This window comes from Vipera ursinii (genome assembly GCF_947247035.1).
Source record: "Vipera ursinii genome assembly, chromosome: 6".
Classification (NCBI taxonomy): Eukaryota; Metazoa; Chordata; class Lepidosauria; order Squamata; family Viperidae; genus Vipera; species Vipera ursinii.
The window spans coordinates 21,865,058-21,926,754 of record NC_139515.1 but is presented as its reverse complement, the minus strand read 5'-3'; the positions used below and the strand labels follow the sequence as shown (position 1 = coordinate 21,926,754).

General features: G+C 38.1%; 1 protein-coding gene across 2 annotated transcripts; it reads right to left on the bottom strand.

The window, feature by feature from the left end:
- Nucleotides 1-1,188: 1,188 nt before the first annotated feature.
- On the bottom strand, nucleotides 1,189-43,409 carry WASL (WASP like actin nucleation promoting factor). 2 transcript variants are annotated; one of them, XM_083366025.1, is made up of 11 exons: nucleotides 42,772-43,409; nucleotides 22,289-22,423; nucleotides 21,639-21,725; nucleotides 21,201-21,297; nucleotides 17,228-17,251; nucleotides 14,393-14,561; nucleotides 13,698-13,740; nucleotides 13,215-13,368; nucleotides 9,345-9,868; nucleotides 8,126-8,234; nucleotides 1,189-3,917 (listed from the first exon to the last, which is right to left on the bottom strand). In XM_083366025.1, the coding sequence occupies exons 1-11, from the start codon at nucleotides 42,898-42,900 to the stop codon at nucleotides 3,856-3,858; spliced, it is 1,533 nt and encodes a 510-aa protein (XP_083222151.1). In that variant the 5' UTR covers nucleotides 42,901-43,409; the 3' UTR covers nucleotides 1,189-3,855. The 2 variants fall into 2 exon arrangements, with proteins under 2 accessions (XP_083222151.1, XP_083222152.1); XM_083366026.1 differs by lacking the exons at nucleotides 21,639-21,725; nucleotides 22,289-22,423 and having other exon boundaries at nucleotides 42,772-43,396.
- Between the last annotated feature and the right edge of the window lie 18,288 nt (nucleotides 43,410-61,697).

Sequence of the window (61,697 nt, the reverse complement as noted above, 5' to 3'; positions counted from 1 at the left end):
ATGAATTGGACCCAGAAGCAAACTGGCAACCAGTGCAGCTCATGGAGCAGAAGTGTAACAAGGGCTGTTCTGGGAGCACACATAACTGCCCGGACTACCCCATGTAGAATATATTGCAGCAGTCCAATCTAAAGGTATTAGGATATGAGTGACTGTAGGCAGGACCCGCTGATCCAAAAACGGGCACAACTGGCACACAAGTCATTACAAGCAAATAATTTCAATACTGTATACTGAACTATATTAAGGATAACAGATTTTGAAACTCTTTAAATATTTCTATTTGTTAGGATTTGAATTTAATCAGTCTTAGCGGAACTCTGCAGCATGTAATTCTTTTTAATCCTATTTCAGCTGATCATTCTACTCTTGAAAAAAACTGCCTATTAATTATAGTAATTGCAGATTGCAGTGGCATATTTGGAAGAAATATTCAGTTAGATTCCAAACTTTACTGTTTGGAATGAAGCCCCCCCCCTCCAAATATCTTGATGGCCTCTGTTCTGCTGTTGTTCAGAAAAGTGGTGAAGGGAGAGTGGGACCCCTGTATCTCACTCTAATTATCCCCCCCTCCATTTAAGAATCACTGGTTTCAGGCTCACAGTCTTCAACTGATAGCACTTTGTATGCATTGGCTTTTAGCCTCCAGAATTCTAAATCAGTATGACTAATTTAAGATTCTGAGAATTCTAGTCCAATAATCTGGCATTTCTATTGTCATTACCATTATTCAGTGATTAGTATTATAATTATTCCCCTGGCATGCTATAAGCAAAATGAACAATTGTCTTAAAATATTTGCTGGTTATTTATTTACTATGAAACAAAGTAATTAAGATCCTTTCCACAGAATTTCATTTTTTTAAAGAGTGCCAGTATGTTCACAGAAAAAAAATGACAATAAAGGTCATCTTATCGGGCATCCAATGGCAATGGTCCTAGGGTGAGAATGGGGAGCAGAAGTGTCCTACTGAAAAAGTGTTTACTTGTTTTCCCTTGGGAAACATTAGGAAGAAGTGTCAGAACATTTATATATTTTCAGTCATCTTAATTAGCCCATTATAATGCTATGGACATATGTAAGTTATTTGTTGAAGCCAATTTAAGGAAATATCTGGAACAATTTTTGAGCAACACAACAGATTTCAAATCACCCTTAAGTGAAGTCATAAAAGTCACACCATACTATTATACTGAGACAAATTAATTTTATTATGCTTTATGATGATTTGCCACCAGTGCAACATCCTATTCACTGTACATTTCCAAAGAAGAGGAAAAAGAAGAGCCCAAAAGGAAATTCACATACCAAGAAGTTCAATCTGATGAAATGGAAAACTGAATGATTGAGATGTTTTCAGAGTACAAGTCACTAGATGCTATTGTCTAAGCGCAATGTTCAGGCTCATTCGCTACTTGGCAAGGCTACGCGGACGGTCAATTTATCTGATGCAAAAGGCTGCCCTGGTTGCTAGGGTTAGCAGTAGTGATTCAATGACAAGAAACATTGCCTCCTGCCCACATCAAGAGCAGAAAAGTAGAAACATGCAGCTGTGACCTTAAATCTAATTGCATTCATGCTTTAAATTAAAACCATACAATATGCTATTGAAAGCAAAACAGTTGAATGTTTGTGCAATAACGTAGATATACTTTCTATAGGGGAAAAAAGTATTGGGTAAGTGATTAATGGATTACACAAGTATCCTCAAAATAGTATCTCTTTTCAAACTCTAACTTTAGAAACATGTGCTTAATTTATAAGTAATATTGCTGGAGACCAATTGAGCAATATCAACTCTTTAAATGTCCTCTATGAAACTAGAGAGGAAAGCCTACCGGCTGTACTGCAGGCCACTAATATTTTCTCTCATGTGCATAACTTTTAACTCACCTCCATAGCATCATTATATACTCATAATCCTCAAGCCAACTAGCAGCAATGCTAACTGAAAAGTTTTTTCTAGCACAAAGCAGTGCCAGAGATACAACTGAAATGAAGATACTTTGAAAATGTTCCTTTCCAAGTTCTTTGCATCAAATTAAAGTTGTTCCCTTTGGAATAGTTTAACTTCTGCTTAGCACATCTTCTTTCATCAACATACTCTTTAAATCCCATCCTTCTTACAGAAGTAAAAACCCAAATACTAGACATACATTACAATTGCATTAAACTTCCAGGCCAAATCATGCAGGTCCAGCCTGCCAAGATCAGGCCAACACTGGATTTCAATAAAGATAATTCTATCCAATATGTCATGAATAGAAGGAAAATGAAGAAGGAAGCAAGCAGGGATTTATTGTACTCCAAGTATGTCTCACTTGAAACCTTCTGCATTTATTAAGTGTATCCTTACTGCTAGTAGAGTATCAGCATTAATAAAGCTTATCTTAAATGCAATACTGCATGAAAAATAAGCAATAGTCCAAATATTAAGTCTCCTAATAAAGATGAAAAATTAAAATGAAAACTCAAATTTTCCCATCATATATTGGAATGCAATTCCAAGTGCAGGACCACCCAACTTTTAAGACCACATCCCTTATTTTTTAGTGAAATACTGCAATGTGCAAATTTGGTATATATAAAAAACAGTGGCTTATAAACCTTGTAGTAGTGAACCTCTCCCCCTCAAAGCAAAAGATAAGAGTGTTCAATTAGCTCCATTTACTCTTGCTTTGAAGTCCAGCAATTTAGAGTCAAAAGGAAACAAGGCAACACTGACCCACATGCTTGAATAACCACAGGAGCCTGTGAGAAATACTGTATTTGATGGAAGAGTGCCCACGCACTGATCTGGATAACACAAACAGAGACCAAGTTCAGAAAAATGGAAACATCACCAAGATATTCATTGGCCTTTTAGCAACAGTTTCTGTCATCTAGTCTTGTCACAATCAATAAGGTATGGGTTTAAGGCTCCATCTCTATTTATTTTAGTTATAGGATCCAGTGTCTAACTGTGTTGACATGTCCCGCAATCTATGAAAACTGCAGAGTTACACTACTTAAGTTCATTTATTAGCATACCAATGCCCTACATTTTAAAAAAATTAATTTACAACCATTATTATTCAAAGCAAACATCAACTACAGCCCTTCAGTAAAAAACCTTATATAAAAATAAATAATGACTGCAGCAGTTGCCAAAAATGTAGACTCCTCTTTGTCATGAATGACAGTTGGGAAAAGTCACAAAGGTGGTTTCTATCAGATTTATTGACCAAACAGACTATTCTTGAATTCAATATTCAGGTATAGGCAACAATGCTCCAGATCAGGGAAAATTTTCATGATCACTTAATTTTTCTAGTGATTGCTTTACAGCTTGAAGACTAAATCTGAATGGTAGTGTTAAGAATTGAAATGCTCATCGTTTTATCAGCCTCATCCATGAAGCATAGTTTCCCAGATGAAGAGGCTAAAAGTAGGAGCTGCATTGCTTAAAGTATGTAGTGCTATATTAGGCTTTAATAAGAAAATCTAGATACAGAAAAAGTAGGGTATGAAAATAGTGTTTTCCTTCTTGCAATTATAACTAAATACATTTAAGGTGTGTTTGTCAATCTCACAGATTACATTAAAACTCCCTTATTGATGGAATGGAAAGTATTCACATGTACACTAGGCATCTGATGTAAACTTTTACATAATTAGAAGGGAGTAACCTTGTATAGGATGACAAACCTTTACAGATTAAATGAGGTATTGCACAGATTAATAAAAAAGCAAAAGGCAACAAAAATATACAGTAAATTGGTAAAACATTTACATGATAATTTTACAGAATCCATAGACAGAAAGTAGTTTAGTATTTCACCGTAAAAATATATATATACGATATAATATACTGATCAGTCATCCCACTCATCATCATCTTCAAAGTCTTCTTCATCATCTTCATCCTCATCTTCATCTGTTGATAGAAAAATAGTTATTTGGAAAGAAAACTTAAATGTCTTAGTAAAGACAAATACTGGTAAAATTATGGGGGTTATCAATTAACCAGCATTTGTACCATAAAATGTAAACTTCTATGCAAATTAGGATCTAAGCGTTACATGAAACAATCACACACTAAAAGTACAAACCTGACTTCTAATTTGTAAATGAAGGCCTTAATGAACAAGTTGTTTTGGGTTCAGGATTGCTCTGTTCCTTCAGTGACACTCCATCAACTTGTTGGAGGAAGAAAAGCTAACAATTGAATTTAAGTTTAATTTATCAAAGTATGAGATTCCAGTTTTAGAAGTGTTTTCTCAGTTTGATTGTGAAAAAGAGTTTACATTTGTTGTTTAAAAAGGGTCACTGCTAAAGTGATAAATTATTCATTATGCAAAAAGTATATAATCTTAATTAAATTTTAATGTTTGGCTAAGTACTAATGCATTGAAAAAAATATCCAAAGCCAGAGACCGAACTCACTAGATTTATGAGTATTTTTTAATCATTTGTCAATCCAATCAATGATTTCCAGCCAACAGGTTACTCAAGAAAAGCAAACCTATTTCCTGAGTCATCATTTCTCTTTTCATTTCCTCTTATGCAATGTTTCATTCTCATTTCAAAAACAGAGTCCTTGATTCTTTCTTCTTCCTTCCTTCCTTCCTTCATGACAGAACAAAACTAATCAAAATGGTTAAGCCTTTGTTTGACTGTTTAGCTTGGAGACCTATTATTGCTGCTATCTTCAAAAGACAGAACTTTGTCATGCACTAAAGAAATACCCCCCCTTCAAGGATTACTGCCTTGTCATGGCGAAGAGTCTTGCGTAATTCAATGAAGCTATGAGCTATGCCGTGCAGGGCCACCCAAGGACAGGTCATAGCAGAGAGTTCTGACAAAACGTGATCCACTGGAGAAGGAAATGGCAACCCACTCCAGTATCTTTGCCATGAAAACCCTATGGACAGTACCAAAAGGCAAAACGATATGACGCTGGAAGATGAGCCCCTCAGGTTGGAAGGCATCCAATATGCTACTGGGGAAGAGCAGAGGGCTAGTACTAGTAGCGCCAGAAAGAATGAAGCGACTGGGCCAAAGCCGAAAGGACGCTCAGCTGTGGATGTGTCTGGTGGTGAAAGGAAAGTCCAATGCTGTAAAGATTTTTTCTCCATAGGAACCTGGAATGTAAGATCCATGAATCAAGGAAAGCTGGACGTGGTCAAACAAGAGATGACAAGACTGAACATCGACATCTTTGGAATCAGCGAACTAAAATGGACAGGAACTGGTGAATTTAATTCAGATGGCCATCAGGTATACTACTGAGGGCAAGAATCCCTCAGAAGAAATGGAGTAGCCTTCATAGTCAATAAAAGAGTAGGAAAAGCAATACTGGGATACAATCCCCAAAATGACAGAATGATCTCAGTTCGAATCCAAGGCAAACCATTCAATATTACATGCCCCAACCACCGGTGCTGAAGAGGATGAAGTTGACCGGTTCTATGAAGCCCTATAGCACCTTATAGCACTAACACCAAAAAATGATGTCCTTATCGTCATGGGGGATTGGAATACTAAATTAGGAAGCCAAAAGATAACCGGAATAACAGGCAAGTTTGGCTTTGGAGTACAAAATGAAGCAGGGCACAGGCTGATAGAATTTTGTCAAGAGAATACGATGGTCACAGCAAACACTCTTTTCCAACAACCCAAGAGACGGCTCTACATATGGACATCACCAGACGGTCAACACAGAAATCAAATTGACTATGTGCTCTGCAGCCAAAGATGGAGAAGCTCTATACAGTCAGTAAAAACAAGACCAGGAGCTGACTGTGGCTCAGACCATGAGCTTCTCGTTGCAAAATTTAGGCTTAAACTGAAGAAAGTAGGGAAAAGCACTAGGCCACTCAGGTATGAACTAAATCATATCCCTGACGAATATACAGCAGAGGTGACAAATAGATGTAAGGAATTAGATCTGATAGACAGAGTGCCTGAAGAACTATGGTTCGCAACATTGTACAACATTGTACAACAGGTAGCAACCAAAACCATCCCAAAGAAAAAGAAATGCAAGAAAGCAAAATGGCTGTCTGAGGAAGCTTTGCAAATAGCTGAGGAAAGGAGGGAAGCGAAAGGCAAGGGAGAAAAAGAAAGATACGCCCAATTGAATGCAGAATTCCAGAGAATAGCTAGAAGAGATAAGAATGCCTTCTTAAATGAACAGCACAAAGAAATAGAAGGAAACAATAGAATAGGGAGGACCAGAGATCTTTTCAAGAAAATTGGAGAGATGAAGGGAACGTTTCATGCAAAAATGGGCATGATAAAGGACCAAAATGGCAGGGACCTAACAGAGGCAGAAGAGATTAAGAAGAGGTGGCAAATTACACAGAACTATACAAGAATGAGTTTAACGTCCCTGATAACCATGATGAGGTGGTCACTGACCTCGAGCCAGACATCCTAGAATGTGAAGTGAAATGGGCCTTAGAAAAGCTGAGCAACAACAAAGCTAGTGGAGGCGACAGTATTCCAGCTGAGCTATTCAAAATCTTAAAAGACGATGCAGTAAAGGTGCTACACTCAATTTGCCAGCAAATTTGGAAAACTCAACAGTGGCCACAGGATTGGAAAAGATCAGTTTACATTCCAATTCCAAAGAAAGGCAGTACCAAAGAATGTTCAAACTATTACACCATTGCAATCATTTCACATGATAGTAAATATGCTTAAAATCCTACAAGCTAGACTCCAGCAGTATGTGGATCGAGAACTACCAGAAGTACAGGCAGGATTTTGAAGAGGCAGAGGAACTAGAGATCACATTGCCAACATACGCTGGATCATGGAGAAAGCTAGGGAGTTCCAGAAAAACATCTATTTCTGTTTCATTGACTATGCTAAAGCATTTGCTAAAGCATTTGATTGTGTAAATCACAACAAACTGTGGCAAGTTCTTAAAGAGATGGGAGTACCAGACCATCTTATTTGTCTCTTGAGAAACCTATACGCAGGTCAAAAAGCAACAGTCAGAACTGGACAAGGAACCACTGATTGGTTCAAAATTGGGAAAGGAGTCCGGCAAGGCTGTATACTGTCACCCTGCCTGTTTAAGTTATATGCAGAGCACATCATTAGAAAGGCAGGGCTAGATGAATCAAAAGTTGGAATTAAAATTGCCGGGAGAAATATCAACAACCTAAGATATGCAGATGATACCACTCTAATGGCAGAAAGTGAAGAGGAACTAAAGAGCCTTTTGTTACGAGTGAAGGAGAGTGAAAAAGTTGGGTTGAAACTAAACATTAAGAAAACCAAGATCATGGCATCTGGCCCTCTCAATTCCTGGCAAATAGATGAGGAAGAAATGGAGGTAGTGACATTTTATTTTCCTGGGCTCCAAGATCACCGCAGACTGGGACTGCAGCCAAGAAATTAAAAGACGCTTTCTCCTGGGGAGGAAAGCCATGGCAAATCTAGACATCACTCTGCCAACAAAAGTGCGTATAGTGAAGGCTATGGTCTTCCCAGTTGAAATGTATGGCTGTGAAAGTTGGAGCATAAGAAAGGCTGATCGCCAAAGAACAGAGGCCTTTGAACTATAGTGCTGGAGAAGACTCCTGCGAGTCCCTTGGACTGCAAGGCGATCAAACCGGTCAGTCCTAGAGGAGATCAACTCTGACTGCTCTTTAGAAGGCCAGATCCTGAAGTTGAAACTCAAATACTTTGGCCACCTAATGAGAAGGAAGGACACACTAGAGAAGAGCCTAATGCTGGGAAAGGTTGAGGGCAAGAGAAGAACGGGACGACAGAGAATGAGGTGGCTGGATGGAATCACTGAAGCAGTAGGCGTGAGCCTAAATGGACTCCAGAAGATAGTAGAGGACAGGAAGGCCTGGAGGAACGTTGTCCATGGGGTCACAATGGGTTGGACACGACTTCGCAACTAACAACAAAAGAAATAACCATCTCTTTATAAACATTCAGCTACGTGGATTTTAATGACCAAAGCTAAAAGGTTACCCCTTTCATGAAACTTTCCAAAGGGAATTAAACAATTAGAAATTCCCTCTGAAGATGCTGAGCATCTAATAGTACTGCAAAGATAAATGATAAAAAGTTTTTTCCTACTTGATGGTTAGGGTTAGAGATGTTGATTTCCTGACCTACCTGAAGAATGAATGGCTTTGCTCCTTTTCTGCATAACTTCCATTAGTGCACCCACAATACCTGACGTAGGTGCAGGTGTAGCTGATACAGTCTCTTGGCCATCAGATACCTTGGGCAATATTAAATAAATAAGAATGAATGCAACAGCACTTATAAACATTTCATATTTTTTCGGAAGCCTAATTTTTTATATATATCCTTCCTTTATTATTTTTATCAACAACTTAAGAGGGTGAAAGAGAGGGAGAGAGGTGGGGGGGGGAACAGAGAGAGACAGAGACAGAGAGAGACAGAGATTTTATGCCTAAGGTGGGACAGGTGGTAAAATATTACACGTTCTTAAAAAAACAGGCCGACAAAAGCTTTAGATATTTAAAATCAGCTATATTTTAGAGTTCCAAGATAATAGTTTTTGATATTTGGGAGTGCAGATTTTTGTACATAAAGCAAAACTTAAAAATAAGCAACCATGAAAAAAGCTCCAAAATGAATCTTCTTCGAAAAAATTAAGCTCTCTTAAAAAGAACAACTAGAGAAAATATCAGCTGAACAGGCAAAGATGAACATCAAAACTTAAGAACTAAATTGCCTTGTTTCCTGGTTCATCTGGAGCACAGAAAGGACAACTCTATTTCTTTGGTAAATTCATTTAGTTATTATTCAAATATATTTTCAGAAGGTATAGTATATAAGATGATTTTGTTCTCTTTGTGGAAATCTTCCCTGAAATATCTTACCATTTTCTTTCACTATTAGTTTAATTTAGAGGCATTTGATTCTTGTCTAATAATTTGGAAATAACAACCAATAAGCACATTTCAAAAACTTGTAAACCCCTTGCATCTGCTTGCAGCTTCCCTGAGCCACATTTCCCCCCTCCTCTCTCTCTCTCTCTCTCTATCTCACACACACACACACACACACACACAGCAACAGCCATTTACCTGTCTGTCAGCCTAGGACTTGCAACTTCCTGCTGACTTCCCCACTTCTTGTGGGAAGCCTGCAGGAAGTTGTTTTGCCTAACAACTGTTGGTTAGTGACAGCAGACAGGACCACAGGATTGCCGATGCTAAGTGATGCAGTTGTGCTTTGCAACCACATCGTTTAGTGATGGAAATTCCAGTCCCAATTGCTACTGTAAGTCGAGGGCTACCTATAGAGGAAAATGGCTTTAAAAATAATCTAGAAATTTGAAGTCAGAAAGAATGATACTCACCGACTTCAGCTGTATACCTTGTCGTATTTGATCAAGTAGTGCATCTCTTCCGGTACAGGAGACTGGACGACTGTTTTGTTCTACTTTTTTTAATTGGGCACCTTCTTTTATTTGATCTAAAAGAGCTGATTTATTTGCTGAAGGAGCTGGAAACTGATGGTCAACCTCTAATGAAAGACCAGGTGGAGGAGGAGGACCAGGAGGGGGAGGGGGAGGTGGTGGTGGTGGAGGTCCAGAAGAACCACCTGATGGTGGAGGAGGGGGAGGAGGGGGGGCAGGGGGGGCAGAAGTATGAACTGGTGGAGGAGGAGGATATATCCTATTTGGTGGAGGTGGTGGCACTGTAGTACCAGGTCTAGAAGGAGGTGGGGGAGGGGGTGCTGCTACTGGAGCTCTTGAAGGTGGTGGGGGAGGGGCTCCTCTTCCCCTAGCAGGAGGAGGAGGGGGGCCTGAGCTATGTGGTGGTGGTGGTGGAGGAGGAGGAGGAGGAGGACCACCTCTAGATGGTGGAGGTGGTGGTGGAGCTGAAACCAAAAACAATCCAAAGACACAGAAAAGTATTTATTCACTATGAGATAGCTCTCTGAAGCCAAGACCGATGCTATTCAAAATACCAATTATCTTAAAAGGCATTCATCCATACTTCACATACTCCCTGAAGATTCTTTTAAATTGTGTTTAACTTTCTGCCACTCACACTTATTGTTGCAATGTTAAAAAGAGCAGATGATACTACTATTTCTCCCAATTATAATATGAACTTTTATTTTAATATCTAATAAATATATTCAAATGTTACATTCTGCTACCAATGTTTTTATCTATGGAGATGTTGGCTTATTTGTTTAGAAAAAATACTATCTAGTATTACCAGTATCCATTTGTTATTCTGAAAAAATGTAAAACATATTAAAATTTAAAACAAAAGGCAAAATACATATCTGTCAATCTCCAGTCCCATAAAATGGTCAACTGAAGCACTAGAATTATGTTCCACTATAGCTCAAAGATAGATACAGTAAATTACCATAACTTGGAAGCTAAAGGGATATAGATCAATTTGGGTAAGATGTGCAGAAAACTCCCAAGTGGTTAAAGCAACAAAGTGCATAGTCAAGATGCAAGACATAATGGGAAGCTTCATTATCATTTTCTTTGGTACGTATCATTTCAGGATAGTCAGATAATGAAAAATCTAAGAAAATTTGCACATATTTGACACCCAATGTTCTATGCACAATCCCCACCACTAGCGGGTCCACAGCACATACTGAACAGTTTGGTCACAAAGCCATATTGGTAAATGCATTTCATTCAGCTACGACTAGTATTGATTGTCGTAAGTAAGTAGAGGGGCTTGCTATTAGAATAAGAAAAATCAGTTACACAAGATAGTTTAATCAAGACCTCAAGATACAAGCATTCAAGCAGTGATAATTTCTTATTATACAAGTCTTACATGTAGTCTGCAAATATTGACTTGGAGAAATATTGAGATAAGTCAGTTAGTATCCTTAGATTAATTAGTGTGTGCCAATAAAGCATAGTTATGTATACAAATCATAGCTGAAACTTAAATGCTAATACCATGTTTACCCAAAAGGAAGACAACTCTGAAAGAAGAATGGACAGGAGGCAACCTTATGAATCCAGATAAAAGATTGTGTACCATGCTTCCCCACCTTTCCAAATGGGAATTGCCAATTACATCTGAAAATATCATGGAGCTTTCCTGCCACTGACAATATATATATTGCCTAGGGGTTAAAACAACTGCCTAATATATAATTAGCCCAGGTTCGAATCTCAGATAAAGGGTATGACTGACAGATGAGAACAAAATAAGTTCGAAATGGCCATATAAGCCTCCCAAATTCTTTATTAGCAATTTGAATAATTTACACAAATAATGAACTGTCATAAGTTGTGACTATAGCCTGCAGATAGCCTTGGGCTAGGCTGAAACAGGAAAGATGATTTAACAAGCAAAGTATTCAAAAGACTTGACAAATACTTAACACACACACACACACACACACACACATGTATGTGTGTATGTGTATGTACATGTATATATGTATATATATGTGTGTGTGTGTACACACACACACACAACCACGATGGCAAGAGCAATGATCCATCCACAGCGCCGAATGACCGCGCACAACAGCACAAACGCAAACGACAACTGGTGAAGGAGAGAGTATCAAGATCACAACAAGGGCCGGCTTATACGGCAGAGCCTGAGTTGGTGCAGCCGAATGCGGGAAGGGGGCAGGCAGGCCGACTGCACGTTCTATGAGGACATTGACAGCTGATGTGCCTAAGCGGCAGACCAACGCCACAATCGAACGAGACGGCATGAGTGATGGTCCAGCAACAACACCGAGCGGCCACGTGCAACAAGATCGACGCGCCAAGCAGCTGGGGGGGAGGGAAGATGTCAAGATCTAAACAGAAGCCAGCTTGTATGGCTGAGCCGGAACTAGTGCGGCTGAATGTGGGAGAACGGGGGGCGGGCAGGCCAATTAAACGTTCTATGACCTGACAGTTAAAATGTCACACAGGTATATATGTAGGTTCTTCCCACCTTTAGCCCTTACTCTGATGATGTCAACAGGAGGTTGACAAAAGCTCAGTGATTAAAAGGCTCTTTTGTATACCGGAGTTCAGTAGCTTTATTGATTTTCTAAATACATACATATAAACATACGTGTGTGTGTGTGTGTGACAAATGTGTTATCAAAACCTACACTTTTAAAAAAGGCAAAACTGGGGGGGGGCAACTAGGGAGGGACCCTAAACCAAGTCAATTAATCCAAGCCAATTGTCCCTGAAAAAGGTATTCCACTTATAAAACAAACTGGATTCCAAGTGGATCAATCATTCTCTTTCACACAGGAATACAAAAGGTCATATACAAACTAGCTTTTCTTCTTTCCTTCTATCCAAAATGTGAAAAAATAGCAACTAATGTGGCTATGGGATAAGAGAGACTGCGCTGACATGAAAAAAAGGGGAAAGGTAACTGGCAATCTTCCCTTCCATCTAGTTAATCTTCAAAGACATTCACCCTTTATAACAGTAATGAATGCAGCCACCACCTATTTTGACAGGGTATTCTATACTTCTCAGAAAACATATGGCAATTCTCTCTCTCTAACACATGTATACTCTATTAATTAATAGTTAATCATTGGGGGGATTGTCTTCCTATTAAGTAAAAAGGTATATGAAAATTAAAAAGACTAGAATTCATACATACCACTGCAGCGTGGTGGGCCTAGATTATAAATGTAACATATATTTACTTTCTCTGAAGGCTACCACATTCCCTCATATTCTATATTCAACCAAATGAGACTGATAATACACTGCACAACCCTCACTCTAGCATGATAAAAGTATTCATGTATTCAATGCTCATACAAAGTACTATAATATTATAAATATTTGTTGTCCTCCAATAAAATTATATTCCACCATTAGAGACATTTGATGATGATGGTGATGGTGATAATTCAATGAAGATATATAGAAGTTTTTACATTACTTGGTATATTTTAAAATTTGAATTCTTATTTTTGGCTCTGTTGTTCCACTGGGGAAATATCAAAATGTTTGTTGAAATGAATTGTAGAAATATGTCATAGGCTACAGTTTGTGGTTCAAATAATAGAAAATATCCTCTGTAGTATAATGTGATATATTTGCAAGTATGACTTAGTACTATAACTGTATTTTAACAAATTGCAAATAGATTTTTAAATCTAGACATCACTTTTTAAATTACATTATTTAAATATTCTAAATATTCTTGAGAGATTAAAAAGCATAATCAATAGTTTGCATGAATATAAGACGGCTCACCTTGTCTACGCAATTCATTTTTAATTGCTTCTACTCCTCCTGTTTTTTCAATAAAATCATATATAGCCTTGGAAGTTTCTTTGTCTTTCAGCTGAGCCTCTGAAATTCCACACATATCAAATAGGTTTTTCAATTCTGGATCCAAATTGTTAACCTACAGGAAATTTTATCAGAGATAATTGCAAATCCATTCATGTGACTAAATATGACATAATTTGTATAAAAATGTCTGAATTACTGAATTCTACTAAAGTGAACAATGCTAAAATCTCTGACACGTGAATTTCTGGTTTTTTTAAATTGGAAAAGAAATAAATTGGGTTAAATTGTTGAAGACTGCAACCCAAATACACGGATCACAGTTGAACTACTTTTCTATTTTTGTTCTAGAACAACAGGATGTCCATCTAATGAATCAGTAGTCAGAGAAATTAAGTTTTATATGTTAAAAGATTAACATAAATCTTCACCAAGTTTACTTACATCAAAACCTGTGTTTGGGTCCCAGCCAACATGGCCAATGTGTCTGATAAGAAAGAAACAAGGAAAAAGAAAAAAAAAACTTTAGATACATGAGGTTAAGACTGGCAAGCAGATAAAGAGTTGTTACAATTATTTCACTGATCTGAGAAAACAATAGAAAATGTTAAAATAATAATGAAATGGATTCTATACTTATTTTCTACAGATTCCAAAATGGCTTAGAATTTTCTGTGACAAGAGTAATCAAACCATAAATTTATCAGATACTATCATCTATTCATCCCACCTAAAATTAGCAAATGCTGAGACTCTCAACTGAAGAAAAGGAAGTACCATACATACATAGAATAGCTTTCAAAGAAAGATAATTTAATATTGTACTGGTTTTGTGTTCTATTAGAGTTCACCATCCTTCTTTAATCCTCTTTCTATAGATTCAATATTGTGTTTTCTTATACTAACACTTTTTCATTTAACTACATAAGCCATCAAGGCTCTGATTTTTAAATGGAGCATTGAAGGGTAATTATTATATTATTATATTATATAATTATTGTATTATTAATACAAAGAACTCTTGCTGTGCAGGTAGGATTATGACTGATTTTTGTACTGAGATGCACAGAAACACATCTATGGAGCTTTTTTTTCTTTTGTAAAATTAAAATGTTAACAAATTAAACAGGCATTCTTACTGGAAGTTGCTTGGAGTTCCAATATCTGCCTTTGTCAATTTTTTCTTTTTTGCTTTTCCTTTTTTCTTCTCTTTGGTATAGGAGATATTGTTGACTTGTGAACCATAAAATCTATTAGTAGTGATTTCTGGATTTTTGATGTCAACAGTTGCCATTGGCAGACTTGGACCTGTAAGAATACAACTAGACTGTATGTTTGATCACCTAGTAATTGCTCCAGCAGTAGATATCACTATCCTTCTTAAGTGGAGAAAAATGTAAGAATCTTATGAGTGTTTGATTAAAATGCAGACATTATAAAAAGATTTTGAATACACACAATAGCTGACTTATTTTAGAGTGCAATCCTATACAGTTTCACCCAAAAATTAGACACTCTATTTATTTGACTTGCATCCATGTATTGCTAGGAAAGAACACTAAGCAGTTTACTTGCAATATATCCATTAATAACCTACTACATAAAGAAAGCTTTAGTTTGTTAAGAAGCAAACTATCCACTCTAATTAGAATCTTGCTGTCCATACCAGAAATATAAGGAATTTCCCCTTCTAACACTGCTACGTTGGTATCCAACACAGAAACCTCTGCCATCACAACATAAGCACTTTCCCATTAGCAAAAGTTAGTGAAGATCAAAGAGGTCTCTGAGTTCATCCTTTGAACAACTTGACAATACAGCAGTTACAAATATCCACTAGGTTGATATCTTCTCCATCTTCAAGTTTTCCCAAAACATAAATTATCATGTTTCGGAGATCCTGGGTATTCCCCAGCTGCTCTTCAAAAGGGGTAGTCTTTTATACAATAAATCAGATTCCAATCCATCACATACATTAAAAATAAAAATGGATGATACAACTCCAGAATATAAAAACTGATTCTGTTAAATCCCCATTTTCACTCCAATAAATGCTTCATACACAGTATTTTTTGTTGTTGTTATCAACAGCATTGGAAGCACAAAGCTGAAGAATTTATAGGTTACAGGTAATTCTTGACTTACAACCAAATTGGGCCTGACATTTTGGTTGCCAAGCGATATGGTTGTTAAGTGTGTCATCAAAACAAGGATCCAATTTTAATGCAATGAATCACTGCAATTCCTAAGTGAATTAATCCTGCTTCCCCATTTCATTTGCTTGTTGGAATCTAGCTGGGAAGGTCACAAATTGTGATCCTGTGACTGTAAAATGCTACAATCATTGTAAATGCGAGCCAGTTGCCAAATGCCTGAATTGCAATCACATGACCACAGAGATGGTGTGATAGTTGTAAGTTTGAGACAGGTCATAAGTCACAAAGCACCAGACTAGAAACAAGGAGACCATGAATTCTAGTTCTGCCTTAGCTATGAAAGCCAACTGGGCAAGAACCTGAGCCAGTCACCCTTTCTCAGCCCAACTCACTTCATAGGGTTGTTGTTGAGAAAATAGCATATGGAAGGAGGATTAGGTGTTTGCTACTTGAGTTGTTTATAAATTTGAAACAAATAAATTAAAAATATTTGTTTTAAAAGTTGTTAAACAGACTGTGGTAAGACAAGGACTATCTGCAATGCATTCAATACCAATTTAGTTCTACTGTGAGGGAGTGAAATTAGGGTTGCTATCTGCTCTTTTCAAAAGTAGGCTGCAGTCATGCAGACAATCTCCCTCCCCCCACCCTTCCTTCAAGTATTCATGCTATATAAATTTGATTAATAAAATAAATAAATAAAATCCCCTCAGAACTGTACTCACAGGCATCCAAAGCCAGTGTTCAAGCTTCCTGGCTAATTGATCAAAACTGGCATTTTCAAAGTCATGCTGACCTCGAGGCAGCCTTACCCCATTCAGTCTTTTGAGCTTAGAAAAGCAAATGCTAAGAGAAAGTGGGAAGAGGGGTGTGTATAACAGGAAAGGTGAAAGCAAGCACATATAGGGAAGCGTGGGCAACATCTGGAGACTGGCAGCTATTACAAGCTATTTCATTCAATTGCCAGGACCACAAGCTATGGTGAGCCACATATGCTGGTAGGAGTCCTGCAGCATATACTGGTAGGAATCTTGTCTGGAGCTTGGAGGTTCGCCAAGAGCTCAGTTGCAACTAGAAGAGGAACAATCACACTGAAACAGCACCTCATCCCAATTAGTGCCAGAACTTTTGGAAAAAAGCAAAGGTTTTATGCTACTTTATAGACCTTGAGACTTCTTTCAACTGAGCATTAAAAGACTGTGCACAAAGGACCACGTATTAAAGACCTATTTATGTGGCAACAGCAGCTTGCAAGTCCTCAAAGAGTGGAATAGATCCTCTGCCATTGTTGGGGAAAGCGTGTGCTTCTTCCACAAGCTTGGACAATGAACCTTCACCCTCATCCTACACCTGAGCTAGATATTATTGCATAAAGTATTATGTATAGAAATGCTACACTGTAGTGTTTTTGGAAAACAAAGAATCTTCTCTCCTACAATTGTTACTATGCTATATTACTTAATCTCATCAAAAGATGTAAACATAGAATGCAATTTATTCTTACCAAACAAAACCAGATATTTTATTTTTTTTCCTACTTGGCAACTGAAATTTCTCAGTGAATTTTGAATTATAACAATCTATTGTTAATATGTTTAACACAGGTTAAAGATGACTTAGAATGTTCCCATACAAGTAGTATACATGTTTTATATTGTAAAAATAAAAATAAAATCATCGTAATTTGTGACTTTTCACTGTTCCATTCATATTACCAACTGAAAATATGGGCATTCTAATCATTCTCAGAAATGCACATTAAAGATGGCAGTAATGTAACAATGATGATCATGTTATAGTTATTAATAAAAACCTTACCATTTGGTAGATCTCTCCTTTTCTCTGTTAGGGGGTAAAACACACAAGAGTATCATTCCATTCATGCATGAAGTTAAGAAAAAAATTAATAAACATTTCATCCATTTTAGTAAAGTTTTTAAGTAATCTCTAATGGCCTGTAAATGATTCCAGATCCTCTAGATAATCACTCTACAGGACCACTATTAACTAGCTTAAAAAGTCAGTTTTCCAGTGTAAATGACAGTAAAAAAAAAGTGAGAGAAACAGACAACTTGATGTCAAGAAGTGACAATTTTTTTAAAAAAAATTATCTCAGCATTTGTAGTAATTCTGGACAGGTTGCTGATCCATTGTTTCTATCCTACAAAAACAATATAACTGAATGTATGCAATTCTAGACAAGTAAATAAAAAGAGTAATCGAAAGTGTAACATTCCTATAATTACCTTATTTATAATATATATGAATTTTTAGATTTATAGTTCACAAATTTGTACATATCATACATTCTACCATATTAAAGAGAAGCAATGTGTTATATTGTGCAGTAAGATTTTTAACAATTAAAATGTTAGACCTACAGAAGTTACATACAGTATTTAAGAATAAGTGTGCAAGTATTTTATCTAAAATTTCAAAAATTTCAAATATATTCTAAAAAAGATATGCACTAACACCTCCATCACTTATGCATATTATATCCAAAAGGACCACAACAATGCACTATTTTTAAACTACTACATCCGAGTTCTTAATTTGAATAAAATAAAATTTAAGATGGATTTTAAACTCTTTTTCTATTTCACTGAAAGGCAACTCATCCTCAGTAAAATGCATTTAAACCTTTATAAATAAATAAATAAATAAATAAATAAATAAATAAATAAATAAATGTGCAGTAATTTAGTCCCCCCCCAGTGAAACAAAGCAAGTTATCTCCCAGCTATATTTTGAAGTAACTCTGACATGCTTTATCTCATTTGTAAAAGTAGAAAGAAAGAAAAATACATCTTGATATAATAAGAGAACAAAAACAGGACGCTCTGTCCCTTATTATATCATTTTTCATTGTAAAATCTTTATCTGTCAGTAAATCTATATTGTGGGAATTATAGTGTTGGGAAAGGTCAGAGTACAGAGTTCAATCCGTTACTTCATGCAGAAATTCATATTAAAACATTTATGCTAGAAGACTCATGGAAAACTTTCTGTAATCAGAACGATATCCAGTAGTGTAATATAGACTTAAGAGTCCATCTAGTGGCTAAGCAACTTCTGCCCATTAAAAAGAAAAAAGGAAAGGAAAGGAAAAAGAAAAGAAGAAGAAAAAAGAAAAGCATGACTAAGAACTCCAAAAATATCTTTGCTGGAATAGATTTCAATTGTTTCCAATAAATTTTATCTTGCGTTAATTTTTAAAACAAATTCTAAATTCTATATTGTATGGAAAACACGCAAAAACATTTACCTGAGTACTAATACAATTCACATAGTTTCTTAAGAGAATGAGAGATTAAAGAATTTCCTATACATTATATAGCTGCTGGTATATATATTTACATATGCAAATATGAATACCATGTAATCTCTGCCCAGTAGGTCATTGCTACCCTTAACTAAACAGACAAAAGGAATGAGGGGGGAAGAAAGCAGAGGGAGCAGGAGTGACTTCTGACTTTCTTCCAGCTTCCTCACTGAGTTTCTTTGTGGGAAGCCAACAGGAGCATCAGAAAGCAGTTTATCTTTCTTTCTTCCTCGTGCTGCCAGGTGGCGGAGAGAGCAAGGGGGCACTTGGGGTATGGGTTGGAAAGGGAATGTCTGGGATGCAAGAGCTTCCATGTGGTTTGGGAAAGATACATGAGCGTACACGAGAGATGCTGCATTGATCGAGGAAGGTATGCAGGTGGGCAGCAATGATTGGGGAAGGGTGCACAAGAGGATTGGCATGCAGCATTTTGATGGAAATTATACTTAATTCATAATGTACAGTAGCTGAACATTAAGAATTAGGCAAATGTATCTAGGAAGCTAGCTAATTTCGAGCTCCAGCTAAGTACGTTATGATGCAGAAAAAGATGAATGTAAACTAAAAATTCATGAAGAATTAACATATCCAGTTTTGCTTATACATAGTTTGTGTGTGTACCTTTTTATGCATGAGTCTATAAAATTAAGCATGTATTTGTGGCACTAAAATACTATATATTTAGTAAGCTTTAAGTAAAGCATAAAGCACCTGACCAGAGAGAAAAATGTTAGGATATTCTTACTTCCTAACAAAAATGCTCCTCCAGATGATTTCTTTTCCCAGCCTATTTTTTCATGTTTGTTTCAACTAACATGCCATATATATTGTTGCTTCTGAGCATGTTGAGTCTTGTGCTAAAGCCAAGGCAAGACAAATCCAATTTATTTATTTCTTTTAAACATTTTTTCTTTATATATCTTGGGTTTATCCTACTTGGTTTTCTGGTACCCCCGTTAATTCTCATTGGACCAATTTTGCTAAATTTCAGTTAGCTTTTATTATTATTTAACTCTTCTAGGAAGGAATGATAATATTTAATGAATTAATTCCATAATACACTACATAGCTGCTAAAGCTAGTTGGTATGAAATTGTTCTAAAACTATCATGTACTCTGTAGAATGATCCATTGTGCACATATTCACATATGTTCTCTTTTTTAATTTGAATTGTGAAAAGTAATTACTTGCACGGAACAGCTTTCAGGCAATGTTATTTCAAAAAACAAAAACAAAACAAAAATATTTTATGACAAGTTTTTTTTTCAAGCCTAATTTTAGCACAGGGGGAATAGGGGAAGTTTAGGAAGTATCAGCACTGGTCCAACCAACTTTATCCAATGCTGCATTAGTACAGGTAGTCCTTAAGTTACAAATGTAATGGAACCTGCCAATTACATTGGTAACCTGAAGATTCATTGGAATGAATCACGTAAAATGAACATGAAAACTCTCTACTTTCTCCCATGCATTTGCTAATCAAATGCCCAGGTCATTAAGTATAAGAGGTATCTTAGGGTGGAGAAGGGCATGGGTGGCCTAGTGATTGAACAGGCCACCTGCTTAAGACCACCCAAGGCCTCTCACAACCCATTGAGATACCTCATGCAATTGCTTCCCCCATCACCATCCTGCTGCACCGGGTTATTTACCTTGAGAAGATCTGTCTCCTCTCTGCCGTGGTTTCTTTTGCTTCCAGCATCCAATTGGCATGCAAATGCTTTTCGTATGCCGAGAGGGAAATGTTCTGGGTGCCATGATCTTGGACCTCCGGGCACGACATCACAGTGTCCAGAAATTTCCAGTCTGCACACAAAATGATTGCAAGCCGACAAGGTGTTTTGAGGCAGCGAAATCACGCTGTCTCAAAGTATCCCATTGGCTTACAAACATTTTTTTCTGGAGACTGGAAGCTTCTGAGTGCTGTGATCTCACGGCCTGAAGTCCTGCGAGATCATGGTGCCCAGAATATTTCACTCTCGGCACGCAAAAAACGTTTGCAAGCCAATCAGATGTTGGAAGCGAAATCGTCAAAGAAACCATGGCAGAGAGGAAACAGATCTTCGCAAGATAAGTGACCTAGTGCAGCAGGATGGGAGGGGAGAAGCAATTGTGGAGAGCGGTGGGGGGGAATAGGCAGGATGAATGTTTCAGTGCCTCTGTGGTCGTTCATAAGGGTGAATGGCTGCTGTGGTGCTGCAACATTCATAGTTTCAGGATTGTGTCATAAATACTTCGGGGGGGTTATCACGTAACTTTGAATGGTCACTAAGTGAACTGTCATAACTCAGGGATTACCTGTATTGGACAGACTCCATTAATTGAAAACTTGTTCAAGCCGAACTGTTATAAAGCAAAGCAGGGAGGGCACAGATTAATTGGGCATGACCACAGGCCAAAGGTTTACTATTATAAGCTAGAACTACACACAAGATAAACAAGCACTCAAAAAACTATATAAGTACCAGATTTTCTCTGCCGTCGTCCAAGTAGGTCTGTTATTGTCTTTTGGAATTTTTTAGCTTCTTCTTCATTAGCAAAATTAAGACCCACCTGACATGTCTGAAAAACAATAATGTTCGTGATCAACCTAATATAGGGAATAAAGATGTACACTTCAGCAACTATATGAACAAAAAAACCCACTGAAAAAAGTAGGCTTCAGGTTTTGTTCCCATACTTTTACTCTTATAGCTTTCTGTTATAAGCTAACTAAAAATAACATTAAGCATAAATTACATTTTCAAGTAAAAACCAGTTTTATTTGAACATTACAAAGTTTGAAAATAATCAATAGAAATATAGACATCAAGTAAAACTACTTAATATTTCATAGGTTACTTTAACAGATTAGATTTAACATAAAGTAATATTTTTCCAAATTAACTCCTGAAAATACTTACGTCTCCAGCAAAGGTATGAAAATATGCTCTAGGACTATTATATACAAAGTTATTATATAATTCTTGTTCCCACAATTGTTTTCCATCCTGCAAGAGTGATAAGGGGGCAGAAGGAGAAGGGAAGAAGGTTGAGACAATAAATTATTATAAGCAAATATGTATGGATTTATATCTCCCCTTTGTACATTCTAAGTTTTTATATTGTTTTTGATGACTTTGTTTCAGATTAAAATTCTATTCTTAAGACGTAAAAATTAGCTTACGTTCTTGGTAACCTGTACTTTTGTACTATAAATCTGAAAATCTGCTACAATTCTCATGTAAATTTCTAGTGTCTCAGAGACTATTAAAACAAATATGGACAAAATTCAAAAATAGGACATGTACCATTGCAAACAGGCCAGATTTTTCCCCCTGAAGTTCTAAATGCAAAAAACTAAGCTGTTTGTACTTTCAGCAAGAAAATATCTGCAACAGAATAGAATATGAAAAACAAAGTGCTTGCTTTATGCATAGTTCTCTTTATCCATATTGCTTTAGCCATTAATATTTAAACAATTTGTAATTATATGCAACTGCCTACAACTCAACTTTTTCATAAGATATAAACAATAGAAATATAAACTAAATATGGCAAAGGAAGTTTTTACCTTGATATCGTATATTCTGATAAAATAGGACCTTTGTGGATTGTCTTTTACAAGGCAAGCTACACCACAGCATTTCTTTGACCACATAGCATTGCGTTCTGCTGCATATATCTGAACGACCACAGAGCACATCGTCTAAAACAAATTTTTAAAAAATTCTTAGTTAAAATTTAGGTATCGACTTTCCATTGTGTTCTCCATTAGTCACAAACAAAATCTTGCAGAATTCATCTGATGAAAATAGTATTTTCAGGCAGATAACGGTGCAATTTCTTTGAAAGTACTACAAAATGCCACAGGACTCAAAATAGTAAAATAATGTATTTGAGAAACATTAACATGAAGATACATAAACACCTCCCAACTTTATCTATCAAAATTATAACTAGTGGAGTTCACCCTGGGTGTCATGGCGACACGGATGAAAGAAATTGGAGCTCTATTTTCCTAGTCCAATTTCGCTTTGTCTGGAGACCCGAGAGGCAACAAGGAGGAACGGAAACCTTGGGAGTTTGGAGCCAACGGCGGTTGGCCCAAACGGACCAAGGAAACTCTTTAAACAGGCGTGAGAAAGGCTGCCAGCAAATATATATACAGCCCAAGCCATAGACAGTTGGGGAAGAAGTAAAGAGCTGCGGCAGCGCCGCTGAACAGCTGACTACAATGGGTGAGATCTGGGTGAGATTGTTCTTTATTTCTCTTTCCTATGGACCTTTAAAATATAAATCCTTGAATTGGATAATTTTTAAAAGTAAAAACCCCAGGAAGACTTGGGAAGAAAAGAGTTAAAAGCGGCGAGAAAGCTGAAATGGGGGAACAAAATATAAAAAATATGCAGAAAAGATTTGAGACTGACTAAAAAAAATGGGTTTTTTTGGCTAACTTTTTTGATTTGGGAAGATTCTTTTACTTTGTTGTGAAAGAGCATTTTAAATAAAAGTTTTATTACTGGATAGACACATTGCAATTAATGAGGACATCTAGTGGTGAAGAAAGATACTACAGTAATACAGAAAGAATCAGAAGAGTGATGACCTTGAAACAACACCTGTGCTAAACAAAGAACATTCTGTGATTCTACAAAACAAAAAACAAAGATTTTTTTTAAAAAACTACATCTTTTAACTCTAGACATAATTATTATAGAAACGACTCAGAAACAGAGGTTTGGGTTTTTTTAATATCTTTGAACTGACAGAATTATCTGGATTAGACTTAGGCAGTTGTTTTTTTTTTTAATGTTGGATTACACCCTAAAGCAGTTGGCTCTTTTTAAACTTGGATTATAGCCTAAAGCAGCTGGCTCCTTTTTAAACCTGGATTACAGCCTAAAGCATTTGGCTCCTTTGTAAATTTGGATTATAGCCTAAAACATTTGGCTCTTTTTAAAGTTGGATTGTAGCCTAAAGTAGTGGGATTTTTCCCCCTAAAGTTGGACTATAGCCTAAATAAGTTGGCTTGTTTCTTTTTCTTTTTTTCTCTTCTCCCTGTGGATTTACAAAATTTGCCTGATTGAACAATGAGTGCACCAAACCTCACTCAAATTTAAAAAAAAACCCCTGCTTCTGCACCCTATTCTGGAACATCTAGTCCCGCAAGTCAGGGATCTACTGAAGCAATGTTACAACAAGAGAAGGCAATCAATCTCCAAAAAGAGATGCACACAACTTTACAACTAATGCAAGAAATGATGCAGAAGAATCACCAAGAAACAAAAAGCACTAATGACAGAGAATGAAAGATTAGAACAGGGGTCAGCAACCTGAAACAGTGAAAGAGCCACTCGGAACCGGTTCCCTCACAAAAGGAAAAACTGGGAGCCGCAAAAAATGTGTGCGCATGCGCATACATGCGTGCATGCACAGAACAGGGTTTGACTGAAGAGTGGAGCCAAGGCGAGATATGTACCTACCCTGCATATTTGAAATGATAGGTTGAACTTTTTTAGTGCCACTTTTTTTTTTGGACTACACATAGCAGAGGACTGGTAGCCGCAGGAGACGGCTGAAAGAGCCATATGTGGCTCCGGAGCCGCGGGTTGCAGACCTGTGGATTAGAAAAAGCAAATCAAAACTTAGAAGGAGCGGTCGCTGCCTTGGAAATGGAGAAAGCTGTACACCATTTGAGATTTCAGAATGTACCCGAAGATAAAGAGGAAGATATAGCAGAACTGATTATTAATCTATTAGCAGAAACCCTAAAAATTGAAAGATTGGAGATGCAGCAATAAGTTGATGAAATATTTAGAATGAATTCAAGTTACATGAGGAAACACAAACTGCCCAGAGAAGTCCATGTAAGATTTATGAAGAAAACAAGGGTGAGATATTAAGAAGAGTCAGAGATGACCCATTACAATATAAAGATAAAGAAATATTAGTGCAGAAACAGATTCCCAGGAGAATAAGGGATATTTGAAGACATAATCATTTCTTGACTACAAAGCTGATGGCAAAAGGAGTAAATTTTAGATGGGTAATGCCAGAAGGGATTCTAATCAATTGGAATAATACAAGATATCGATTGGATTCAGTGTTGAAGGCAGAGAATTTTGATGAAAGATATAGAGCATTTCTAGGAGAAAGAACACAATATCAACAAGGGGATGGAAAAAGCCAGAAACAGACAGAACAAACAATAGAGCAGTGATGGTGAACCTTTTAGAGACCGAGTGCCAAAACCCCAACCCAAAACCCACTTATTTATTGCAAAGTGCCAGGGCTGCATCAGCACTGTGGTGCCCTTGGGGGGGAGGGCAGGGAAGCGTCTCTGAGTGCCACTTTGGCCCGTAAAAAACAGGGGTGCAAAAATGGGCCAGCGTGCTGCAAGGTGCAAAAATGGCTGCCACACCACGGAGTGCAGATACAAGGCGCTGCACCACGTAAGAACAGGGCAGGGCTAGTTAGTATCACGCAGGCACTAGCTGCACCCCATTTGCAGTCTCTCCCTTTTCTTCCAGTCCACCAATTGACAATGGTTGGTGACCTCTGCTCTACCACCTCTACTCGAGCTTGCTAGTCGGCCGCTTCGCCTCCTTTGTGCTGGATGGGGTTCCTGCTCTGGGTGGCGGTGGCAGCCTGATGGACTTACTGCTGATGGCAGTGGCCCACGTGCCAACAGAGAGGGCTCTAAGTGCCGCCTCTGGCACGTGTGCTATAGGTTCACCACCACTGCAATAGAGGAAACAATTACACAAGTGGAAGAAGAAAAAGAGAAGATGAATCAAGAAAATGAGGGAACAGTAAGAGAGCAGAGGATTACGAGATCAACAAGACCTAAATATAAGTAAATCAAAATGGAGAAGGAAAATGGAATATTTTTCAGTGAATATAAATGGACTGAATTCCGCATCAAAAAGAAAAAGAATTTTCAAACAACTACAGAAATTAAACATTGGTATAATTTGTTTGCAAGAGACACACATTAAAAAAACATAAATTTTTGGGAAATCCAAAACTTGGGAAACGTTATTATGCATCAGATCAACAACAACAAAAAAGAGTAGTAGTTATATATGTTAAAGAGACAATAGATTCCAAAATGTTTTATGCAGATGAAGAAGGAAGAATACTAATGGTAGAAATATTTTTAAATCAAAAACAGATACTTTTGATAGCAATATACCAAATAACAAACAAGAAGAATTTTATCAAAACCTTCACAGAAAAACAGTAGAAATGGAATATCAAAATATATGCTTAATTGGGGATTTCAATGCAATAGTAAATGGGACTAGATTATAAAAGCAGTAAATCAGGGAAACAAGGAAGAAAAAGATTACCTAAGACTTTTTTTAACATGATAGAGGAAATTGGTATACAAGATATTTGGAGAGAAACGAACCCAGGAAAATCACAATATACATTTTATTATAACAGTCATAAATCTTGGTCTAGAATCGATATGATTTGGATGATGCCTGAATTAAGGGTTAATACAGTATGCAGGAAATTGAAATAGAATTAGGCACTTGGGCAGACCGTAATCCTTTAAAAATGGTGTGGAAAGGAATGCAGAAAAATTAAGATGGACTTTGAATCAACCTATATTAAAAGAGAAAGAATTTATAAAATTAGCAACAAAAGAAATGGAATTTTTCTTCAAAGAAAATAAAAAGAAGATACATTACAAAATGTATGGGATACAGCCAAAGCATATTTTTGAGGTGTAGCGATAACATACATGGCGGGGGAAAAAAAGAAAAGAGACAACAATGTCAATTGCTAAGAGAAGAATTAAAAAAATTAGAACTTGAACTACAAATAAACCCACAAAAGAAAATATTGAAAAGACAAATGGAAATAATAAAACAAATTAAATTTAATAGAATCAGAAAAATTGGCACAGCAAATTAAAAGGGCAAAGCAAAACGTTTTTGAAAATGCAAATAAACCAGGAAGATGGTTAGCTTATAAACTTAAAAAACAGAAGAAAAAATTGATAAACAATTTAGTAGATGAAAAAGGCTGTTTACAATTTAAAAATGAAGCAATAAAAAGATAATTAAAGAATACTATGAGAAGAAACTCAATGGGAGAAAATGACTCAATATATGGAAGAAAATAATTTACCAAAAATTCCAGAAAACTTCAAGACTATGTTAAATGAAAAAATAGTGATGGAACTGACAGACGCAATAAAAAGACAAAAAAATGAAAAAAACATTGGGACCAGATGGACTCCTGGCAGAGTTTTATAAGTGTTTACAAAATATATTAAGTTTACCATTGAAAGATGTATCTAATGAACTTTTATTGGAGGCAAAACTCCCAAATACATGGACAGAACCAAATTTTATTTTGATACCAAGACTCAGATTTGACCCATATAAAAAGTATAGACTGATATCACTATTAAATGTGAACTACAAAATCTTCACTTCAATAATAGCTGAAAGGCTGAAAAGATTTTTGACTGAATTTATACACCCCTCGGACAAGCGCTGGCTCTTCGGCTTTGAAACGGAGATGAGCACCGGCCCCTAGAGGTGGAAACGACTAGCACGCTTGTGCGGGGGAACTTTTACCTTTACCTTTATACACCTAGATCAAAACAGATTTTTGCCAAAGAGGCAAATAAAAAAAAAATTGAGGGTAATACTAGACATATTAGAATATTATGAACTGCATCCAGGGAAACAACTGGCATTAGTATTTTTAGACACCCAAAAGGCATTTGCTAATGTTTCTTGGCAATTTATGATTCAACAACTAAAAAACAATGGTCTTTGGTAAAAACTTTATAAATACGATTCAGACAATATCTCACAAACAGCAAAAGTGATTGTAAATGGGGATTATACAGAGAATTTTGATATACAAAAAGGCACAAGACAAGGATGTCAATTTTCCCCACTGCTATTTATGTTAACTTTGAATGTTTTAAATAGAAATATTAGACAAGGTCCAGAAATTAAAGGATTGAAAATAAAAGGTGAAACCTACAAACTGCAAGCATTTGCAGATGATTTGGTATTCATTTTAGAGGAACCTTTAGAGACGATTCCTAAACTGTTGGAAAAGATAGAGCAATTTGGAGAGATAGCAGGATTAAAGATAAATAGAAAAAAACCCTAAAGTGACAGATAAAAATCTTACAGTTAAATAAAAAAGCAAATATCAGAAAATATAGAATTGCAAATAGTCAAAAAGGTCAAATACTTGGGAATATATTTGACAGCAAGATATTCAACAATAAAAGAAGATAACTATATTAAATTGTTAAATTTAATAAAGCTTGATTTGGAAAAATGGAAGAATCTGCAACTGTTGATGTTAGGAAGAATTGCTACAGGGAAGATGAATATCTTACTAAAAATATTATTTTTGTTTCAAATGATACTTATAAAACTGGAGAAAAAATTCTTTGAAGATTTAAACTCTCTTAATTCAAAAATGTATCTGGCAAGGAAAGAAAGCCAGAATTAAATTGCAAATATTACAAGAAGTCAAGGGAAATGGAAATTTTGGCTTGCCAGAATGCGTTTTATATTATCAAGCATCAGTGCTAACATGGATAAAAAAATAGATAACTATTAGAAATAAAAGATTGCTGCACTTGGAGGGACGTGACCTACAACTTTGTTGGCATGCTTGCTTATGGTATGGAAACAATAAAATACATAAATACCTCCAAAACCACTGTATTAGAAATGTACTATTATTAACATGGGGAAAAAATAAAATGTAAAATTTATTTGAAAATTCTAGGATGGCTTTCAACAACGAAAGCATTTGTACATCCAAATCTAGTCAGTCTCAATAAAATATGGACATACAAAGATATTCTAAACTCTGAAGGGAATTTAAAATCCAGGCAAGAGATGGAAAATCAGTGCATCGATTTAACATGGTGGTCACATTTACAAATGCAAGTCAGATATGACAACAATATTAAACAGTATGGATTTTATAAAGAGCAGACTATGTTTGATCACACATTACTAACTTCCGATGAAAAGTTAATTAAAAAATGTACAATTTCTTATTAAATCTCAAAATGGAAAATGAACAAGTAAAAGAGACAATGATAGTATGGGCAAAGAATTTTGGATATAATATAGACTTAGAGAAGTGGCAAAGTTTGGGGGGAAAAACTATAAATAGACAATGTCAGCTTCATATAAAGAAAACTTATATAAAATGTTCGATAGATAGCACTTCCCACTAACAAGATTAGCAAAAATGTTTAAAAATATGTCAGGGAAATGTTGGAAATGTAAACACAAACCAGGTACTTATCATATGTGGTGGTCATGTGTTAAGCAAGGAGATATTGGACAATAATCCACACTTGGTTAGAAAAAATGTTAGACTATAAACCTGAATTTTTTTTTACTAGGTATAATGCCGGAAAAACTTGATAAGCAAAGTACATATTTTATCCTACATGGGATAAAAGCAGCAAGAATTATATTTGCACAATATTGGAAGAACGAAGAACCATAAGAAATAATAATAAAAAATACTAGACTGTGCAGAAAGGGATAGACTTACTTTAAGGTTGAAAGGGAAAAAAATCCCAGAATATTTTCATACTTGGGACCTATTTTACCAGTGATTTAGGGATTAGGAATTTAATTTGTATTAGTGAATACTCCTAAGGGATGCGCTGGCTCAGTGGGTTAGGACGCTGAACTTGTCGATCAGATGGTCGGCAGTTTGGCGGGTCGAATCCCGAGTGCCGCGTAGCAGAGTGAGCGCCTGTTACTCGTCCCAGCTTCTGCCAACCTAGCAGTTCGAAAGCACGTAAAAAATGCAAGTAGAAAAATAGGGACACTACGGTGGGAAGGTAACAGCGTTCCGTGCACCTTTGGCGTCTAGTCATGCCGGCCACATGGCCACGGAGACGTCCTTGGACAAAGCTCTTCGGCTTTGAAACGGAGATGAGCACTGGCCACTAGAGTCGGAAACGACTAGCACACACGTGCGGGGGAACCTTTACCTTAGTGAATACTCAGACAACACATTTTTGTTGAATGATTACTATTGAATTCTGTTAAAAAATTAATAAAACTTTATAAAAAACAAAATTGTAACTAGTAAGTACTGATTGATCCAAAAGTTATCTGCATACGGTGGATATCATCTTATTAGTGTACCAATTATTTTATGCACTTTATCCAAGTTGGGCAATTCAGAGGAGAGAATGAAATAGAAATGACAGAATACAGTCCATTTTGTACATTAATGGATTAATGTAAACACCTAGCACTACCTTTGGCTAGGGACACAGATAAAAGCCTATTGCCTGTTAAAATTAGACAATACATAGCAAGAAATTAATTCATATTTTAAACCAAATCCTGTTTGACTTTTTTAAAAACACTGTTCAAAATTTGTAATAGAATTGTTTTGTACATGATCTTCATTTGGCTTTGGATCAACAACAGCTATTCACTGAACTATAGCATGACACTTATATCAACAAAATCATTAAAAATATTAATAGACAATTGACATAATTCCCTGGCAGAATCCTTTAAAAAAAGCTGCTATGAAAACTAGTATTTTTGTTTAGATTTCTGGTGGTGGGTTGTTTTTTTTTATAATGTTGTATACAGTCATGGCCGAAATTGTTGGCACCCCAGAAATTTTTTCCAGAAAATCAAGTATTTCTCACAGAAAAGTATTGCAGGAACACATGTTTTGCTATACACAGTTTTATTCCCTTTGTGTGTATTGGAACACAACAAAAAAGGGAGGGAAAAAAGCAAATTGGACATAATGTCAAACAAAACTCCAAAAATGGGCTGGACAAAATTATTGGCACCCTTTCAAAATTGTGGATAAATAAGATTGTTTCGAGCATGTGATGCTCCTTTAAACTCACCTGGGGCAAGTAAAAGGTGTGGGCAATATAAAAATCACACCTGAAAGCAGATAAAAAGGAGAAAAGTTCACTTAGTCTTTGCATTGTGTGTCTGTGTGTGCCACACGAAGCATGGACAACAGAAAGAGGAGAAGAGAACTGTCTGAGGATTTTGAGAACCAAAATTGTGGACAAATATCAACAATCTCAAGTTTACAAGTCCATCTCCAGAGATCTAGATTTGCCTTTGTCCACAGTGCACAACATTATCAAGAAGTTTGCAACCCATGGCACTGTAGCTAATCTCCCTGGTCGTGGATGGAAGAGAAAAATTGATGAAAGGTTGCAACGCAGGATAGTCCGGATGGTGGATAAGCAGCCCCAAACAAGGAATGCAAGCTGTCCTGCAGGCTCAGGGAGCATCAATGTCAGTGCGAATTATCCGTCGACATTTAAATGAAATGAAACGCTATGGCAGGACACCCAGGAGGACCCCACTGACACAGAGAAATAAAAAAGCAAGATTACAGTTTGCCAAAATGTACTTGAGTAAGCCAAAATCCTTTTGGGAAAACGTCTTGTGGACAGATGAGACCAAGATAGAGCTTTTTGGTAAAGCACATCATTATACTGTTTACTGGAAACGAAATGAGGCCTACAAAGAAAAGAACACAGTACCTACAGTGAAATATGGTGGAGGTTCAATGATGTTTTGGGGTTGTTTTGCTGCCTCTGGCACTGGGTGCCTTGAATGTGTGCAAGGCATCATGAAATCTGAGGATTACCAAAGGATTTTGGGTCGCACTGTAGAGCCCAGTGTCAAAAAGCTGGGTTTGCGTCCGAGATCTTGGGTCTTCCAGCAGGACAATGACCCCAAACATACGTCAAAAAGCACCCAGAAATGGATGGCAAGAAAGTGCTGGAGAGTTCTGAAGTGGCCAGCAATGAGTCCAGATCTGAATCCCATTGAACACCTGTGGAGAGATCTTAAAATTGCTGTTGGGAAAAGGTGCCCTTCCAATAAGAGAGACCTGGAGCAGTTTGCAAAGGAAGAGTGGTCCAAAATTCTGGGTGAGAGGTATAAGAAGCTTATTGATGGTTATAGGAAGCGACTGATTACAGTTATTTTTTCCAAAGGGTGTGCAACCAAATATTAAGTTAAGGGTGCCAATAATTTTGTCCATCCCATTTTTGGAGTTTTGTTTGACATTATGTCCAATTTGCTTTTTTTCCTCCCTTTTTTGTTGTGTTCCAATACATACAAAGGGAATAAACCTGTGTATAGCAAAACACGTGTTCCTGCAATACTTTTCTGTGAGAAATACTTGATTTTCTGGAAAAATTTCTCGGGTGCCAACAATTTCGGCCATGACTGTAACCACATAAAGGTAAGGCAGGATATAAATATTTAAAACAAAGCTTGATAGTCAACAGAAATAAAACCAGCCTTTCAGGCTACAATGGAACATTACTGTATATACTTGAGTATAAGCCGACTCGAGTATAAGCCGAGACCCCCAATTTCACCCCCAAAAACTGGGAAAAGTTGTTGACTCGAGTATAAGCCGATCCGCCGTTCTGCAAGCCTCCCCCGCCGGCGGAGGCTGGATCCGCCATTTTGCAAGCCTGAATACACAGGAATACCCTGTGTGGCCGCGGCTCTCGGGGAAGCCCTGGCTGTCCGCTTCCTCACTCCACGCTGCCATTCGGGGCCTGCGCGTTCCCCGGGCAAATCGCGGCGCCCAGCAGGCGAGGAAACACGCCCGTTCCAGTCGCCCCCCCCTTCCCTCAGGAGACGCGAAGCAAGTGACCGCCCGGAGCTTACCGAGGACTTGCGCGCGGTCTCCGTTCCTCCTGCCGACGTTTGGGGAGGTTTGGGCGCCTCCCCAAACCTCCCCAAACGTCGGCAGGTCTCCGTTCCTCCGCGCAGACCTGCCGACGTTTGGGGAGGTTTGGGCGCCTCCCCAAACGTCGGCAGGTCTCCGTTCCTCCTGCCGACGTTTGGGGAGGTTTGGGCGCCTCCCCAAACCTCCCCAAACGTCGGCAGGTCTCCGTTCCTCCTGCCGACGTTTGGAGAGGTTTGGGCGCCTCCCCAAACCTCCCCAGGTCTCCGTTCCTCCGTGCAGACCTGCCGACGTTTGGGGAGGTTTGGGTGCCTCCCCAAACGTCGGCAGGTCTGCGCGACGTTTGGGGAGGTTTGGGGAGGCGCCCAAACCTCCCCAAACGTCGGCAGGTCTGCGCGGAGGAACGGAGACCTGGGGAGGTTTGGGGAGGTGCCCAAACCTCCCAAAACGTCGGCAGGAAGAACGGAGACCTGCCGACGTTTGGGGAGGTTTGGGGAGGCGCCCAAACCTCCCCAAACGTCAGCAGGTCTGCGCGGAGGAACGGAGACCTGGGGAGGTTTGGGGAGGCACCCAAACCTCCCCAAACGTTGGCAGGTCTGCGCGGAGGAACGGAGACCTGGGGAGGTTTGGGGAGGTGCCCAAACCTCCCCAAACGTCGGCAGGAGGAACGGAGACCTGCCGACGTTTGGGGAGGTTTGGGGAGGCACCCAAACCTCCCCAAACGTCGGCAGGTCTGCGCGGAGGAACGGAGACCTGGGGAGGCGCCCAAACCTCCCCAAACGTCGGCAGGAGGAACGGAGACCTGGGGAGGTTTGGGGAGGCGCCCAAACCTCCCCAAACGTCGGCAGGTCTGCACGGAGGAACGGAGACCTGGGGAGGTTTGGGGAGGCGCCCAAACCTCTCCAAACGTCGGCAGGTCTGCGCGGAGGAACGGAGACCTGGGGAGGTTTGGGGAGGTGCCCAAACCTCCCCAAACGTCGGCAGGAGGAACGGAGACCTGCCGACGTTTGGGGAGGTTTGGGGAGGCGCCCAAACCTCCCCAAACGTCGGCAGGTCTGCGCGGAGGAACGGAGACCTGGGAAGGTGCCCAAACCTCCCCAAACGTCGGCAGGAGGAACGGAGACCTGGGGAGGTTTGGGGAGGCGCCCAAACCTCCCCAAACGTCGGCAGGTCTGCGCGGAGGAACGGAGACCTGGGGAGGTTTGGGGAGGCGCCCAAACCTCCCCAAACGTCGGCAGGAGGAACGGAGAACTGCCGACGTTTGGGGAGGTTTGGGGAGGCGCCCAAACCTCCCCAAACGTCGGCAGGTCTCCGTTCCTCCGCGCCCTGCCTGCCTGCTTCTTTCCGCTGCGGAAAGAAGCAGGCAGGCAGGGCGCGGAGGAACGGAGACCTGCCGACGTTTGGGGATGTTTGGGGAGGTGCGCGCGCACCTCCCCAAACCTCCCCAAACTTCGGCAGGTCTCGGACGGCGGTGGCTTGGGAGAGGTGCGCGCAATCCCGGAAGCACCAAAGCCTCGGCCGCGCACAAGTCCTCGGTAAGTTTTTTTGTTGACTGGAGTATAAGCCGAAGTGGAATTTTTCAGCCCAAAAAGTGGGCTGAAAAATTCGGCTTATACTCAAGTATATACGGTAATTTAGCAGGACTACAGTACATAAAATATGATGTAACCAATCTTATTTTGATATTTTGATCTTCAACTGGCAGATTTTATATGCTATAAAACTAAATGAGTGGAGACATCCTACAATGAAAAAGTTGACTGGTCCATCTTTTATCCATAAAAAGCAAGCTATAACATTTTCCATTTTAAAAATCTGAAGTGTGCAAATAATAATCTTGGTGCCTACAACAGAATTAGTAAATTTTCTAATTTAAATTCCTGCATCTCTTGTGCTGAAGTTATCACAGAGGTTATCAAAATTAAACTATTCTTGCATGTTACACAATGTTTCCTTTTGAAGATATTTTCTAGTAGATCATTTATTTCCCACAAAGAAAATCTCTTCCTTTAATATTTGAAGTGACAAAGTCATGCACTTTCAATATAAACTACTGGCCAGAAAAAGGGAAGCTCATTTGTGGTATTTCACTCAAAGCCACATTATTGCAGGATGTTTCAAACTTTCAGTCTTAACCACAGAGGTCAAATACTATTTTAGTATTGCAGTCTACACAGTGATGCCTTTTTTGACTTTAGAACTGTAATGCAGGAAATAATTTCAAGACAATTTGGCTAAAAGTGTGGAGTGAAAAGCTGGATTAAGAATAATTCCTGGAGAAAAAGGACTTGCTCAAATTACATTCATGTTTTTTTCCAAAAATCTAGTACAGTTATGCGTCGGCATATTGGAAATAAGAAGTCATACACTGAAACCATTTTTAAATACATGCACACAGCCTCATATTTTTGACCTTCACAAACCTGTAAAGCAAAGCTGAAGTAAGATCATAAGCACAATCATGGTTTCACTTAGCGACTATTTCACTTAACAACTGAGTTGCCAGTCCCAAATGTGGTCATTAAAGGAAGATATCTGTGTTCGTGTGCATTTGTTGAAATGTAGCTTTTTTTCTAAACTCTACAGATGCCTTGTGAGGGAAGAAGCAACCCCTTACTTATTATCAGAACTTTGCAGCATGGTATCCTCAAGGCAGGCGAGGAATCAATTCCAATACTATGACCAACACTCTCACAAACTAAGATTTCTGCAACTCGTGATTCAACATATTTGGAAGTACTCCTGGATGTTACTCAAGTAGAGTTCTAAAAAAAATTAAAGCCTCACTTTGGTTGAGCTTGATTTGTGGTGACTTAATAGTTTCTTGAGGGACGCGGTGGCTCAGTGGGTTAGGACGCTGAGCTTGTCGATCAGAAGGTCGGCAGTTTGGCGGGTCGAATCCCGAGTGCCGCGTAGCAGAGTGAGCGCCCGTTACTCGTCCCAGCTTCTGCCAACCTAGCAGTTTGAAAGCACGTAAAAATGCAAGTAGAAAAATAGGGACCACTCCGGTGGGAAGGTAACAGCGTTCCGTGCGCCTTTGGCGTCTAGTCATGCCGGCCACATGACCACGGAGACGTCCTCGGACAAGCGCTGGCTCTTCGGCTATGAAATGGAGATGAGCACCGGCCCCTAGAGTCGGAAACGACTAGCACGCATGTGCGGGGGAACCTTTACCTTTTTAATAGTTTCTTGACAATAATAGATTTGCCAATGCCTTATTCTATTGCTTTGTTTGTGATTCACAATCTAGCCTACAACTGTAGTACTTCCAAATGGTTTCCCACCTAAGTATTAACCAGATCTGACATTTCTCAGCTTTCTGAGATCAGCGTCAAGACTTAAGTATAACTTTCTACATCAGAGGTGTCAAACTACCGGCCCATGAGCCAGATGTGTCATCCGGAAGCTGCACCCACCCCATTGCCGGCAATGGTAAAACTGTCCCGATACATTGCGCGACATCACGTGACGTCACAAGTTTGACATGTCTGTTCTACATAAAGACAAATATATCAGTCTCTGTGAAAAGGAATATGTGCGCACAAATTTCACAAAATCCAAAATCGGGGGCAAGGAAAACTATTTTAGTTTTGTATTTCATGTATTAATCATATCACAATACAAACATATCTTGTTATCTCAACTAATTTATAAACAGACACAATTGATCGGATTTTTTTTCTGACTCACTGTTTATAAAACCACTAATACTAATCTTTGATGCCTAATTTTGGAATAAAATTTCATAAACTGGACAGTAACCACTTTTTTACAATAGTAAATTTATTAGAGGTGAAAGAAATTGGGGTTTATCTTAACAAGACAGGCTAAAATAGTTACCCTTTATTAATCAAAGAACTCTGAAATGATTAAACAAAATGGGAAATAAAAGTAGCAAATGAAATTCAGTATAAATTAGGGTGACAGAAAACAAGGAAACTCCTTTACTAGTTTCACTTGTTCAGTGACTTTTAAAAAGCGATTCTGGAGGTTTAGTGTAGTGTTGGATAAAGAAACAACAGAAACAAAGAAAATAAAACAAGGCTTCATACAGGTTACCAATCTCAGGCAACTCCTTGGTTTACTGAGATAGTGAGGAATTAAATTAATGAAAGAAAGCCTGGAGCAACAATAGCACAAAATTAAAAGTGGATATTTAATTTATTTAATTTAATTTAATTTATTAATATTTCTATACCGCCCTTCTCCCGAAGGACTCAGGGCGGTGTACAGGGCAAGAATAAAACACAGAATTACAAAAGTTAAAAAGTAATTAAATACATGCCCATTAAAAAACAGTTAATACATAATAAAAACCCCAATAAAATGACAGTAAAAACCCCACCAATCCCCCCTCAGGCCAGGCCGGCTTGTTCGAACAAGTATGTTTTTAGATCGCGGCGAAAGGAGCCAAGATCGGGCGCCGTCCGGAGCTTAACTGGTAACTGGTTCCATAGTTCCGGGGCGCCCACAGAGAAAGATCTCCCCCTGGGGGCCACCAATCTACATTCTCTGACCGGTGGCACCCTGAGGAGGCCCTCTCTGTGGGAACGCACAGGGCGGAGGGAAGTTGATGCCGGCAGCAGGTGTTCCCTAAGGTACTCCAACTCCATGACTATGCACTGATACAAACCTATGTTCAGAACCTACTTGGTGATGATCAGAATAATATAGCATCTGCTCTTTCCCATGCTTAACTTTAATTAAGAGGAAATAAACCCTCACGAAAAAGAAAATAATGACAAAGCAAACATGGTTTTTTGCAGGTGAGGTTACTTATATTTTCTTTGGTTTGGATGCTGCCAGTTAAACAAATAAAGGAGAACATTTGTAGCTCAAGGTTGGCGCTCTCTGAGCTTGCTTGTTTTCTTGCAGATGTTTCATTACCCAAACTTGGTAACATTATCAGTGATAGACTAGGTTCCAAGGAGAGGTGTTCCAAAAATCATTCCCATAATCTTCCCTTTTGTATCATAAAAATCACTGTAAATGTTTCTCCAGATTTCAGGTGATCTCAGTCTCTGCTCTAACTCTATACAATTAGTAACAGAGAGGTGATAAATGTCTTTATAATATTCTTTTTGAAAATGAAAAAAAAAAGTTCAATGTAGTTTGAACCTGGCAATTTTTTCAATATTCACCATGGAAGAGAAAAGAGGCAGCAAATAGCAGCTACTCTGATAATCAGAGAAATCCCACACAGTAAATTACTGTTTTAAAAAAATGTACAGAAGCTGCAAATCCTTAATTAATAAGTAACACAAGCATGTAAAAGATTAAAAAGGAAACAGAACAGTCTTTAAAACATTAAGGTCACATGGACTACGTATTCACTTTTTAAAAACAAAAGTGCTCTGGGGAAACATACATGAAATATAAAAAAATGTTTCTATTTATATAAAAGCCCAAGCATTAAGAACAAAATGCAAATGTTCTATAGAAACCTCAAACAATTTTATTGATAATGGGAGTATAACATATTATTGTAGGTCAATTGTTATGGTTAAATGGCTAGTGGAGCACTTAGACAATGCTCTCAAAAAGAAACTGCCTTGCCTTTTCTTGTTAGACAAGTATTATTGCAAATATTGCTAGATTATCAATCCCAGCCTTGTTTCTATCTACATCCAATATGTTTGAATGCAAGGCTGAATAAAAATCATTGTGGCTGAATATTTATTAAAGTAATACCTTTTATTATCTGTGCATTTAAGTCGCTATCTTAATACTACATTTATTTATTTATTTTATATGCTGCCTGTTTTACTAGTCAAACTCTGGACAGTTTAGAGTGGCAAAAAGAATATAAAAGCACTAAAATTAACAATGACATAAAAGAGCACAAGAGCATGGATGGTACAGGGGTGGGCTTTTGTTTCTTACTTCATCAATCACCTGCAGAAGTGAGATGGTTCTTCAGATAACCTAATCTCATGCCATGAAGAGTTTTAAAAGTGATAACCAATACACTGAACTGGTCCCAGAAGCAAACCAGCAACTAATAAAGCTTGTATAACAGTGATGTTATAGGGAACATGCAAGAGGCCTCCAGTATTTTCCTTGCCAGTGCATTCTGTACCAATTTTAACTTCTGAATACTCTTCAAGGTAGTTTTGTGTAGAGCGCATTCCAATAATCCAATTATTATCCTATTACCATATCTAGACAATGTTCCTTCACTGAATTTGGACTATTTGACAATTACATTGCATAGTGAGATAAGGGTGATAGAGAACACAACAAAAAGAGCAGCCATGGACTTAAGTACCGGTATTTGGAAAATGTATAAAATTCCAAGCTGCCTGTCCCATGAATTCATGCTATTCCTACATATTAGGCATATATAAGGAATATAAATCATATGCTAAATAAACTAGGAATGTATAGTGGACTATGATTAAAAACAACCAATATTAGACATGACTGGTTGCCAAGCACATGCATAGCAGTTATGTGACTGTGGGGCACACTACAATGGCCAAAATCTCAAGGATTGGTCATAATTACCACTGGTTCAGCACTGTTGCAAGTTTGAATATTTGCTAAGCAAGTAGTCATTAAATGAGGATTACCTGTATTGAGCTCAATAAGGGATCTGCTATTATTGAATAAGATGCTAAATGCCTTTACTTTATCCATACAGAATTTGTTATAATTCAAGAAGTCTAAAGAGTATTGTTGATTTAGAAAAGGCCAGACTATTTGTCCAAAATTGCCTACACTTGAATAGTTTATTTTATTTTTTTTTTATTTTAATTCCATTTATATCCCGCCCTTCTCCGAAGACTCAGGACGGCTTACAAGCTTAGCAGTAGCCTTCATTCTATGTATATGCCTGCTTATTAGGGCTTTCACACACACCCCAAGCGGCATTATTACAAAGTCAGCTTAATTGCCCCCAACAATCTGGGTCCTCATTTTACCTACCTCGGAAGGATGGAAGGCTGAGTCAACCTTGAGCCTGGTGGGATGCGAACCTGCACTAATTGCAGGCAGCTGGTGTTACTTAAGGAGGCATTAGCCCACTGCTCCACCAAGGCTCTTTTAATAGTGATTCTTCAAATTCTTGAAGTAAAGTCTTTTCCATCATGTATTCTTTTAAACTGATGCCAGAGAACTGTACCTAACCCTTTTGCATGCTGAAGATATTATCTATCAGTTATAGTTCATATCTCCTATAATACATTGATTTTCACTTGCATTATAATTCTCGGTCTAGCAGTTACAATTCCAGAAGTGAAAGTGATTGGTTATTTTATGCTGACACTTGCAGCTAGAAAATAGCATAACACAAAAACACTAATATACAGTACATACACACACATATCTGAAAGACCATCTATTCCAGGTAGAATCATGTTGTCCAGTAGGTCTATCCAGAAAGGGGTGGTTAAACAGTACTACTTCCAAATGAGATCAGAACAGGAGAACAAGAATATGCTGCTGCTCTATGTCCTTTGCAATAAAACAATCTGCTTCCTGAAATCTGAATGATGTCCTCCCTGATAAATTTCCTGAAAACTCAGAAGTCAAAACTGTTTCACACAGCTTTTATTGTCTAACTAGAAGGTAACATTAAGGAGTTTTAGTAAAGGTAGAAAATGTGTGCATGTTTCTATTTATGGTTTTATAACTCTGTAAACTGTCAGTGTACTGTCAAATACTCTTAATATATCAGTGATAGAAATGCTACCATAGAGTGTATACACAGATATAATTATGTATTAATTAATCATTAAGCAACTAACCCATGGATAATTTGTTTTTAATAAGTGTAAGTTTTACACTAAAATATACAATTATTTTAAAACAGTTTTAAAGAGGTTTTCAGCAATTTTTTTGTATATGAGGAAGAAATTAATCATATAATCCAATGTGCAGCGTATTTTCAAATATTTTAAGTGTCATCACGTAGAATATGAAATATTTTCTCCAAGTCTAGAATATATCTTCTAATTTTATTAATACTATTTTATTTCCCATACTGTAGTATATTACTGCACCCAAATTGCTTTTCTTTAAATTATCTACCACTGACCACAAAGTTTTTCCAATTTTATGTATTATTGATTACATTTGCATATAACACAATTCTGTAGATGAAAACATGTGTTCTTTAAATAACGCACACACTTATAGAGGGGTCATTTTCTTGTTTTGATAGGAATTCAACTTGCACTAAATTAGTGAAAATCTACGCAGCTCAATAATAGAAATGGCTAGGAAGGGCTCTCCACATAAAGGAGGTCTTTTCAGCAAACTTGGACTTTGTTGGAAGTAACACTAGTACTGCCTGAGGGCAAAACCTGTGAACTTTTCCACTTAGGAACAGTTCCACACTAAAGAGGGGAGAATGTAACATTCTAAAAGAAAATTTAAAAATCTGTGAAGTGTATTAAATTTTGGAAAAAGGCATTTTTAGTGCTAATTTTTCTCCCCTCTGAAAAAAGTGACGAGTAATATTATAGTACAATGTTAACATTTAGCCACTTGGCCTACAGTGTTTAAAATAAAATTAGTATGATAATCAACATGTTTACTCTCCCCACCTGTAAATCAGCATTCCCAGAAAAAAAAATAGCTCATGTTCATTAGACAGTTTTCAGAAACTATTCTTATCTCTGCAAATTCCCATTAACGGCAGAAAAAGACATAATATATCTAGAGTGCAAACTTGGCCTTAATGAAATGTGAATTACAGATTATGACCTGTGACTGAATGACAGATTATGATCTGTGAATCTTCTTTACTCATCTAATCTCATCAGAAACAAAAAAAACTGGATTTTCCATCCAGACCACTATACTATTACAATCTTTGTTTATCTTACAGTGGGCAAGGCATTTGCAAATCTGTAATCAACTACTTGATAATAAGTTTGCCCTTTCTGTTATAATGGGGGGAAAAACTTTAGTAAAACCAATTTCTGCCAATAAACAAAAACCCTTAAAGGAAACAGAACATGTCCAAGGTGCTTTATTCATGATTGTATTTTTTTTAAATGATTCAGAAGAGGAAAAGTTTGACTGCCAATCCATCTGGAATACGGATTATTTATTTAGTAATTTAAATGTCTGTCAGCTCAGAAATAAGGCCAAATTTAAATGCAGGCTATTTCAATATAAAATACCATTATACAGATTTTATACAAAAACTTGCTAAGCCAAGACATAGCAACATAAAGTCTCCTAATAGCTATATAAGAACTGTCAACATTTCAGGGATTATCAGAATTGTTTTTTCCCCCACTAAAATATATTTTCAGGGGAATTTTGTATATGCTCTTGCAAATCTATTGCTCAAATGGGAACAAGAATTCAGAGCACTATTTTCATTTCAGAGTTCATTTCCTGAAAGTTCAGAAACTATTCAGGTATAAATTTATTCCAGCTTTCTATGACTAGCTGAACTTTTCCACACACAAAATTGCAACACCTCCATTGCTGACACACACTTATTGAAAACCACGGAGCACTTCCGGCATACTCTGAAAGAATAATACCTGTTGGAAAAAGGAAGCGGAGGGGAAAATAATCTCTTAACAGAGCAATAACTGAAGAGCTCCCCAGCAAAGCTAAGCAGCATCTGCCTGAAACAAGCCACAAGGGTGAAAGATTTATTTGAAAATCTCCCTAGCCAGGTTTGTTTCTTCCAGCAAAGCCGCAGCGGATCCAATGGGCCGAGTCTTAAGTCAACAGGCTCTACCTCTCTTCCTGTTGCTTGGATTCACAGCCTTCACCTGTACCCAGTAATTTATCCCACTCTCCCGAGCTCAAAGAAAAGACCGCTGAAGTCTTCCCCTTGGAGAGCAAAGGCGTGCATCTTTTGCTCGGGCAGCCCCCCCCTCACTTGTCCCTTTTCAGTATAAATTTAGCCAAAGCCGTAAACGGTTGATTTTCCACCCCCGCCCCAACAAGACAGAGGTGCGAGGAGGATTAAAGGGGAAAAAAGGATGCAAGCAGCTGTTCCGTGGGAACGGCCCAAGCCGGAGACCTTCTGGTCTCTCCAAATTCGAAGCAAGCCAGCAACGGAAAGGAAATTAAAAAAAAAAACTGGGAGGGGGGGGGGACGGCGGAAAAACTGGCAGTCTTCTTGCATCATCACGCCTCCCGCTCGGAGCAGCCCGCTTCTCCTCCGGCAGATGGAAGTCACCCCCTTCTGCCCCCAACCCCCTTCCTGAGAGGTCAAGGCAACTGGCCGCCCGGGACGCGCGTAGGCAAACCCTCCCCCAGGCGCCCCCACAGGATTGGCCGGGCCTTCCCCCCCCCCTCCCCGAGGCAGTCAGGCCCAGCCAGCAAGGCGAAGCCTCCTTCCCGTCCGCCACTTACCACGCATTTCTTGCCGAGGAAGCCGAAGAGGCTCTCGTTCTCCTGAGGGGTGAGCAGCATGGAGCCCACGTTGGAGACCCTCCGCGGTGGCGGAGGCTGCTGTTGCTGCTGCTGCTGGTTGTTGTTCATGGCGGCCGCCACCGGCGCCCGGCCGGGACTGCCAACCCCTCCGCCGGCTTCGCAGCTGGCTCTGGCTCGTCTGGGGGTCAGGCCCCGCGTCCCCTGGAGGGTGGCGGCCAGCAGCCTGTCTCCCCGCGCTATTGCAGCAACATCGGGTCGGCGACCTGAGGGGGCGCCGCGGCGGACCGAGGACCAACTCCTGAGGGGCTCTGCGAGCGGCCGGAGCGGCCGGAAAGTCCCGCTCCTTGCCCTCTGCGCGCCTTCCGCCTCTCTCCCGACAGGCACTAAACTTCCAACTTCTCCCCGGCGCCGGCCGTGCAATCCAACATGGCAGGGAGCGGAGGCGCGGGCGAGACCAAACGCCGCGGAGGGATAGGGGAGGACGCGGGGTCGAGACGCCCCAGGCTGCCTGGCCCGCGTCGCCGCTTCTCGGCCCGGCGCCCCCCTGCTTGGACTCTCTTCTCCGCCGGTCCGGAGAGCGTTGGCGGGGCGGCCCGCGGCTGAGCTTCAGCGCAAGTCCCAGTGGCGAGCGCGGGAGTCGTGCTTTCCGTGGCCTCCCCCGTTAAATACCGGGCGAGCCAGGCCAGGCTGCTTCCCCGGCCTTGTCATCCAGGAAGTCTGGATATTGGCGGTGGCGGAAGGCGGAGGAAGCCAGTGGAGATGCCGCGGGCTTGCAAGAGGGGACGCGCCCCGCGATTTCTGCAATTCTACCACACGGAACCTCGGGGCTGGTGGCGCGAAGCCGGGGTGTGCGCTCTTGTCACCTGCCTGCCCCTGGTTTAAAGGCTCCGACAACCCTGTAGACGTCATTGTGCCTAAGCGTTGCTGTTATAAATCCGACTTTTCCTTTAATTTCTACAAAAGTGCTTGCGTACACTATGTGGAGCCTTCGATGATGGATGTTGGGTTTTGCTCGCTTCGATGCTTGGCAACGTCTAGTTCAAGGGTTAAGGTCCTAAATCAGGGGTCTTCAAACTTGGCCCCTTTATGACTTGTGGACTTCAACTCCCAGAATTCTGGGAGTTGAAGTCCACAAGTCATAAAAGAGCCAAGGTTGCCTATCCCTGGCCTAGGCCGCTTTATGACTCGTGGACTTCAACTCCCAGAACTCCTGAGCCAGCCAAGCTGAGGGGAAAGGGAGAGGTTTCCATGCTGAGCCATGCTGGCTGAGGAATTCTGGGAGTTGAAGTCCACAAGTCATAAAAGGGCCAAGTTTGAAGACCCCTGTCCTAAATCATGGTTAAACGAGATTAAAATACCTTAAAATGTGGGAACTCGGATCGCGTGTTTCCAGATAGAGCAGCATTTCTCAACCTTGACAAATGGAAGGTGTGTGGACTTCAAGTCCCAGCATGCTGGTTGGGGAATTCTGGGAATAGAAGTCTACACATGTTTGAATTGCCAAGATTGAGAAACGTCACGTTGAGGTTCTAAAGTTCGAAACGAACGACGGAACTTACAATTTTCATGTTTTAACTGAACTGAGATGATTGTTTTGTTGTAAGTCTCATCCTTGGCTTTATGGAATTCCTGAATTTTTATCTGGATGCATCTTCATGTACTTGTGAGCATTGCTTGCATCTGTAGTAAAGGTTTTAATCTGGTCTTCAAACTCTGCTCATTTATGACTCATGGACTTCAAGCCCCAGAATTCCTCAGTCAGGCACCCTGGCTGAGGAATTCTGGGGCTTGAAGTCCATGAGTCATAAAAGGGCTGAGTTTGAAGACCCCGGTAATCATATAAATCACAGATGTGGCCTGTTCTGCATTAAAAAAAAATATTTGAAGATACCTACTCATTTTTGCAAGGAAACACTGGTAGTACAATCTCAAACTTCAACCATGTTGAATTAGTAGTACTCACATGATAAAAACTAATCAGATCTAATATTTTGCATTGCTCATAAAATGGTCAGGATTATTACAGAATGATGATTACAATCTTCAAAATTCTATAATAAAAACTGTTACTATGCACAGACTACTGTATCTCATGATACAAGAGAGAGAGATTCAAGGAACAAATCCATACAAAGTCTCAATTTTTATGCATCACAAAATAATATATGTTTTATGATACATCTGTACTTTTTTTTTTAAAAAAAAGACAAAATGCAGTCTATTGCAGTTTATAAACTTTTATAGCATTTGTCATGGCACACATGGAACCATTTAGTTATAGTGCATGTCCTTGATATAATTAATCACACTAAAAAACCTGTTGAATTATATGAGGGGTAATCTGAAAAAAGATTTCACATATCTTCATGTAAAAGTTGTGATAATTTAATAAAGGTTAATACGTATCTGATTTGGACTTAACCTGACTTGTGCTACTGAGTACTGAGGAGACCAAACTGGCCTACAAGAAAGACCAAATGAAAAATAAGAAGTAGACGTAGCAAGGATAAATATATGGCCAGTATAAAAGCAGCAAAGCAGATAAGAAGACCTGACAACTGCTAAGAAGAGGAAAGATGAAGAAAGAGACAGAAGGACTAATTCTGACTGCAAAAATTAATTCAAGATTAATTAAGACTAATTCAAGACCAAATCTTGAGAACAAATACATAAAAATTGAGAAGACAGAAATAGACAGCAAATACCACCTTGCAAAAAAGAAACTGAATCACCCAGTTAGCTACTGCAAGATCACACAGACTACAAACAGCATGATGAAGTAACAACAATGGTGTGTTGAAACATTTGCAAAAAATGCCGTTTTCCATCAAAAAATACTACTTTGTCTAGTTCAAAATAGACAAAGTAATAGAAAATGAAGAAGCTAAAGTCCTTTGGGACTTAAGAATTCATACAGACAACCACCTGCTACGTAACTCCCCAAACTTAAAAATTGTTGATATAAAGACCAAAAAAAGCATAATGAATGTGGCAGTATCTGGTGACAGCAGAATAGAGAATTGGAGAAAATTACAAAATACAAAGACCTGCACATAAAAATAAAACAACTGTGATGAAAGAAAGCAAAGAGCACCAATAGTAATAAGTGCCATGTGTGCAATCCCAATATACCTGGAGCATCACTTGAACCCCATTGGCATTGACAAAATCATGTCAATGTAAGCAGCCTTACTAGATACTTGCATCCTGTGATAATACTTTTAATTCTATCAAACAAGAACATCTGCCTATCTCAGGTCTTTGGGAAGGACTTTATAGGTGGATAAAAACATCAAAAACAATCTAAACCAGACATGTAAAACACAAGGCCTGGGGGCCAGATCCGGCCCGCGAAGTGGTTTCATGTGGCCCGTGAAGCCATCCTGGAAACAGTGAGGGAATGGCCCCTACTACCTTGGCCCTGGCCCAGAGACCCTCCTTCTGCCAGAGACCCTCAGATCTGTCCCACTCCTGCCCATAGGCACCCTTGATGCAAACGATGTAGAGCTGGCCATGCCCACCCAGTAGGCCATAGGCACTCTAGCCACGCCCACCCAGTAGGCCACGCCCACCCTGGCCATACCCACCCGGCCCCTTGAGGGCAACCGCACTGCTGATGCGGCCCTCAATGAAATTGAGTTTGACACCCCTGATCTAAACAATCTAATAATGATAGCTTGTTCAATAGTTCATTTCCAAAGGGAGAAAATTAAACCCTGTTGGAAAGTGTACCTTGTATCCTACACATCCAGAGTGTTCTAAGCCACATTTGCTTATTTAAGACTATTCACTATCATATTGATCTTTATAGAAACAGTGGCCGAGTTCACATGTGATTCACAACACTGTTTAACAGGGTCCCATGCTATGTTCACACACATCCTAGAACCTATCAACAGGCAAATTTCTAGTGATGGAAATGCATTGGAGTGAACTTTCTCATGGAACCCCAGTAAATTCTCATGGGACCCTTGGATTCTGTGCAACCCAGCTTGGAAAGCTTTGTATAATGCTCTATTTACACCAAAATGCTTCGGTTCACATAAGACACTACTAAGCACATTAAAATCTGATTACTCTGGTTTGTTTGAAGCATTATGGCTCAGTGCAACATTGGATTCCAGCTAATTTCTTCCTTGATAAAATTAAAGGAAAGGCACAGTATGTTTGGGTGCATTTCTTTATTATATTTCTATACTCTAAGACCTGATATTGAAAAACTAATTCAATGGGCTCAAGCCTACTAAAAGTGGAGATCTATCAAGAATTCTCACCAACAAAACAAAAAAATGAGGAAAAAAGGATGAACTTAATACTGCAGTATGCTTTAATTACTCAGGTAATTATATTCAGTATACAGGTAGTCCTTGATTACAGCTGTAATTGAACCTGGAATTACAGTTGTATGTTCTGGCAGTTGCTAAGCAGGTCACCATATGACTGATTTGATGACTCTTGTTGCAGCAGTTGTTAAGTAAACATCACAGTTGCTAAGCAAACCCGTTTTCTTCAATGAACGTTTTTTGCCAGATGCTGGAAATAAATGCCAGAAACTGGTAAAACCCACCAAAAATCATCATCACATGACAGTGGACACTGCAAACAGCTAAATATGTGACCCTCTTGCCAAGCAGCCAAAACATGATCATGTGACTGTTGTGCATGTGTGGCTGTTGGAAGGCTGAAACAAGTAGCTTTGGGAGGAGGGCCCATTGTAAAAGTCACTAAGCAAGGATTATCTGTAACACAAATGTAGATACTCAATATTTTTTTATGATTTTTATGATTTCATTCTAAAATATTTTTCAAAAACATTTAAAATTATTCTAATATACCAGGTAAATATCCTGTAACCAACATATTTGCGTTTTGTTGAAAAATGGAAGACAGGTCTGAAATACTTTGATAGAAGAGAGTGCAAAGGAAATATAGTCAGGAAATACAGGATGCTACTGTACAGGCAGATGCTCTGAATTGTGGAGTGTATGTATACAAATTACAGAAAACATCTGTTCTGAACTTTACTAGGTAGAACGCATGAGAGGATTAACATTAGTCAGTTCTGAAATATCTTTTGATATACAAACATCCTGTAATATCTTGCCAACAAATGAAATAGTCCATTAATTTTAATTACAGATGTGAAACTTCAAAAAAGGAAATCATCCTTTCCCTAACCCTTTTTGTTGCAAAAATAAAAAAAAAGGATTACAAATATTTTCATTTAAAAATGTACAAATGACCAAGAGGCCAATAAAATTGTTCTGAAACCATAAAGATAAAGGTAAAGGTTCCCCCGCACATGCATGCTAGTCTTTTCCAACTCTAGGGGCCGGTGCTCATCTCCGTTTCAAAGCCGAAGAGCCAGTGTTTGTCTGAGGACGTCTCCAGGGTCACGTGGCCGGCATAACTAGATGCCAAAGGCGCACGGAACGCTGTTACCTTCCCACCGTAGTGGTCCCTATTTTTCTACTTGCATTTTTAATGTGCTTTTGAACTGCTAGGTTGGCAGAAGCTGGGACGAGTAACAGGCGCTCGATTCGACCTGCCAAACTGCCGATCTTCTGATCGACTAGCTCAGCGTCCTAACCCACTGAGCCACCGCGTCCCTTTCTGAAACCATAGCTGCTTTCTGAAAATCATTACTTTATTATGTTTTCAGCTTTAGATTTTTTTCCCCACATAATTTTAAACAAAAACAGAGAAGCTAATTCCATATAGTTTAGCAGCTTGAAGTTCTATTTGCAACAATGGAACTGTTACATTAAAGTAAGTTTAGGTACTACATTTATAATAATTGAATATGGTACTTTTTAATTTCATACTTAATGCACACAGACTTCACAAATTCCAGTGTGATTTGTAAGTAAAGTGTTTAGTCAGTTTAAAAGTAACTTCATAACTGCGCCAAATAATGGCTTTGTTAAGAATTTGTTGACTAAGTCATAAATGATTGAATTCATGCATTGGGCTAAGTCATAAATCATAATTTGCAAATCAAATGTATGTTCACACATTAGGCTAAGCCCAAAGTCAAACAACCCATACAATGTCTTTAGGCCAATGTCTGACCCAGTCTGAGACTAAAAAACAGAATCATCATTTTTTCTGCATATCTGATGCTAAGCCATAAAATAAGTTTTAAAAGCAATGATTGCCTTCACACATTGCTTAAGCCTGAAATAAACATGTAGTCTTATGACTTAGTTAAATATTTGAGTCCAGTAATTGAAATTAATGGGACAAAATAATCTGCTTAAGCTACTGTAAGTCCCTTTTATTTTATTTGGTGTACTCTAATAATGGCTAAATCTGGATTCAGTCCTTTTGGCTGAGAGGTAATTGTGCACACAAAATTGTCCTTAATAAGAAAAAAGTAAAATTATTTTTCTAATATTAAAAGTGTATTTTCCAATATTAAAGTTTTAATTTTCTGGGAATATGCTCAATAGAAGTATTGAAATATTTTTTTGTTTGTTTACTTTTCTTCTCTCTGAAATTTCTGAGAACTTTCAAATGAAGCCAATAAATCTCTTGACAGAGGTGAAGAGAGCAGGTAATGAAATGAAAATGATTAGGAGGAAAAGCAAAAACAAGTAAAATATAAAAACGTTAAGGAGAAAAGTTAGGAAGAAGAGAGAAAAAAAAGGAATTTATATTTTCCTTAAGGTAATAAATTATTAAATGTTAATTTTTTTAAAAAAACTCAGGCAATAGCAAAATATGATAGCCAACAATCTTTACTCATGCATTAGTAGAGAATGAAAGTTTAAAGCTAGAATATTTAATTCTTATTATAGGATGCAAAAGGACCATCCATATAACTTTACTGTATGGCTCAATATAAAAGGAAATTAATTTTTTGCATTGAATTTTAAAAAGATGAAAGATGAAGATGTTGCATATTCATAGAAGTTACTCTCCAATTAATTTTTCTTCCCTATCAAATATACAGGAGATTCTCCTTTCTCTAGAATTTCTAGCAGCTGTCTGCTATAGATGGTTTCCTGCTACAGTCATCAGAGCCTATCACCTATGTCATTTAAAGTATCCTCATTCTTACATGCCAGTATATTAATAGCAAGAAGATTTTGAGGTTTATGGCAGTGAAGACAATTGGCTTCAAACTGTGAGATGTTGAGGAATTAAATATCATAACAAAATAGTAATTATCCCATGAGATCATCCAGATCATACTAATACATAAGGTTCCATAAAAGACATAGCAAGCCCTAGTATCTTCATATCTATAAACTCACAATTAACAATATAACAGCAAGCTTACTCACCATCAGATATTTTAAGGCTCAGAAAGGTAAGTCATCAAGGAAATATTTATCTGAGGATTTCCTTATTTTTCTCATGCTTTTAAATTGAAATTAGGAGAATTATGATACAAATACAATGCCAGTTTTTACCTGATGTGTTCACTGGTTAGACCCGAGAAAAAGAACAAAGAAAGCTCATCTAGAAGAGAGAAAGTGTAGATTTTCAACCCCAAAGTGAGCGTAAGATAGAGATCAGAAAGAATATGAAATAAGAATGGAAATGGAAGTTATGTTGTAAATAGATGTAAATATGTATGTAAATATATAAATATGTAAATAGTATAAAATGCAATATGTAAATGGTATAAAAGATGAATGATTAGGGAGATATATGGTATATACCATATACCATATATCTCCCTAATCATTGATCTTTTATACCATTTACATATTGCATTTTATACTATTTACATATTTATATAGTATGTATAGTATAGTATAGTATGTATAGTATAGTATGTATAAGGGACACAGTGGCTCAGTGGGTTAGGACACTGAGCTTGTCGATGAGAAGATCAGCAGTTTGGCGGGTCGAATCCCGAGTGCCACGTAGCAGAGTGAGCGCCTGTTACTCGTCCTAGCTTCTGCCAACCTAGCCATTCAAAAACACATAAAAATGCTAATAATAATAATAATAATACTAATAATAATAATAATAATTTTATTTGTATACCGCCCTTCTCCCGAAGGACTCAGGGCGGTGAACAGGGCAATACATGTTAAAAGACAAGAATACAAAAATTAAAAGAGATTAAACAAGATGCCCAAGAACTATAACAATAAGTTAAAATACATAAAAAGCAAAAAAAAAAAAAAAACCCAAACCCATCAGGCCAGGCCGGCTTGTTCGAACAGGTAGGTCTTTAGGTCGCGCCGGAAGGAGCGAAGGTTGGGCACCATCCGGAGCTCAACCGGAAGATGGTTCCATAAATCCGGTGCACCCACAGAGAATGCCCTCCCCCTGGGGGCCACCAGTCGACATTCTTTGACCGGTGGTACCCTGAGGAGGCCCTCTCTGTGGAAGCGCACTGGGCGGAGGGAAGTTGATGCCGGCTGCAGGTGCTCCCTGAGGTATTCCGGACCCATGCCATGAAGGGCTTTGTAGGTAGAAAAATAGGGATCACTACGGTGGGAAGGTAACAGCATTCCATGCACCTTTGGCATTTAGTCATGCCGGCCACATGACCACAGAGATGTCCTCAGACAAACGCTTGCTCTTCGGCTTTGAAACGGAGATGAGCACCGGCCCCTAGAGATGGAAACAACTAGCACGCATGTGCGGGGAAAACTTTACCTTTTTTATAGTATGTATGGCAAAATAACAGCCAGAAAAGTCACACTGTGTTCAACCTGTTTTTAAATGTTTATTCAATATTTTTTAAAAAACAGTAACAACTGCAGCATAATTTATAGTACCTGATATTCCCCTGTACCCAATGTAGACTTGTAAAAGTTTGACCCAGTGAAGCACACATTTTAGCTGTTAGATTGGAGCAACCTCTCAAAAGCTACAATGCTTACTCCCCTACAAGCTACTTCCAAGTGTGCCAATAAATACCACTGGAAAGTTGCACAGTGGTAGCTACTCCATAAGAGAAGAAATTAGCAGCAGGCTAGTTTTCTATCACATTGTACAGTGTACTAACTGTTCTAAGTCATTGAACCCACAGGATATTTGTAGAGGCCCTTCACACTGCAGCCTCACTAAGTATTCTATTCTGTCCCATTGTCTGAAAAGTATAACACCTCTTCAAAGTTCCTGCTAACAACTTTCATACATTCTAACAAAACCTTCTTCTTTGAGTGTGCAGTAAGCATGTGCAATGGAAATGAACCTTTTCTTTGGTTGCAACAGTTCAAAGATAGATTGGCAGAGTAAATTATTTGAGTTCATAAGTGGGTGACAGTAAACAGTATGTATGTTTATGTAATAATCACATATTCACTTATACTTTATTTAGGATTTTAAGTAGCCAAAATAAGATGCCCACAAACAAAAATAAATAGCCACAAAACTCACAGGTGAAAACCAATAAATAAAACCCATCTTGTGGCCCATAAATGCTTTCTCTCATATTTGGCTGCTTCCAGTTAAGTTATTTGTTTCATCCTGAGAGCCTGGTGAAAAAGGATAGTGTTCAAAAAGAAAGACTTCACCACTGAGAAGTCTCCCTTTCCCTTGATTTCAAACAGAAGGATTTTCAGCCTACTCTTTTTAGATGGGCATATTGTACAAATAGGGGACACGGTGGCTCAGTGGGTTAGGATGCTGAGCTTGTCGATCAGAAGGTCGGCAGTTTGGCAGGTCGAATCCTGAGTGCCGCGTAACACAGTGAGCGCCTGTTACTTGTCCCAGCTTCTGCCAACCTAGCAGTTTGAAAGCATGTAAAAATGCAAGTAGAAAAATAGGGACCACTACAGTGGGAAGGTAATAGCGTTTCATGAGCCTTTGGCGTCTAGTCATGCCGGCCACATGACCACGGAGACGTCCTTGGACAAGCGCTGGCTCTTCGGCTTTGAAACGGAGATGAGCACCGGCCCCTAGAGTCGGAAATGACTAGCACGCATGTGCGGGGGAACCTTTACCTTTACCTTTATTGTACAAATGGTCCTAAAGATAGAAAAGATCCAAGCCTTTTGAAGGGGCCTCCTGATCCATAAAAGGTTTCAACTGGCCCATCACAAGGACAAAAACCCCACCTGGCCACAACCTTCATCTGTTGTTGTTGTTTTTTTTTTTTAGCAAAAGCCATGAATCTGGAAGAATTGTAATAAGCTCTTTGCCCCTCCAGAACAAAGATGGAAGTATCTGCAACCTAAACACATCAGAAGAAATAGTGTCTACATTTTGCCAGGATTCTTTCTGATTCTGTTTGCCCCTTATAGTAACTTAGGGTTTCCAGGCATCAGGTTCCTCAAAATATTTTTTTAAAAAAAAAAAACGTTGTGGTTCTGGCAGAGTGGTACCTTTGCAGAACAATATAAGTAATATAGTTCTTTCGTGATGAGTTATGGCAGTGCTCAAGCTGGTCTTAAGTATACCTACCAGCAAGTTTTTCTTAGTGTTTGTCTACTTGGTTGCAGGGCCCATTTATTTTTTAATTAACTGGATTTTTAAAGTAAAGCCATCAATGCATGATGCAAAAAGGATTTGTATTTTTCACCTGGTTGCCACAGAGCCAAACTCTGATTGCAGCTAAGAGGGAGCAACTGGCTCAAGGTCACCAGTTGACTTGTGCCAAATGGAAGGCTAGAATTTGGTTTCCCTGCATCTAGTCCCGCACTTTAATCACTATACTGCATTGGCTTTCATTCCTGTACATAACACATCCCGTTAAAAGCACTGGTACCCTTAAGCAAGGAAAAGACTATATTGCAAACCTTTCAGAATTTATTTCAAAATTCAGTATTCCACCTGTACACATACTTTTGTTTAAAAGAGACTGTTGTATATTCTTTCAGGTACTTTTTTATCTAAGTAGTTTTTATTCCTCCTACTTTACCAGATTTCAAATTCTTGGAAAAAACGAGATATGTTATGAAGCATTAGCACCCTTAATTTGAAATGGGAACAGAAGATGGAATAGCAGCTGTAGCACATGATGCTCTAGCCAACCAACTGTATTAGACTGTCAATTTTCCAAGATTCACTGCCTTAACTGGAAATGGAAGGTGTTCATAAGGAATGTAGTTGAGGGGGAAAGGATCAGCCTTCTCCTGATACACTGTGTTCCTCATGCAATATTCCACATCCCCATTAATATTAATTCTGCAAAACCAACAGGAAAAACACTGGATATTAATATTTAATGTGTTTTGCATTGTTGAGAACAACTGAGATTTATTGGAAGGCACTTTTCATAGATTCTTTCCACCTAATACAATTCACAATAATAGAATCTTCTCAATTGCTTTGCTATAATTAAGTTTTCAGAAAATTTTCCCATAAATTGTTAGCAACAATATACTTAGAACAGAGATTACTAGCACCATTTTTCTATTTTACCTGGGAATATCCAATGGTTAAATGATTCAGTTACAGACTAATATGAAGAAAGTAGCTGAAACGTTAGCATAACAAATTATTTCTGATTAAATAGAATATCAGTTCTCCCTCTTGTCCTTGTAGATATGGTCTATATCAATAACCACCCACCCAACATGTTACCTACAGTAGTTCAGACATGCTACTGGACTCTGGCAGGACAATTATTAACAAAAGGGGGTTGTTTTTACTCAAATCATAGGGTGCTGGGCTCTATTCAAGGTAGTTATTCTGATGAAAAAACAGGATGTTGGTTCTGTCCAAATGAAAACAATGAGACCTTGAATATTTTGCTACTTTAAACATGAGATCTGAAAACAATGGGCATAAAGCACACTCTGCACTTTTTTTGTTAAATGGTCTGAGACTAATGATTGACAAATCCACTGATACTTGCAACATGTTTTGGATTTTAACCTCTTTCCTTAGCTTTCTATTCTCTTCCTTCCTTCCTTCTTTCCTGCAAAAAAGCTGATCCTGTTCCCAGGTATGGTAAGCTGATGTATGTTAGACATTTGTACCGCATGCACGCACCCTTGTCAATTCACCTTGAAGTGAATTGTTTATTTTATATGGACCTCAAATAAGCAGGTGTTAGACATTGGTAATTTTCAGGTATCAATTAACCACAGAGCTGCAGCAAAATAGGAGATTAAAATGTCCATGGCTGAAACCTAACACTGAAATACAAGGGCAGGTTTCCAAATCTGGCTTCTCCAAGCACATGGTTCTGTATGCTTCAGTATGTGTTTAATGGCCTGAATTAAGAGAAAAAGCAATAGTGGAATTTGGTACCCACAGGTAGTTCTTGATTTATAACTGTTCATTTAACAATAGTTCTAAGTTACAATGGCATAGAAAAATCTAACTTAGAACCCATACTTACGCTTATGACAATCACACTATCTGTATGGTCACATGATCTCAATTCAGGCACATGGCAATGAACTCATATTTATGACAGTTGTGGCATCCTCCAGTCAAGTTATTGTAATGTGTGACCTTTTTTTGCCAATTTCTGGCAAAAGCATCCATTGGGGAAGCCTGATCTGCTTAACAACCATGTGATTCCCTTAATGACTGCCCTAAAAACTGAGTTGACTTAAGTCTGCAATGGCTTACATCATAAATTATGTTCCCAACTGTGGTTGTAAGGATGACTACCTGTATTCTACAGCCTTAGCTACTTTAGGTACCTTACATAGTACTATAGAGACATTTGTTTCCTTAGGTTATTTAAGCCCATATATCCAGTAGAATTGTTATACAGGAGTTGCTTTTTTAAAATGTTGAAAGTTTTGCTTGAAATATATAGAGCTAATTCCATAACAACCCATTGCCACGGTGTCCTTGTATTGCTAAATGCAAGGTTCCAATAATCATTTGAATGGTTACCCTAATAGTTGCTGGTGATGATGCATGAGATGGCTTATCATGGATCTGTTTATAAAACCAGAGCATTTACAGCATTTCAGAGCAAAGTTCTCTTTTCTGTACAAAAACTAGCACAATGAGCAACTAAACCAGATGGATCCAGCAGTAGTCCCAGTAGACACTGTGCTAAGAGACCTTTTCAGATAGTTCTAGGAAAACTGTCAAACCATATGCTGGCTTCCAAAGGAAGTGGATGTTAAAGAAGATTATTCTAGAAAATCAAGACAGCATTATATGTTATTACTGCATATTGCAAGCTACAGTCCAAGAAATTAGGGTAACTGAGTTTTTGTGTGTTTTACAGTCATAGGATTCTGTGTGGAATTAAATAGCCCTAAATTGCATGCAAACTGAAACATATTAATTAGAAAATGTCTTCAAGAATATTGGCCAGGAGCCAAGCCATTTTAAATGAAGTTTTATGGTTTCCTTTTATTGGTTTTAGTAACTTGCCACTTCTGTTATTGTAAACACTTGGTAGAAGATGACACATTGAAGACATATAATCACTTGTGTGGGTGATTCACATCCAGCTGATGCACACAACGTAATTTATTGAAGGAGATATTGTGATTATTAGGAATTTCTTTGTTTTTTAGCCTCTTAAACTGCTCTAGAAATTTAATTTGTTCTTTAAAAAATAATACTTCACGGAAGAATGTAGCGTATCTGGATTCAAGTAAGCTAAAAGGATAATGTTATCAATAGGCTGAGGTTGTATTTTACAATTGAGCCTCTGTCCCCATTAGCATTAGTGATGATTACTATTCAGGTCTGCTAAACAGTGTGTAGTAGACTAATTTTGCTATGGAAGAGCTTTAACTAATTTGAGTTTTCTGATGCTTCTGGGTTGTATCCTAGCAAATTAATCTCAATTCCTGCAACAAAAGATTCAAAAGATAAAAATATAAGCAGGAGTAGTAACTACTTCGATCAACATCCCCATAGATGCTATAGTATATATATAATATCCCTACTGCTATAGACATAGCTATCTACTAGTTATTGAATAAGTAAAAGCACAAAATTAATAGAGCTGTGAGGACCTTCTGCACATTGTACCAAGATGTTACATGACCCTGGTAAGCTGTTAAAGTGAGTCTTTGTTACAGTCTTAGGTATGTGCTTATAATTATTTGTTATATTTGTCACTTTTTTCTCCAAACTTTATTCTTTATTTGTAGAAAATTCCAAACAATAAATACAGCACCACAATACAGAATAATAACAGAAAACAAAACACTGTACTCTCTAGCCAGCCCCTTAAAAACCTTAATCAATTTTAACAATTTACAGTACTAAAGGATTAGGGTTAAGACTAAAGATTTAACATAAAAGTTAGGCTGATAGATAGCTATGGATTTATAAAAAACCCTACATATATATTGGTACCTCAGTAGATGTTGTTAATTGATTCTGAAAGCCTTGACAAATACCAAAAACAATGAGTACCAAACACATTTTTCCCATAAGAAATAATGTAAATAAATTTAATGCATTCCCAAACCAAAGACAATGCAAAATTTTAAAGCAATGTGTAAAAAGATAGGGTTGTATATAATTACTTTACAATGAGAAATAAACCTAAAATTAATAAATACTTAGATCAGGGGTGTCAAACTCAATTTCACTGAGGGCCACATCAGCATTGCGGTTGCCCTCAGGGGGCCGGGTGGGTATGGCCAGGGTGGGTGTGGCCTACTGGGTGGGCGTGGCTAGAGTGCGTATGGCCTACTGGGTGGGCATGGCCAGCTCTACATCGTTCGCATCAAGAGTGCCTATGGGGGCCTGGGCAGGAGTGGGACAGATCTAAGGGTCTCTGGCAGAAGGAGGGTCTCTGAGCCAGGGCCAAGGCAGTGGGGGGCGTTCCCTCACTGTTTCCAGGATGGCTTCGTGGGCCACATGAAACCACTTCGCGGGCCGGATCTGGCCCACGGGCCTTGTGTTTGACATGTCTGACTTAGATTATATAAAATAAAAACTTTACCTGTACTGATCAGGAAAGAAGCACAAAAATACACAAAATGACCATAGAAACTAAGATAAGACCACAAAAGAATGTGCACATGGCAACAGCTACCACGTGACTAATGCGTGACTCTTTGTTTTGGCTGGAAAGTGTAGCACGTCACAAGGCAACCGACAACTGACAAGTTCTAGTTTGCACATCGAGTACTAAACAAATGACAAATACCGGGACAACATTTTCTTGTCAAAATGCCAAATTTGAGTACCAAATTTGATGAGTTTCAAAGCAGATGAGTACCAAGGTATGACTCTACTGTAATATTATATTGCGATCAAATAAAAAGGAAGAAAAATCTAATGATACTATTGTATTAATGTAAAATATCATAAAATCTGTATCAAAGAAGTAGATATTGATGCATTTTTCATGAGAAGAAAATATTGCCTTTTTTGAGTGGATAAGTTATAGATTTACAGAAACCGATCCTTAATGTCTCAACAATTTTACTTTTCCAATTTGCCAGTATAATTCTTTGTGCCACCCCATGCCTGGGACAACCAAAATTCTTCCTAGATAATCAGATGACAGAAGTTTGGTAGACACAAATTCAACATCACATTAACATCTTTAACACTGAGGGATTTCTTCATAAATCAACTTATGTACATTAAAAGTTCATATGACCACATCATATATCAATGACCTTTCAATGTTTTTGCATCTCCAACAGAGAAAATCTGTTGTCCATTCTTTCAACTACTGTACATTACTTGGGGTGTCCAATTCACTCTAAGTAGAATTTTCTGAACAAAATAGTTTTTATTTAATTAATGTAAGTAGCCAAGAGTTACACATTTATTTATTTGTATCCCATCTCTATTATTTTTACAAATAACTCAAGGCAGTGAAGCACACCTTCCTCCTGCTGTTTTCCCCAAAACAACAACCTTGTGAAGCAAGTTGTGCAGAGAGAACATGTCTGGTCCAAAGTCACTCAGCTGGCTTTCATGCATAAGATGAGACTTGAATTCATGGACTCCCACTTGCTGGCCTATTGTCTTAACCACTAGATCAAACTGGCTCTCACTGTCAATTCCTCAAGTTGTGAATGAGGCAATCTTACAAATTCTCTAAGTAAAACAAACAGTAGATTAAAAAAATACTTGCTTTCTGATTCTATTTATATCAGACATATGTTTATTTTTTAACTAGTTTGCCCATTTTCTTTTCTCTTCCCAGTGGAGCTACCCAATCTCTTTAACTGCTCCTTTAACTGTTTCCTTCTTTTTCTTCTTTTGGGCTAGAATGGGGGATAGGGCATGCTTTTTGTGAATATGTTTATGTGAGAAAGAACAACTACTATGTGCAGATAAGGGAAAGGAAAAATGGAAATGAAAAAAACAACACTTTTTTTCAGAAATAAAAATATCCTGAGAACCAATTGTACTTCAGATTCATTTAACCATTGCCCTTTTACCTAATAGAACTAGCAACTGACTCATGCATCGGAGATCAAAGCAGAGCTGGGTTCACATTACTTCTAGGTGAACCCACTTCCTGTAGCGCAAAACTTTAAAGAATAGGTTTGCATTCTACCATAAATATGCTCTTGATTTCATATGGTATATTTCTAATAGTCTACAATTTCCTTTATTTTTAATAGTCATATTCAACTGTTTGAAGGTAATCCAAGTGTTTCACTGATTTGGAATGAGTTTACAGTTGAGATAAAAAGGGAGAGAGAAAATCCAAAGGAAGTTGATCAAATTGGAAATGTCATCTGACTGTCTTCTGGCTGTACTAACCCTAGAAAGTGAAGGAGTGAGCATGCACACATGTACAAACCAAAAGCCCTCCCTTTACAACTTACAGATTGGTTGATAATTTACTTTGCTTGATTATATTGTTTAGGTGTTCTGTTTTGACAGTTAATGTATTTTAGTCACTCCATGACAGTGTTGTTACTTTAATGAAATGTGAGGTCATTGTAACATGAGGCCTGCCTTAATTTTGCAATGTGATGTTTGGGCTGTGTTTAAGTGGCATGTCATGAGACTGGGTTTTCTTTCTGGGATTTTTCTGGTAGATAAAATAATAAAACAGTGGGCCTTCATCTTACAGAAGGAATCCCAAGAAAACCAAGAGTTGGGCTAATACTTGGAAAGAAAACTATATTCCCACTATAAGTGACACTTTATCACTTCAATAAAGATCTTTGTTACTCAGTTTAAGCCTTCTTAATCATATTGGATAAAGTAAAAAAAACTGGATAAAATGTATTTTTTTCCACTTTTGAGAGTTTGTGTAGTGTTAAGAAGTATCCACATACTAACGAAATCCTCCTTTTGTGAGCCATATTTTGGAGACACTGGGCTCCCTACAGATGTGTGGGAGTCATCTGTCAGAAGTTTCATTGATAGTCACATCTGGAGACATCTAAGGTTAGAGATGGATCATTGATTAGATTCACTAGGGAGGTCACATCCACAAGAGCCAGTAGAAAACTTGGCTGCTGAGATGGAACAGCAAATACATCCTTACAAAGCATCACTATGCTTAATAACTAAAGATAGCGAAATTAACTTTGATACATGAGGGAGAATATTCCACAACTTCCTGTCCCCAAGACTAAAACAAAAGCAATGTAGCAAGTAATTTCTGCTCTTGCTTGACGTATCAAATATGCTGTCTTGAGTGGTGTCTTCAATTTGATTAATGACAGAGCCAGTTCTATGTCTAATGTTATTTCAACACAATATGATGTATGGAATACTGCTGCATATATAATTTCATCTGTGTGAATGCATGAATTGTTCCTCTATAACATGCTTGCCTGCATGGTTATTACAAAGGTCAGCTAATGTGAATTTTGTGTATTTTCATCTCCATCAGTCCAGATATATGGAATGTTTTAACATGGTGCTTCTTGTTTCCACTTAAGGGACAGACCAGTTTGAAAACAGATTGGAGAATGATATATAAAAAGTGCATATTATCTAGCCTTCTGTAGAACACTTCCTTCTATTCCTTTGATACTAGTCAACCAAGAGCATAAATTATTGCTGCTTATTCTATAAGAAAAATGTCCCATAAGAAATTTTCAAGTGATTTAAATTGGATAAAAAGAATTTATTTTTGTAGATGAAAAAACAGACTTTGAAAGGGATCTGTATACTAATGATGAACATCCTATTGCCAGATACATTAAATGTTATTAAAATGAATCAGGATGATGAATGTATTAAAGATTATATGATTAAATGGACAAAAAATTGAATAAAATATTGTGCTTAATCAATGGGAAAATATATGAGGGAATAAAATATAAGGAAATATCAAATAAGTGTTGGAAAAGTAATCAATCAATTTTTACTATCTTTAGTGGACATATAAGAATGCCAAGAATTATTGGGACCAGATTTGTTGTTAGATTCAGAAGATATTAAAAATGGATATACAAATGAAACCAGAAGTTTTACTCTCAAATATAATGAATAAGCAGAGTGAAAGAAAACATGGGACTTTGTTTCTATATGTGACAACGGCAGCGAGACTTTTTTATGCACAGAAGTGGAAAGATACACAAATTCCCCAAACAGGAGAATAGATTGTGAAATCAATGGAATTGGCAGAGATGGCAAAACTGACTGCTTTGATGAAAGATAAAGGCTTGTCTAACTTTGATTCTGTTTGGAAAACACTTTTGACATCTTGCTTGAGAAAGATAAAAATGAAATTTTGATTTTAAAATTTGATGCTTAGATCTGTTATGATTACAGAAATATTACCTATATTTATTTTATTGTTAGCTATGCATGCATTATATTTTCATGTTTAAGTATAAATTTAGAGTAAGAGGCTATTTTATTATATATTGATTAGATAAGATAACCTTTATTGTAATTTTTTTACTGTGGGCACAACGGCACACATCACAAATGAAATTTAGTTGCCTGCTCTCAAAGTGGAACACATACATGACACACACCTAAACCATACTATATACACATATACTTAGTAAATATACTTTTTATATAATGCTTTTGTGTTTTTTTTGAACTTGGAGTAAGAGGTTATTTTATTATATATTTGTATCTGTATAGAAGAAAGTTTGAAAATCCTTTATCAC

Bases quoted from the DNA above. Each gene is read 5' to 3' on its own strand.
- WASL (XM_083366025.1), bottom strand. From the start codon at position 42,900: ATGAACAACAACCAGCAGCAGCAGCAACAGCAGCCTCCGCCACCGCGG. The intron at 22,424-42,771 runs GTAAGTGGCGGA...AATTTGTTTTAG, and splicing joins TCCTCGGCAAGAAATGCGTG to ACGATGTGCTCTGTGGTCGT. The intron at 17,252-21,200 runs GTACTTATATAG...ACCCCCTAACAG, and splicing joins ACGACGGCAGAGAAAATCTG to AGAAAAGGAGAGATCTACCA.